Source organism: Carassius carassius, chromosome 25 (assembly GCF_963082965.1).
Source record: "Carassius carassius chromosome 25, fCarCar2.1, whole genome shotgun sequence".
NCBI classification, from domain to species: Eukaryota; Metazoa; Chordata; class Actinopteri; order Cypriniformes; family Cyprinidae; genus Carassius; species Carassius carassius.
The window spans coordinates 18,867,426-18,939,514 of NC_081779.1; the positions used below are offsets into that span (position 1 = coordinate 18,867,426).

At 38.3% G+C, this 72,089-nt stretch overlaps 1 pseudogene; it reads right to left on the reverse strand.

Annotated features, from left to right (window-relative positions):
• Window positions 1–9,718: 9,718 nt before the first annotated feature.
• LOC132104733 (triple QxxK/R motif-containing protein-like) lies at window positions 9,719–44,886 on the reverse strand (annotated as a pseudogene).
• Window positions 44,887–72,089: the final 27,203 nt, after the last annotated feature.

Consider the following 72,089-nt stretch of genomic DNA (forward strand, 5'->3'; position numbering starts at 1 on the left):
AGCAATATACAGTAATATTAACATTAACACAACTGGGTGAGGAACAGCCAAACTCAGCTAACAAGGTTGCTGAAGACAGTTTACTGTGAAAAAAACATAAAACCACGGCAAGACGCAGCAACAAGGCAGATGTGCTGCCCAAGCTCTGTTGAAGAAGCACAAAGAAATTGAGGACTGGTCAGCAGTGTCACCCAAAGAAACTTACTGCAGCCGATAAAAAGGCACATCATGCTTACTTGCCTCGTAATCGGAAGATGTCCAGCAGTACCATCAGCTCAGAGCTGCAGAAAACTAGAAGGTTTTAAGACAACCTTGATTCACTTTTTTTGATCCATTTCAAATGTTGACTACTCTATATTTTATATACATTTATTTATTTTATTATATATATATATATATATATATATGTATAATAAACACATTTCATATAGTGTGTTTATGTGTGTACATATATATTTAAAAACAAACACATGTAATGTATGTGTGTTTATTATATGCATGTATGTGTACTGTGAATATATATATAAAGTTTTTTAAATGTATATATAATATAACCTAGAGCAGGGGTTTTCAAACTGTGGGTCGCGACCCACTCGTGGGTCACGGAATGGAACAAGGTGGGTCGCACAAAGTCACTTGGCTGCAGCTAATTTTGCGTTTCAATGACACACAGACACTAACACAGTTCAGTCTAGGGCTGCACGAATGTGACGAGTGGGGCGGGGCCTAGTGCCATGGGAACAGAGCTAGGCCGGTGGAGTGATTGGGAAATGAGCAACACTCACCGGTCTCAAGAACCACGGAGGAGATCGGAAAGATACAAAAGAGGAGCGATGACAGTGAAGGACGAGAGAGGACCAGGCCTGGGTTTTATTTTGTGTTTGTTTTTTATTTGTGCACGGCAGTCATCCGAGAGGGGCTGTCGCGCTGTTTTGTGTTTATTTGGTTATTAAAACTTTGTTTGATTGTCCGCCGGTTCCCACCTCTTTCCACGAAGGAAATTTTTTTAATATTTTGGTGGGTCGTGAAATATATTACACTTGTCTAGGTGGGTCGTGGAATGGAAAAGTTTGGGAACCACTGACCTAGAGTAGTCAGTGAAATGAAAATTGTAATGTCAGTGAAATGAAATGAACCTGATGTTGTCCTAAAACCTTCTTTTTTGGACAAATTAATTCTTAGGACAACTTTTTTTTTTTTTGTATGTGTGTGTGTGTATTTATATTATTAGTATACAGACATACTGTAGGTAAATATAAACAGTACACTTATGTTTAGGGAATGTTTAGCCTATGTTTAGGGCAGGATGAAGGGGTTAACCATGCTGAAATTAATCCCGTTAACAGTAACGGTAATGTTATGGATCATATTTAGGAAAAGAGAACACACTGTAAGTGTAGTAAGCATAGTAATAAATGCATACGCGTTAATATTTGCCAAAAAAAATGCTGTCATTTATAGTCGTTGCTGTAAATGTTTTTTTACGCTATAGGAGCAGCCCGATCTTCCCTCCAAAATCAAACACAAAAACTGATTAATGCTGTGTTTCCGCCACTCCACAGAAAATAATGCTATTATATTTATGTAATGCAAGTTTCAAAGTAATAATCAATGTATATTATGCGTCAATATTTACAGATAATTTCTGCAAATATAGTTGCAGCTGTCTGTCCAGCTTAAAACCATTCAAACTGGTTGACAGCGCGGAGTTGTTTGGAACTATTGAGAGCTACGTGAACCACGTGACAGCGTGGCGGCGAGATCAAAGAGTGTCGCAACTCACATATTTAACGGCTCTGGTTTTGCCATCAAAGGGATAAATAACATTTTTAAATACAGTACAGACCAAAAGTTTGGACACACTTTCTCATTCAAAGAGTTGTCTTTAATTTCATGACTATGAAAATTGTAGAGTCACACTGAAGCAACCTGTCCTCCAACCAGGGCTGGACTGGGACAAAAAATCGGCCCGGGCATTTTTGCCCAGACCGGCCCACTATATGATCATAAACACCACCCATCTTTGCACGCCCTTAATTATATGCATACCAACTCCTATTCATTAAAACCACTAATGCCATGTAATGAGTGAGTATAGGAACGAGTGAGAGTTAACAGATGAAATAAGTCAAAATTTTATATTTATTAATACAGTTGAACTATACTCCACAGCGGTGAATCCTAAAACAAGCTATAAGTGGATCTGGCATAGTAATACGAGTGTTTCTTACAGGATTTTTGTTAAAACTATGGTGGTGTGTCCTCTGTCCTTCTAGGGGGGTTCGGGGGCATGCCCCCCGTGAGAAAATTTTGTGCATTTTAATGTTAAATTCATTAATCTGGTGCACTTTGAGAGTTCAAAATTAAAAGCTCCAACCCATATTCAGTGTGCAAATTAAACAAAGAAAAATTCGAACCTCTTTTAGTTACAGTGTCTATTTACATTACACCTATACATAATAATAGTTATAATATTAATCCAATGACAGTAATAGCCATATTTTGTAAAACAAATGCACAAAAAAATAAAGGAAACTTTCTTAATTAGTTGTACCAATTTCTATACTTGAAAGAGATAAGCACATGATCTTTTATTTTGACGCAAACTGCATCAAGCTTATATTTTGGTGGAAAACATGGTTTACAAACGCCTCTTATTAAATTTCTAGTGAATTGCGGTAATCGTCAACTATGCAGATGTGGAAATAATCTTCACTCATGACATGGCCTAAGTGTTTTGAAAGTAGTTCTGCTTACCGCAGGCTCTACACTTTCTCATCTCTCTCCTGATCCTCCGTCCTCACTATCATCATCTGCCACAGGAGCTGATGAAGGTCAGAAAACATATATTTTGACACAGTTTACAGTGTCTGCTTTAAGGGCCTGGTTCTATTTTTTCACGCTATTTATCTGCAAATTCCTTGCGTTTCTTCTCCATCTTTTTTTACAGATACACACTGACACTGCTGCCGCTCGCTCACTCGTTTAAAGTTGTGATTGGGCCAGCCCAATGTCAATCAAGAAAAGAGCCAATGGGCCGCTGATCTACGTGTTTCATGGGCTGGTCTGTCAGAAAAAAAAACTAAAACTGACTTTGACCAATGCATTACACCGGCACAAACCCAGCGCCACCAATTAAGCAAAACAAAACAAAACGAATGGGCCGTCGATGTACAAATTTTATGGGCTGTTTAAAAAAAAAAAAAAAAAAATGAGATATCGGCCCAAAAAGCACGTCGGCCCACCGGGCAAATGCCCGGTATGCCCAATGGCCAGTCCAGCCATGCCTCCAACCAATACGTTTGTATAGGTCGTTTGTCCAAATCCCTGAAATACGACCCATCAGAGCGTATCCTACAATTGCGCCCCTATCGGCAAAACGTCGTTTTCATATTAATGTTTTATACTCTTTTATTTGCACTCTGGTTTGTGTTTCGTGTAGCTCAGTTGGTAGATTATTGCGATATACCTTGATATGTAATCATGCTATCATGGGTTTGATCCCAGGGAACGGACGTGCACGAAAATGTATATGCTCAATAAATCATAATTTAGCATGATTTCTGTGAGGGTTATGTTTAGGGGTGGGGTTAGGTGTGGTCATTCGAACGAATAAGCAACCTAGTAAAATATGTAGGAAATAATGTGAGATCGGTGTAAAAAGCCCACACATTGCATTTAAATAAACGTGCGTTTTGATTGGTAATGACGTGATACGTCATTTCATGACGACAGACGCAACAAGATCCTGTCATTATTTTTACGCCCGCTAGAGGGTCCTTAACTTTAAAACGTAAATATGGGTCGTAATAAGGTGCTTGCACAAACGACCTATATGGTCGTTTTTTGTTGGAGGACAGGCTCCACTGAAGGCATCAAGGGCTATTTGACCAAGAAGGAGAGTGATGGGGTGCTGCGCCAGATGACCTGGCCTCCAGTCACCGGACCTGAACCCAATCAAGATGGTTTAGGGGTGAGCTGGACCGCAGACAGAAGGCAAAAGGGCCAACAAGTGCTAAGCATCTCTCGGGGAACTCCTTCAAGACTGTTGGAAGACCATTTCAGGTGACTACCTCTTGAAGCTCATCAAGAGAATGCCAAGAGTGTGCAAAGCAGTAATCAAAGCAAAAGGTGGCTACGTTGAAGAACCTAGAATATGATATATTTTCAGTTGTTTCACACTTTTTTGTTATGTATATAATTCCATATATAATTCCACATGTGTTAATTCATAGTTTTGATGCCTTCAGTGTGAATCTACAATTTTCATAGTCATGAAAATAAAGAAAACTCTTTGAATGAGAAGGTGTGTCCAAACTTTTGGTCTGTACTGTATATCAATATAGAATGTTTTTATTTTAGATTGTAATAATATTTCACAATATTACTGTTATTACTAAATATTTGATCAAATAAATTCACATAAATTCACAAATTAACAACATAACATAAGAGGCTTCTTTCAGAAACATTAAAAAAAAATCTTAACAATCCCAAACTTTTGAAAGGCAGTGTACTCTGCAAGATTTGTAGTGTATTGTACATGTCTGCTCACTGTATGCTTGCATTAAAAAGAACATCATGCAAGTCTCATTTCACAGAAGGAAAAAAATGAGGAAAGTGAGGAAACCATGACAGAATTTTCAATTTAAGACAAAACGGTGCTTATTGCTAATTATTGAGATTATAATGCAGTACAGAGCATGAGAAAGTTCATCTAAAGTTCAACTGATAAGTTGAGTAAAGGTTTTGAAATAAATAAATATTCCTATAGCCAAGTAGTCCAGACACTTGCATAAATCATAAATTTAAGTGCAGCATTGCTCAAGTCTGAGCTGTTAATTTCAGGGGCTTAACTCTTAACACTTACTGACAGCAAAAAGCACAAGCAGAAATGCAGTACAAGTCAGAGGCAGCTGACAATGGACTGGCTGCAGGTATAGCAAGACTGAACACTTCCATTTCACACTACTTCTGGACCATGATTATGATTCATCACAGAACCAACAAGATTTTTTGTCTGAAGGAAATGCATGTACATGTGTGGGAAGCTCTCTTAGCTTTAGTAAGCAGGAGGTGGACCTGAGCTGAAGTAATTACTCCAGCTGACATACTTCATATGACTAATGAGACAATCTCAGGCCACCGCAACCAGTCCATTTGTCACCCAAAGCTACGGCGCCACAGAAGGCAAACTCCTTGCAGCACTGCTGAGGTCACGGTAAATTCCGCCTCAGTAGCACCTGACTAATTCCCATGTAAAGGCATGGAAATCAAATTCAACTGATCATTTACAACTGGCCAAGATCTCTAGGATGACAAGGCAGCCAAGGTTGTAGAACCTTTTGTAGAGCACATTAATTACAGAGAACCATGTAAGGACTTCTTAAGATCTTATAACAGGCAATGTGTCTAAAATAGATACAAATGTTGCAGGGAATGTACTATAGATCAATGAGAACAGTCAGCCAGCAGTCCCTCCTTATGAATGAAGATAACAACAAAGACAGCCACGAGATGAAACCAAGGTCAGAGAGCTAAACTATGAAAGTGCTCAAAGAGACGAGGATTACAATAATTTTACAATGGAACAAATAAAATAACATTTTAGCATTAGCAACAGTTTTTAATGCAGATCTAGGATTCCTCAAATTTTGTACCTAGACTACCTACATAAAATAATTCATACTCAAAATGCATCACACCCAGTTTTACATCCGTAATGCAATCAAATTACTTTGAAAGATTTAGAATAAAGCAATTATGGTATTATGGTCAAGGTTCATGATACTGTTTTTTTTTCTGTTGAATAAATATATATAATTATTTTATTATATCATTTATATATATATATATATATATATATATATATGTGTGTGTGTGTGTGTGTGTGTATATATGTATATATATATATATATATATATATATATATATATATATATATATATATATATAAACAAACAAAATATTATTTCACATTAATAATCTCAACATTCAAAATATCATCATCATCATCAAAATATCATCATCACATACACACACACACACACACACACGCATACATATATATATATATATGTATGTATGATTCAACATAAAAAAAACATTATTAGGATGTTTCAGTCATTTAAATATGTGAAATACATTTAAATATATTAAATGTATTAAATAAATTAAAAGCAACATATGTAATGAATGTAATGATTTATTGAACTTTGGTGCTTACACATATACTTTCACAAATAATATTGTTATTATTTTAAAAATAATATTTAAATATGAAAATAATATTATTTCCTAAATATATTTACATTAAATATCTAATAATTTTAATATATGAAAAATATATGTATGAAAAAATGCTCATCAAACTAATATTGCTTTTATATTTAAGATGCAACACTGATGCCAAAGATGATAGCAGCACATTTATAAACCCAATCAGCCACTACAGTAGCTGTAGAGATAATTACAGATGCAGTGTAATTTTCCAGAGCTACATTCGGCTTCCACTGTTTGCTCACTACTGGCCACCTGTTGCTGCTAATGAGTGTAGTGGGGTGTGAATGTGAACAGCTCCCAGCCCGGGGTTCATGAACTAACACAGTGCTACTGGATATAATTGACATTGGTGGCATTGGGCATGGTTAGGCCAGGCTCCTTCAGTTTAACTGGCATTGACTTAAAGGCAGGGTAGGTAATACATGTATAAACAACTTTCTTCCAAATTTGTTTAAACTTTCTATATATATCAATGCATAATTAAAATGTAAGTACTCTGATAAAAAGAGTATAAAAATCGAGTGACTTTAGACCGTTTAATCTGTATTAAACACAGCTCATTATTTCCATTTCGGAACGAAACATAGGATTGGCTTAGGCGACTGTCACTCTCTCGCAACCATGGCAACCACCTTTTTGCCACACATGACCTGCCCACTTGCGCGTGCACGTTTGATTTGAGGAAACAGCACGTTTGATTCAACAGGCACGGATCCTAGGAATACCAAAACAATGGCAGAGAAACAGCAAGCAAAATTCACAGTACCAGCCTATGCAGTTAGTGAAGGCAAACCAGGCAAAAAAAGGAAGACAGTAACAGTACAAGAAAAGGCAATGAAACAAAGAAATAAAACGCGAGTTAATATCGGCGTGGCTTTCCAGCGATGGCGAGAACTGAGGGAACTCAAGGGGCTGAAAAGTGACTCCTTGATGGCTTTATTTCTGCTGGACAGGTAAATCTTTCTTTTTGTATTTTGATCATACATATTTTTTTCATGAAGCATGTGTCATTAGCACACGTAGCTGCGTAATATAGCTAACATAACATTACTTAGCAAGCCGTAGTAGAGACGATAAATAATCTATAGGAGCCCAGAAGGGAGGGGGTGGAGTGAATGGAAATAATGAGCTGTCTTTAAAACAGTCGTGAGAGGTCTACAGTCACTCGATTTTTATACTTTCTTTTTCAGAGTACTTACATTTTAATTATGTATTGATATATAAATAAAGTTTAAACAAATTTGGAAAAAAAGTTTTTTATAAATTTTTTTACCTACCCTGCCTTTAATGAGCGAGGCAGAGGGGCGCTCACACCGCTAACCCGAGAGCATGTGGCCTCTAAGGAGGGTTTCTACAGCCAGGGCAATCATGGCAACAGCTGAGCCTTACCTGCTAACTTACACAAACATTGCCCGCACACACCCATGTACAAACCCAAAAACCCAGCTCCAGAATTTAACAAGACACAATGAGATGGAAGGAACGAGGGGACTTACTTATAAGCAAAGTTCACAACTAATCTGTGACGAAAAGACCCATAATGTACATCAACCAGTGAAACAAATTTAGTTTAAATTTTGGTTTAAAATAGGTGTTTGCACTGTTCACGGTGTAGGGACCCTGTGAATCTGAACACAGCTTTAGTCTTTGAATGTGCACAGGGCGATGTGCTTCGGTTTCGTAGTGTGTGTTTTTGTTTGACATTAACAAGTTGAATGCCACAAGACACTGAAACTGATACTATTTATATGCTCGACATAGTTATAAGATTTCAAAAAAATGAACACAATAAGCTTTTATCAATATCAATGTGTTTTGACAATGTTTATTATTTTATCTCAAGTATGATAGAAACAAAAGAAGTAATACAAGCAAAACAGTCAACAAGGAACATGAGACCCTTTTTTTTGGTTTAGTTCAGTCACACTATGAAAGAATTTGGAAAGCTCTTGAGTCCAAATCAAAGACAGGCTACAAAAATGTTTGGTTAAGTAGGGTATCAATCCCTGAATTAATGATAACAGTCAGACGTCCCAGGAAAATAAGGGCAGAGCAGCAAAGCAGTTGTCCTGAGTTAGACACATATACCTCATGCAGGGAAAGATAAAACAACTCTCACGGCCTGGAATGAAATAAGTCGTTGCTGTGCGTTTGTACAAGATCCAATGCACTATTCAAAGAGAATGTAAATTAACTTTGAATGTCATCAGCTTCAGCCTTTCATTTTCCACCCTACGACTCTGTCATATTCCCACGAACGCACACACAGAGGCCCAGCAGTGTGTAAAGGAAGCGCTGGATGTCGTCAGAGACCAAGGCAGGGCCATGTGTTTTAACTTCTGAGAAAGATCAAAAGATACACGCTTGCTAAATGTAACAGCACCTCACTCTGATTGAAAATACTTCAAGTGCTGTTCCTATACATCTCTCTAGTGGTCTCATACACACATGCATACAAAAGCGGAGAGCACATCAAGGTCTGTGTGGTAATGTTTGGTATCTTCTCCGATGCTCTTTTGGCTTTCAACAACCAAAGTTTGTGGTGTTTGATATGCAAACGAGCTGCACGATGACGGGAAACGAGACAGAGAATGTCAGCATCACACCCAAACAAGATCACAGATTGCCTCTGATCTCCAGCATTGAGATGTCTAGATCTGTAAGAAGTGTTTGTGGTGTGGAATGCATTAAACCTTCTTGTCTGCCTGATTTATATAAAATATCTACTATTTTTTTTTTCTCCACATGATGGGCTTTGTTTTTCTCTTCTAAGGATTATGTAATAAAATTCCATCCAATTTGGTTGAAAATTAATCCATCTGTGCTAATACACAATAGTGAGATGGAAATGATTAATGGGATAGTACAGCCAAACATTCAACTTCTGTCATCATTTACTCACCTTCATGTCATTCAAAACCTCTATGACTTCAATTAGAGGAACAAAAAAGTTGAGCGAAAACAAAGACAAACTCCAAAAAGCACCACAAATGTATCTCTTGACAGCTTTATCACTGATATTTAATTTATTATTCAGTAAAATTCTAGTCTTTTATTGTGCAAAAACCAACAGCCTAGAAATTGTGATATAAATAAATCAATTTGTGTTTCAAGCAGAGAGCCAAATGCATGAGAGTGAGTTAAAGATGGCAGAAAATTCATTTCTGCATGAACTATTCCTTTAAAACTAAACGATCCAAATGGAAAACAAGCTGTTTTTTTTTTTGTATCATAAAGCTGTGGGACATGTGAAGCTTTATTAATAATCAAAAAAGGATATCAAGGATAAACACACACACAAAAAAAATCTGAGATTCTGAGAACTTCATGCTGCTAAGCACTTTAAGACTCATCTTATTTCAGCTTCTGCTGGTATAAAAGTTCATAGGTTCAGTCACCCAGAATCCTCTGAGATGGCATATTTGAGAAAAGTCCTTCAGTCCATGTCCACATCCAGATCCAGCTCGGTGCTTTTGAGGTAGAAGAATGCATAGATGCATAGCAGGAAGACCAAGACAGCCACAATGAAGTTTTTCAGAAAATGAAAACCCATAAACCAACTGATCTGAAGAACATTAAGAACTTTTTAATCTACAATTAGGGAAGCCTATATACAACAAATAACATTAAAAAAATTATTGATCAGACAGCTCTTTGCTGGAAAAGTGTTTATGTAACATTATTCAAATGCATATTTAATAGTGCTTTAAAATGACTAAATGTTGCAATGCCATTCTCTAGCATTTTGAGAATGAAACACACTCTTTTCGTTGCATGGTCATAGACACAAGACTGATCATAACCAAACACATATATGTAATTTACACCACAAATGCTCAGCAGAAGAATCAGTATATTTTGAGCCTTTTATCTTTCCTCTCACTGTGACACAAATAGGGTTTGGCAGACCCAGCAGGCTCAGAGAAAGTTAATCTCCCAGAAATGTCTTTGTTCTAATTAAGACTTGTTGGGAGCTTAATGCCCGAGCTAAATTGATGATTGCTGAAGGAGCGGCATTCAAGCATAAATTCGATTTAAATCAGTCATTTATTACCTTTTGTGTTAAATCACAATCCTCATCAACCTGAGTTTCATTAAGAGCACTCAAGTATTTAACAAAGCAATTGTTCTTCATCTTGATAACTCGTTATCAGCCTTTCTAATCAAGTGTGGTTGTGGACCTTTTTTGCATCGTTGGAACATTCAGAAGTTGATGTTTTTCATAGAAATTAATTACAATTAGAGAAAACTGCAAGTAAATACCAAAGAGAGCTTTGAGAAGTTTTCTGCTGAAAAGTTTATACACCTCTTGTAGAATATCAAAGATTTTTTTTTTTTATCTTGTTTTTTATTTAAAGGAATAGTTCAACCAAAAATGAAAGTTGGCTCAGAATGTACTTACCCTCCGGCCATTCAAGAGGTTAATGAGTTTGTTTCTTCACTGGAACAGATTTGGAGAATTTTAGCATTACATCACTTGTTCACCTATGGATCCTCTGCAGTGAATGGGTGCCATCAGATTGAGAGTCCAAACAGCTGATTAACACATCACAATAATCCACAACACGACTCCAGTCCATCAATTAATGCCTTTTGAAGTGAAAGCTGCATATTTAAAAGAAACTTATAAATTATTAAGGCTTTTTAACTTTAAACCATTGTTTCTGGCCAAAATAGACAATTATGCCTCCTCCAGTGACAACACCCATCTCATCCTTTCACATCAAAATACCATGAACATATTTGTTTATGCTAATTTCTCAAGATTATGGTTATAATCCGGAAGCAACAGTTTAAAGTCTCAATGGATTTGTTTCTGAAAAACACACATCTTTTCACTTCATACGACTTTGATTGATGGATGAGGGACATACTTTCATTCTGACGGCACCCACTGACTGCAAAGCATCCACTGGTGAGAGAGTAATGCAATACAAAATTTCTGCAAATCTTGAATGGTCTAAGGATGAGGATGACCAGGATTGTTTATGTAATTTCAATTATTTTGCTTTGTGTAATATACTTAAATATCAATAAAAATAGTTTTCAGGGTAGAAATAAATAAATTACATTATACTATAATCATAATTTATTTCACATTTACATTTATGCCTTTAGCAGATGGTTTTATCCAAAGCAAATTACAGTGAATTCAGATTTTTTTTTTTTTTTACCAGTATGTGGGATTTCAATATTTCTTTAAGATAGTGAAGATCTTACAGATTGTGTGGGTATGTTAAACATTGAGGAAAAGGGTTATGCAAACAAGTACAGTATCTGCAAAATGTTAATGATTTTACCAAAATAAGAGGGATCATACAAAATGAATCTCATTAAGATTTATTTAAATACAGTCCACAAGAGAAAATAGCTGATATAAAAATTACCCCATTCAAAAGTTTACATATGCTTAATTCTTAATACTGTGTTACCCAGAAGATCCACAGTTTTTTTTTTTTTTTTTGATAGTCGTTTAGGAGCCCCTTGTTTGTCCTGACCAATTAAACCGGCTGCTGTTCTTCTGAAAAGTCTTTCAGGTCCCACAGATTCTTTGGTTTTCCTGTATTTTTTGCGTATTCTAACCCTTTTCAACAATGACTGTATGATTTTGAGATCCATCTTCTCAACTGAAGGACTCATACTCTATGTGGCTATTACAGAAGGTTCAAACCCTCACTAAAGCTCCAGGAGGAAAAACGATGGTTTAAGAGCCAGGGGTGTAAACTTTTTGAATTTGAAGATAAGGGTTAACTGAACTTATTTTGTCTTCTGGGAAATATCTAAGTATATTCTGAAGGGCAGTACTAAATAAAATAAAAATATGATATGATATGATGGCAAAAAATTCAAGAATTTGAAAAATGCACACATGTAGAGATGTACACAAGAGAAAATAAGAGTAGAATTTATAAAAATGACCGCATTTAAAACTTTACATCCAGGTAACAACACAGTATTACGAATCAAGCAAACTTATACATTTATTTTTATAAATTCAACTCTTATTTTCTCTTGTGGACTACGTGTAAATTACTTTTATGTGAAATATCTTATTCAGGTCAGTACGAAATAAAAATTTTGTATGATCGCTCTTATTTTAGTAAAATAATTAACATTTGCAGATACTGTAAAGTCAAGTCAAGTCAAGTCAAGTCACCTTGATTTATATAGCGCTTTAAACAAAATACATTGCGTCAAAGCAACTGAACAACATTCATTAGGAAAACAGTGTGTCAATAATGCAAAATGACAGTTAAAGGCAGTTCATCATTGAATTCAGTGATGTCATCTCTGTTCAATTAAATAGTGTCTGTGCATTTATTTGCAGTCAAGTCAACGATATCGCTGTAGATGAAGTGACCCCAACTAAGCAAGCCAGAGGCGACAGCAGCAAGGAACCGAAACTCCATCGGTGACAGAATGGAGAAAAAAACCTTGGGAGAAACCAGGCTCAGTTGGGGGGCCAGTTCTCCTCTGACCAGACGAAACCAATAGTTCAATTCCAGGCTGCAGCAAAGTCAGATTGTGCAGAAGAATCATCCGTTTCCTGTGGTCTAGTCCTGGTGGTCCTCTGAGACAAGGTCTTTACAGGGGATCTGTATCTGGGGCTCTAGTTGTCCTGGTCTCCACATTCTTTCAGGGCAGTAGAGGTCCTTTCTAGGTGCTGATCCACCATCTGGTCTGGATATGTACTGGATCCGGGTGACTGCAGTGACCCTCTGATCTGGATACAGACTGGATCTGGTGGCTACGGTGACCTCGGAATAAGAGAGAAACAGAAAAATATTAGCGTAGATGACATTCTTCTAATGATGTAGCAAGTACATAGGGTGTTATGTGAAGTGTTCCCGGTTCCAGTTTACCTAATTAATGCAGCCTAAAAATTCTTTAACGGATTTGGATATTAAAAGCATATTAGTATGTTATGTGTAAGCCAGGTTAAAGAGATGGGTCTTTAATCTAGATTTAAACTGCAAGAGTGTGTCTGCCTCCCGAACAATGTTAGGTAGGTTATTCCAGAGTTTAGGCGGCAAATAGGAAAAGGATCTGCTGCCCACAGTTGATTTCGATATTCTAGGTATTATCAAATTGCCTGAGTTTTGAGAACGTACTGGACGTAGAGGATTATAATGTAAAAGGAGCTCATTCAAATACTGAGGTGCTAAACCATTCAGGGCTTTATAAGCAATAAGCAATATTTTAAAATCTATACGATGTTTGATAGGGAGCCAGTGCAGTGTTGACAGGACCGGGCTAATATGGTCATACTTCCTGGTTCTAGTAAGAACTCTTGCTGCTGCATTTTGGACTAGCTGTAGTTTGCTTACTAAGCGTGCAGAACAACCACCCAATAAAGCATTACAATAATCTAACCTTGAGGTCATAAATGCATGGATTAACATTTCTGCATTTGACATTGAGAGCATAGGCCGTAATTTAGATATATTTTTGAGATGGAAAAATGCAGTTTTACAAATCCTAGAAATGTGGCTTTCTAAGGAAAGATTGCGATCAAATAGCACACCTAGGTTCCTAACTGATGACGAAGAATTGACAGAGCAACCATCAAGTCTTTGACAGTGTTCTAGGTTATTACAAGCAGAGTTTTACAGGTAGGTCCTATAATTAACACCTCTGTTTTTTTCAGAATTTAGCAGTAAGAAATTACTCGTCATCCAGTTTTTTATATCGACTATGCATTCCATTAGTTTTTCAAATTAGTGTGTTTCACCGGGCTGTGAAGAAATATAGAGCTGAGTATCATCAGCATAACAGTGAAAGCTAACACCATGTTTCCTGATGATATCTCCCAAGGGAAACATATAACGCGTGAAGAGTAGCGGCCCTAGTACTGAGCCTTGAGGTACTCCACACCGCACTTGTGATCGAGTGTATGTTAAATTTTGTCCACAATCTATGAGCCAATTTGATACACAATCTATGATTGTAAACAAGACCTTAATTTGCTAATAAACTGAATGAATGTGATGAATACCAATAATTTTAGCCTTTGTTGCTGTTGTTTGATCATTAATCCATTGCATCATGCATCCTCCTAGTGTTGTCCTACAGTATGTTCTTCAAAGACGGAAGCACTTGGAAAAAGAATGAAAGATGAAGAGAAAGGGAGAAAGTGAAATAATCCACACATATATCTATCCCCCCTCCTGTGTTCATTCACACATAAACACACACACACAAACATCAAACACAGAGCAGCATGCAAATGCACCCCGAGCAGGCAGAGATAAGCCACCCAGCAAACAGGAGGCTAATAATAATTCTTGCAGATAAATTGTAAGGGGCAATTAAAAGCCTCCACGACGGCCATGACTATCTGTGTACAAGCTATGGCGACAGTCATCAGTGTGTATGTCCTCATTAGCACTCACTGCCCACTGAATTTATCTTGTTCCAGCCAGACTCCAAACAGCTAAAGCCTCTCTTAATTGGAAAACTTTTACATTTCATGCACTTTAGTTTCATACATTACCAAAGACTTACGCAGAGGTGGAAAGAGTACAAAAATATTCTACTCAAGTAAAAGTACCATTACATTAATGAAATTTTACTTAAGTACAAGTAAAAGTACCAGTCTAAAAATCTACTCAAGTAAAAGTAAAAAGTAGCTCATTTAAAATTTACTCAGAGTAAAAATTACTTAGTTACATTTTAACAGTGGGAGGGAGTCAAAATGGGACAGGCCAAGGGTGTCAAACTCAGTTCCTGGAGGGCCACAGTCCTGCACAGTTTAGATATAACCTTAATTAAACACACCTGATCCAGCTAATCTAATCATATAGGTTTATTTGAAAACTACATGATATGTGTGCTGGAGCAGGGTTAGAACTAAACTCTGCAGGGCTATGGCCCTCCAGGAACTGAGTTTGACACCCCTGGGATAGGTCTATTAATCTCAAACTAGTTGTTTTTAATTAAAGGAATCAGTTATTTAGAATAATAAAACATTTGGGCTGTTACCAGGCAAATCATTATCAACAAACTCATCTTTTAATGCAGAGGAAATGCAGAAGATTCATTGGAAGTGGAATTTAGATGTATTACACTGTTTAGTGCAGGACAAGAATGCATTTAACCTGCAGTTACAAATGCATGAATAATGTTTTGATATACAAGACATGAAATGTTGAATACTCATTTGAAATGATAAGAAATTAATTATAAAAAAAAAATCTTTAAATGTGAAATTAAAATGGCCAGTATGTGTCAGCAAGTCACTGTTAATAAGTGAGTCATTGCGATTGAACCGAATCATTTAAACGGTTGATTCATTCAGGAACGAAACACTGTCACGTTGCTCAGAGACGCAAAACTGTGCTTTGGTGGCTGTGTTTGGAATTATTTTCTGTTGTAGAAATAGAGCTAAAAAGGCAATATGGTGTCTAAAACGCAAGTCTCTTAATTAACTTGTTTACTGAACTGTTATATATATGTATGTATATATTCATGATGATTTTTGGAGGAAAAGATGGCATTCTTTGTGTGATTTTGATTTAATATATGAAATTATATAAATATGTGAATTTTCTGCCCCTATATCTTCAATTCTGTGATCATTCTAAATGCATTTTAGGAGACTGAATCACACAGTGAAAGAACGCACTATAAATGCGCGCGCACATCATTAAAACAAAAATAGCACACTCCTCACCACGGTCTTTTTAGCTAATTTGTGCAAAACCTCTTGTTAAAATGTCAAAGCTTCATTTTAACCACCAATGCAACGATGCAATTATTTAGCTTACCTCTTCTTGCGAAGGGTTGATATCTTGTCGAGATTTTATAAGCTGCTAGTTTGGTCTTCCTAGGCAAGTACAGCTTACACTGCATAATAGAGCATACATATGGCCATGGGTTCACTTCATTTCCTTCGAGTTCAACTTCAGAATATGACGGGGTTTCGTTTTCAGCGGTGTCTGCACCACTAACGCCTGTTTTGTCCGTCTGCATCTTTCCCTTGATTTTAGCGCCAGTTTGCCCTCCTGCCCATTATTTACTGACGTAGTTTCCAGGGAGCGATTTATTTATTTTTTTACTCAGTAATTAATGTGTTTTAAAATGTAGCGAAGTACAATACTTCAAACAAAATATACTTAAGTAAAAGTAAAATTACAGATTAAAAAAATTACTTTAAAAAGTATTAGTACACAAAAAAGCTACTCAATTACAGTAACGCGAGTAAATGTAATTCGTTACTTTCCACCTCTGGACTTACGCTGATTCACGTTCTTTATTTAACTGCTTTGTGTTGGAGCCTAAGTGTCATCACATCCAAAGGGAATTGTTATGCATTTGTCTCTGGTGAAATGTGTGGCAAATGTTTCCAAATTTTAAAATACAGACTCAGTAGCAACAGAGGGACAAACTAGTTCAAATGTGTCCTGTTTACAAGAGTGTCAATGCCTAATAAGACTGTCCAACCTGATGAAAAGAGGGCAGAAATGTAAAGCCCACACTTTTATATAAAAAAAAATGTAGCCGGTACCAGTTCAGAAAATATTTACATACACATTTTAACCTGTATTTTTATTGTATTTATATTTTTAATATCATAAATCATAAATTCGCAAAGAACAAAAGAAAAAAATTTGTAAAATCAATAACTTATGTACAGTAGCTTTAAGGATTCGTCTATATATAATTTATCATTTAGTGTTTGGTAACTTTTTCCGGTATGTTTATTTTTCTACTTGCTCAAGGGCTTAGGTAGCTAAATATGACATTTATTATAATGGGTTGTTATAATGTGAAGATTGTTTTAAGTTCACTTAAAGTAGAAGTTATTTTTAAAGTCTAATAAATGTTTATATTGATAGCTCTCAATTACAGGTATACTGTAAAGTTGAATTGCTATAGTCAATCATTAAATATTAGAGAAAAAAAAACTATTTCCAAGAGACTTGAGTAGTATTGGTATCAGTGATACTGGCCTTCATTCATAAAAATGGGTTGGTGGCAAGTGAAGAGTGTAAGGGAAGTGTGTCACTGAATGAAATACTTATACAGTATTTGCAGTTAGTTGACCTAAAATGGTGATTGACAGCTGTTATTATTAACGGGGAAGTCGTGGCCTAATGGTTAGAGAGTCGGACTCCCAATCGAAAGGTTGTGAGTTCGAGTCCCGGGCCGGCAGGAATTGTGGGTGGGGGGAGTGCATGTACAGTTCTCTCTCCACCTTCAATACCACGACTTAGGTGCCCTTGAGCAAGGCATCGAACCCCCAACTGCTCCCCGGGCGCCGCAGCATAAATGGCTGCCCACTGCTCCGGGTGTGTGCTCACAGTGTGTGTGTGTGTGTGTTCACTGCTCTGTGTGTGTGCACTTCGGATGGGTTAAATGCAGAGCACAAATTCTGAGTATGGGTCACCATACTTGGCTGAATGTCACTTCACTTTCACTTTCAATCATGTTGGTATGAAAAATGAGCGGTATGAACTTATTTACACAGCACCTTTTTTCTTTTGGTTGCGCATGCCCCCCTGGGCACCACTTATTTGCACCACTGTATACAGGTGCATCTCAATAAATTAAGAATGTCATGGAAAAGTTCATTTATTTCAGTCATTCAACTCAAATTGTGAAACTCGTGTATTAAATCAATTAAATGCACACAGACTGAAGTAGTTTAAGTCTTTGTTTCTTTTAATTGTGATGATTTTGGCTCATATTTAACAAAAACCCACCAATTCACTATCTCAAAAATTAGAATACTTCATAAGACCAATAAAAAAACACTTTTAGTGAATTGTTGGCCTTCTGGAAAGTATGTTAATTTACTGTACATGTACTCAATACCTGGTAGGTGATCAGTTTGAGGCACTGCTGAGGTGGTCTGGAAGCCCAGCTTTCTTTGACAGTGGCCTTCAGCTCATCTGCATTTTTTTGGTCTCTTGTTTCTCATTTTCCTCTTGACAATAACCCATAGATTCTCTATGGGGTTCAGGTCTGGTGAGTTTGCTGGGCAGTCAAGCACACCAACACCGTGGTCATTTAACCAACTTTTGGTTCTTATGGCAGTGTGGGCAGGTGCCAAATCCTGCTGGAAAATGAAATCAGCATCTTCAAAAATCTGGTTAGCAGAAGGAAGCATGAAGTGCTCCAAAATTTCTTGGTAAACGGATGCAGTGACTTTGGTTTTCAAAAAACACAATGGACCAACACCAGCAGATTGCACCCCAAATCATCACAGACTGTGGAAACTTAACACTGGTCTTCAAGCAACTTGAGCTATGAGCTTCTCCACCCTTCCTCCAGACTCTAGGACCTTGGTTTCCAAATAAAATACAAAACTTGCTCTCATCTGAAAAGAAAACGTTGAACCACTGGGCAACAGTCCAGTTTTTCTTCTCCTTAGCCCAGGTAAGACGCCTCTGACGTTGTCTGTGGTTCAGCAAATTCCTTGACACGTCTGTGTGTGGTGGCTCTTGATGCCTTGACCCCAGTCCCTTCCTTGTGAAGTTCTCTCAAATTCTTGAATAAATTTTGCTTGACAATCCTCATTAGGCTGCTGTTTTCTCAGTTGGTTGTGCATCATTTTTTTTCCACTTTTTCCTTCAACTCAACTTTCTGTTAACATGCTTGGATACAGGACTCTGTGAACAGCCAGCTTCTTCTGCCAATGAATGTTTGTGGCTTATGGTGTAAATGATTGTCTTCTGGACAACTGTCAGATCAGTCTCCCCCATGATTGTGTAGCCTAGTGAACCCAACTGAGAGACCATTTTGAAGGCTCAGGAAACCTTTGCAGGTGTTTTGAGTTGACTAGCTGATTGGCATATCATCATATTCTAATTTGTTGAGAGTGAGTTGGTGGGTTTTTGTTAAATGTGAGCCAAAATCATCACAATTAAAATAACTAAAGACTTAAACTACTTCAGTCTGTGTGCAGTGTATTTATTTAATACACACGTTTTCCCACAACATTCTAATTTATTGAGATGCACCTGTGTGTGTATATATATATATATATATATATATATATATATAGAAGAGGTGTATACGTGAATGTTTGCAGTGATTGCATTATTATTTTAGTATTATTTATACATGCCGATTTTGCATTCACTTTTATATTTACATTTTTATAATTTGAGTTTTATGTGTTTTTGCAATTTCATTGTTGTTGTTATATATATATATATATATATATATATATATTTCTATTTAGTTATAATTTATTAATTTTTTTAGTAATAAAAATAGTAATACTTTTGATGACTAAAATGATTTTTAATGATTTTAGGTTTAGTTAACAACTGCAACCATGCTGCATTGGTACTTTATATTTGTATAAGTATTGTTGGACACAAAAAGGAATATACAGTTATGTCATTGACCCAAAGTACAGTTGGACACAAAATGGAATATATGTCACTGAACAAAAAATATTTTCCTGAAACACAAAGTAATAAGTCATGGTACAGTTGTGGTCTAATATTTTTTAATGAGAAAAAGACGTAAGATCAGAGGAGGCTATGTGAAAATTAAATTGTCAGATGAGGGCATGTGAGTGGAGAGAGGGGACCTTGTTGTCTTGATGAAGCTAATAATTCAGCGGCCTATGTTTCAGTCTCCCACATTCTGATGGAAAATGCTGGAATATTCCCAACAGCATCATGAGGCTCTCAGCAGCAGCTGTGGCATGCTGGGAGTGAGTTCCATTCATCTGGCAACAGGCCACTGTCTCTTACACACATGCATAGTCGCATCTCCTCATGTGCCCTTGTATGAATTCTCACGGTCTTCTGGTTTCTCCATATTCTGTGGAATTTTCTCATATGGCCCTGTGTTCATAACTTTGGCCCTCTTGGCCAGGTGCAGTACAGCGTCAGCATCCAACAGAAACAGCTGAAGTGGGCTTTTCCTCCTGTGTTAAGTGGTTTTGTAGTTATGTCAGCCCGACGCAGGTGTGCTGTAATACTTCACCCTTTGCTGACCGCTGGCTGTCATGCTGCAGAAAAATGTGAGTTTCACTCATACAAGTGTTAAAAGTCTGTGTAAAACACAAAGGTGTGAATGGGACTCATAAAAACGGTTTGCATACAGCGAGAGATGCAGGTCTGTGGCCACATACACACACTTAGTGTAAAATAATATTTTATAAGACAGCACAGGGTCTTGTTTTCTTGTGATACTGAAAGAAATGTCTACTATTATTAAATTTATTACAGGGATATACAATATGTTTAGTGTCATATCAATAATCTGCTACTGAGTTTTTTTTCACTATTTTACATTTATATCACCTTTACTGTCATCTAATGAAAGTTAATCTTTAACACTGTAAAATGAAATCTTTAGCAATTCTAACAATAATTGTTAATTTTTATACTGTACATTATCAAATGTATTTTTAGCATTTAAAATTATCAATTAATTTTTTTTTAAGTTTTATTTGTTAATTTATTTAGAAAAAATAATATTGAATTTCAACATCTGCAATTGATCGAGTATCAGCCAAAAAGCAAAAATACTTATTGACCAGAATTTTTATTTCTATGAATCTCTAATTTAATTTAGAATTTATATCAGACATAACACAATATCTGAGAATCTCTAATTTAATATAGATTCAATAGTTCACGCTTACATATAATTAGCTGAGGTATGGAATGCGTATTTGGCGTGCTGTCCGGGGAAGGGCTCCGAGCTCGGGAATGGCCCGAACCTAGAGTACCCCCCAAAAAGCAAATATACAGGAGGACAGCCGCCAGTTTAGAGAATGCCCCCCCAAAAGCATAGAGTACTGGCGGGGCTGATTATTCAGTGGGTGAAGGGCCTAGTGCTGACCGAGAGGGCCCATGAAGCCTCCGACAGGAGATTGAGACTCAGAATGACGGACGTCTGGGTCCTCTCGGTTTGGCAGATAAAAAGCTTTGGGCTGGCCGACAAGGAGGACTCTGGCGACATCTGATGGGAGATCCCGACTCACGGCATTAGATGGATGAGACTCACTTGCGGCCGGCAAGCATAGGCCCGCCCGGTAGAACTCTCGCCAGACGTCTGAAGGGAGCGCACGCATCAGACGGGTAAGCCTCGCCGGACAGGGAGAGTGGAAAGGAAAACCCGACTGGGAGGTCTCTCGCAGCATCCGATGGGGCATTAGACTCAGAACATCGAACGGGTAAGCCTCGCCAGGCGGGGTTAAAAGATGTGAGGGTAGCTGAGTTATTATTATTTATTTATTTATTCATTTATTTATTTATTTATTTATTTTATTTATTTATTTTTTTGCAAGATTTGGCGAGAGGACGAGACTCGTAGCGTCGGACGGTTAAGCCTCGACTACCGTCAAATGGAAAGGGAAGTTGCGTGGCCGAGAGACTGTTACAGACGTCCGAAGGGAGCACACGCATCAAACGGGTAAGCCTCGCCGACCGTAGAGTGGAAACGTAAAGCAAGTCTGTCCAGGAGGCTCTCGCCAGCGTCCGAAGGGAGCACGCGCATCGAACGGGTAAGCCTCGTTGACCATAGAAAAGGAAAAGGTAAGGTTGTCTAACCGGGAGGCTCTCGCCGGCGTCCGAAGGGAGCACACGCATCGAACGGGTAAGCCTCTCCGGATGTGTGACAAAAAAGGTAACGATAGGTGGCCAGGAGGCTTTTGCCAGCATCCAACGGGGACTTCCTATTCCCCGAAAACAACTGGGTGAGCCTCGCAGGCCGTAGGATGGAAAAGGTAAGTTTGTGTGGTCGTTAGGCTGTCGTCAGCGTCTTATGGGAGTTTGCTACTCACGGCAAGAGACGGGTAAGCCTTGGCGACCGTAGGAAGGAGGGAGGGTTTATTTGTGTGTTTGGTGCCTGTGGCATCGAACGGCTTGCTTGTAGGTTTTGTAACCTAGACCACGCGGAATGGTCGTGATTGGCTGGCCAGGAGGCTCTCGCCAGCGTCCGATGGGAGCACTCTCATCGAACGGGTGAGCCTCGCTGGCCAAGGATGGAAAAGGTCAGGTTGTCTAGCCAGGAGGCTCTGACCGACGTCCGATAGGAGCTTAGCTCCAGGAATCGAAAGGGTAAACCTCTCTGGCTGAAGGACGGAAAAGGTTGTCCGGCCGGGAGGCTCTTACCTTCGGCCGACAGGAGCTTAGCTCCTGGAATCGAACGGTTAAGCCTCGCTGGCCAAAGGACGAAAAGGTAAGGTTGTCTAGCCGGGAAGCTCTCACCTACATTCAATGGGAGCCCTGACTCCGTGCATTGGATGGGTAAACCTCTCCGTACGTAAGACAGAATGGCAAAACAGGTAGCCAGGGGCTATTACCTACGTCCGAAGGGAGTGTGAGCTCCAGGCAACGAACGGGTAAGCCTTGTTGGCCGCAGAATGGAAAAGGTGAGGTTGTCTGGCCGGGAGGCTCTCGTCGGCATCCGATGGGAGCTCGAGCTCCTGTCATCGAAGAGAGAAGCCTCGCTGGTCATAGGATCGAAAAGGTAAGGTTACCTGGCCGGGAGGCTATGGCCAGCATCTGGTGTTTTTTTTTTTTTTTGGGGGGGGTTAATCTAGCTTTTTAATCGGGTAAGCTTCGCTGGTGGTCGGATGGAAAGTCCAAGATTGCTTAAGCGGGAAAGCGTCTGACAGGAGTTTAATACTCACGATGTCATACGAGTAAGCTTTGCTGATAGTTGAACGGAGAAGGCAAAGGTTGGCTCAACCGGGAGCACTCTTGCAGCGCCTGAAAGGGAGTTCGATACTGAGGAGGATTTGGTTGTCTACGAGGGTAGACGCTGTGAGGCTTACTTGAATAATTGTTTAGCAAATCCAATAAGCTGCTTCCGATAATGAGTCCGAAAAATCTTGTTGCAGTCATTGTATTTGAAATTAAGCGTGCAAAAATAAATAGGATTTCCTGTGCCAGTGTACCCCAAATAGGTGCCGTGTATCAGCGATGTGGTTGTTGTCGTATTGTCATATTGTCAGCACATGAGATCGATGGTACATATCGACGATGTAATCGTGCATGGGTGGAGTAAGAGAAAGATTCTTTATACTTGTCTGAGCTTACTATTTGCCATTTTAACCATGCAGGTGCACGAAAAAGCCCATGGAATCACCAATAATCGAAAAAGAATATATATTTTTTGGACGTACTGATAAACTGGCATTAAATATAAAATACTATATTTAAAACTGCTAGTTCATGTAGTCGGCACTATTGTCATCGCGCTTGTTTTTTTTTTTGTTGTTTTTTTTTTTAAACTATAGTAGATTCCATTTAAAGTCCAACGATTTAACCCTAATATGAACGTAAACAAATGCCTTAAATATAAGGTATTCAAAAACCGGTAAGTTCATATATTTGGAGTGAGTTCGGTTGAAATGATGCCTTGGTTATACGCGCTCCAGACCACATGCCTCATGATGGGACCGACGCGCCGCCCCTGAGACCAGAATGAGATGCATTCTAATGTAACTGTGGCATTAAACTCCGTTAGTGAGAGCTCCTTTAAAATGTGGCACGTATCGGATTTACCTGTTAAAGTACGATGGAATACCTTATATCTGCAAACGATGCATGTCTATTTGTGGATGGAGACTTATTTGCCACCTGCAGGCTCACGTCATCCTTTGAGAGCACGGGCGAGCGTGGAGTGCAGTGCTGAGATGGGATAACGGAGCGGTTTGATAGCCGAATTATGGTAGGCCGCCTGATAATTATAATAAAAAATAATAATTAAAAAAAAAAAAACGTTGATTGGAGAATGGGCCTAATATCGTCTTGGCTATTGTCGATACATGATGCTGTCACCGCAACCTGGGATGCCTGGCATACCTATAAGCGGAAATTATTTTTATTTATTTTTTTTGTATTTTTTTTTTTTTTTTGCGTGTGAACAGACGCTGCTGTGGCAGTGGGGAGATACGGGAAAGGCTCCTGCAGGAGCAGATACTGCTGCAGCAGTGAGGAGGTATAGGAAAGGCTCCTGCGGGAGCAGACACTGCTGCGGCAGTGGGGAGGTATAGGAAAGGCTCCTGCGGGAGCAGACACTGCTGCGGCAGTGAGGAGGTATAGGAAAGGCTCCTGCGGGAGCAGACACTGCTGCGGCAGTGAGGAGGTACAGGAAAGGCTCCTGCGGGAGCAGACACTACTGCGGCAGTGGGGAGGTACAGGAAAGGCTCCTGCGGGAGCAGACACTGCTGCGGCAGTGGGGAGATACGGGAAAGGCTCCTGCGGGAGCAGACGCTGCTGCGGCAGTGGGGAGGTATAGGGAAGGCTTCTGCGGGAGCAGACACTGCTGCGGCAGTGAGGAGGTATAGGAAAGGCTCCTGCGGGAGCAGACACTGCTGCGGCAGTGGAGAGATACGGGAAAGACTCCTGCGGGAGCAGACACTGCTGCGGCAGTGGGGAGATACAGGAAAGGCTCCTGCGGGAGCAGACACTTGTCCGGACAACATTTGTCCACGAGCTAACACTTCGACGTTTACCGTTCAGGAATAGGAATCGTTTCCCTGACATAATTACTTAATAACTGTCACTGAAATGATGTTTTATCGAAATATTGGTCAATTGGCTTTCAATTGATGCCGGGTTTATCCAGATCAAGTAAGGGAGTGATGTTTAATGTGCTGTGAAAATGAACGATAATAAACTGGGGCCGTTGGCGATGCTTGCAAGCAAATGGGTTAATGGCAGTTATGTGCTATTCGCTTCCAAGTGGTTTCTAAAGATGTTTACTTGGATTAAGCAGACACCAAATTCCTCAAGCCTACATCATCAGTGAAGGTCCTCCAATGCAGAGGGGGGGGGCATTTTCAGATTTTGATTAAAGATTATGAAGGCAGAATTTATTTATTTATTTATTTTTTTTTGTGGATTGGCTTCATGTGGACTTTAAAAGGTGACAGTTATTTTACTCACACTTGCTATCCTGCGTTGAAACACTATAGCGGATGCGTTTTAGATGAATTTTGAGTGATCACACCGTTGAATGGTGAAATAGGTCCCTAAATGATTTGGTCCTACCAGAAAACTTGCATAGAAATTAAAATTTAAAATTAAATTAAGCATTTAGCAGAGACTCTTTTATCCAGAGACTTACGAGCTTTTTTTTTTTTTTTTTTTTTTTTTCTCCTTCATGGAACTTATGTCTGTATCATTTCCGTGAGGTTTAAACGTGCGCGGTAAGGCGAATGTAATGCCTTTGCTTCGTGGTTAAGTGGCATCTTCATCCGACGGAACGTTTGTATCTGTAGTCCAAATCTATGCGCAATCCACACTCCAGATCAGCAGGTGGTGGTAATGCACCTTTACGCTGGTTTGCCAAAACCGCCATAAAACACTAGCAGAAGAAGACGGAACTGCGTCATGACGTCGTTTAACAAACTTTTGCCGCGAACCTGCTTTTAGATGCAACACTTTGGATGCCAACTGCCGTAAAAATCCAATGAAGAAAAAGAAGAACCTGTTTTTAGCGTCTTCGCCTGAAAATGTATTGGTTAACGTCGCGCGGTCTGCGCCGCTAGAGGAAGCGGCCTCAAACTGCCACTCGGCCGGTACGCCGGGGTGAAAGGCGGAGCCGCGGTGAGAACTGGGGTTCGACCCGTGCTGTTTGGGTTCCTTCTGCTGCAATCCAGCGCTCGGGGAGGGCTCGGTCTCGGGCGGCACGATTGTTGTGTCGAGCAAGGCGAGCTCGGAGCTTGCACGGTCTATTGGCCACGACGTGTGGCTTGGCGAGGAGAGCAGCTGTCACGATGACGCTTAATGCTGCTCAACGGCCGTGTTTGGCTGGGTAGAAATGATCTCGGGTCCGAGAAAAGCAGCAGCAGGTCTTATAAATCCCCTGTGTAGCTCTCTTCGTTGGTACGAAAATTGGGTCTGTGGTAAGATGACGGACGAAGCGAACCATCATGCTGATAAACCGTCAATGGATAGAGGTAAGTCAGCGATATTTATACTATGGGATTGATTACTTGATTATGGTCCACCTGTGTTGATTAGGCTAAGTATCTGACGCGCTCCTCCCGAATCTTATTAATAAAATTACATCTATTGAGTTTATCTTCTTAAATACAGTTCACAAGGGCACTGAATTTTGATAGATTTTCCCATTAAACACGAACAACTGAAACAGAATTCTTTTTCTAAGCATTGTTTTACAACAATTCAGAGGCCTGGTGTTGGTGTCTTGTGCCAGAAGGTATCACCTTACCAATATATCCAAAACGACTATGGCACTTTTGTTTTTTTTTAACCTTAGATAAAAATCACTGGGACTTACTTTTGCATGCAATGGAATGTACTGAAGAGTGAAACAGTTAAAGTTGGCCGGCAGGCTCTCAATTTTCAGCTCCAGGGCTAGCAAGTTGGCACAGATTCTTTCAGGCTAGGCGCCCCACACAGCTGAGGCTGCCAGCACCTCTACTCTGTGCCAGGTGATGCCATCCGCTCAACCAGGCACCAGGGAACGAAGCAGTGCCCACAGCAGGTGGTCGAGTACACGCTGCCTCCCCAAGCTGGCAGGCAACATCCCAGCGAACCAACTGGTCACCGAGTGGAGAACAGCAGATTGCCTGGGCTGCCAACACGGACCCCAGGACGGTCAGAGCCTCAGCCTCAACCTGCTCTCCAGAGCCTCACATGGAACTCACAAATGGGACAGAAGCAAAAGAACGATGGAAGACGAAAAAGAAGTGTGTGTGTTTTGGCGGGTTGAGAGAAATATGGTCATAGATGGAGAGCCACCTGCCAAGCCTGCACAGCGAGAGAAAATGGCCTGTGGAAAAACAAGTGGTAAAAGTATGAGTCAACTCCTCAGAAAAACCAAAGCCAAGGAGACATACCACAGAGAAGCACACAACAGAACAAAACTCAAGCTTGTAGCTCAGGGGTCCATTGGTCACATTACGAACCAGAACAAACAAATCGGCGTCCACGTTCCTCAGAAATGTGCCAAGGCAATGACCAAATATGCATGATATAAACTACATTTCTGACAGAATGGGGGGATGTTGCTTTCAGCAGCAAACAACCAGTTTAACCACTGAACTTATAGGCTTATCACATACCTGTGGAAAGACATTTAGTTGGTCCCAAATATCCCAAACTAACATTAAGAGTCATTAAAGGGGTCATAGGATGCCCATTTTCCACAAGTTCATATGATTCTTTAGGGTCTTAAAGGGGGGGTGAAATGCTATTTCATGCATACTGAGTTTTTTACACTGTTAAAGAGTTGGATTCCCATGCTAAACATGGACAAAGTTTCAAAAATTAAGTTGTACGTTTGAAGGAGTATTTTTGTTCCAAAATACTCCTTCCGGTTTGTCACAAGTTTCGGAAAGTTTTTTTCGAGTATGGGTCTGTGTGACGTTAGATGGAGCGGAATTTTTTTATATGGGTCCTAAGGGCACTTCTCCCGGAATCGCGCGCCCGTAGAGCAGAGCAGAGACATTCACTGACCAGAGCGAGAGAGCGAAATGTCACCAAAGAAGTGTGTTTTTGTTTGCCAGGGCAAAACAACCCTGCACAGATTACCAAAAAAAAAAACAGCATTAAGGGACCAGTGGATGGAGTTTATTTTTACAGAGCATCAACGGAGTTGTGCAAGTGTTTTTGTTTGTTCCCTGCATTTCGAAGATGCTTGTTTTACAAACAAGGCCCAGTTTGACGCCGGATTTGCATATCGTTTATTTCTTAAGGATGATGCAGTCCCAACAAGAAAGGGTCACGATCGTGTGTTGGAACCGCAGGCGGTGAGTAAAACCGCTTTAAATATCTCTGTGTTGTTAACTTAACTATCGGCGCGTAAGCACATCAAGTAAACAACATGCGATGTTGCCATCAAACTGCACTTCCCATATGTACACCGTTAAAGAAAAAAAAAAAAAAAAGACGACATAAAGTGGAACTTAGTCATTTTCCCAAACCGCTAAGCAAATATATACAGTTTCAATACATACCACATAGAGATGTCCTGCTGTAGTCGTTGCTGCTGCTGCTCTTGTTCAATTTCAGCCTCGGGATGTGATTCTGGATCATAAATATACGGCTGAATCTGACTGTTAGCCATGGTTTGTTTTGGATGATGTTTTTTTCCTCACGGTAATTTCATAGCTTCCAGACACTCTCAACGCAAAAGCCTACTCGCACTCGTGATTCTTTAGCTCCGCCCACACGCCACGCCTCCAGCCGCTCGTGTTTTTCCGAAAAAAAAACGGTACAGACTATCTTTCTCTTATAAATATAATAAAACTAAAGACTTTTTGGTAGGGATGCACCGAATATTCGGCCACCGAATTTTCGGTTTTCGGCCGATAGACTCACCGAAACAACACGGCCGAAATGTTGTGATGATGCAAACAGAAACCGCGACCTGCACGTGCACCTGCATAGCGCAGACCACGAGCTCCCCGCGACATTCACTTCACACAGGGGCGTAGTTTATGAGGGGGATGGGGGGGAGGTAACCCCCCCAATATTCAAATCCATCAGTTACAACCCCCCCATTATTTCAACATGAAAATCACAGTAGATCAAATGAAAAATATAATATGAAAAAATATAATTCATTTATTTTGTAAAAATAATTTTGTTCCTAATCAAATATGAGTATGTCATAATAAATCAGACAAAAAATACTCCCCCTCCATTGAACCGATTGGTAACGCCCAACCAATGAGTCGCACTTTCACCAAAACAAGCCAGTGGTGTTTGAATGGGAGAGCACACGGTTAATGTTAACGCCAAAAATGAAGAAAGCGCTGCACAGCGGACTATATTTAATTGCTGGTCAGAGAGGGATGCAAAAAAAATAAAGCATACTGAGAATGAGGTATGAGAATATTGTGTAATAGTTAGTACACACCACATATATTTTAGCTAGCTAATCCATTGCAATGTATTTAGCTATAACTATCAGTATAACAAGTTACCAAAGAAAGAAAAAAGTTACCATAGAAAAAAAATTAAAATGCATTAAGGTGGAATGTAAAAATCTTAAAATAAATGTCTAAATGTTGTCTCTTTCATATTTCTATATGTTGAATTTGTAATCAGTTAAAGCATGTTGCCAGATAGATAGATAGATAGATAGATAGATAGATAGATAGATAGATAGGAAGAAATAAATTATCCAATAACAATACACATAAAAATGTTTTTTTTTTGAAAAAAATAATGGGCAGCATACAACGTTCAACCCCCCCCCCCCCCCCCCCCAATGTTCAAACCAAATCTACGCCCTTGACTTCACACCAGTGAGAACATTCTCTCTCTTCTTATTCCTTTATTCGCAGCACTAAAGCGTCTCCTAACAAAGAGATTAAGACGGACCACGAAGTGAAAACAAAGAAAAAGTAGAGTCTGTTAGCACACGTCTCACTGAGATCTTTTCGGATCCTCTGCACTTCATCGCGAATGTGCTTGATCCGCGGTATAAAGACCATTACTTGGATGCGGAAATAAGGCAGCGCGCAGAACCCGCGTGGAGACGGAGAAGCACCAAGCGCAGGAGACTGAGATCAGAGCGCAGAAAAAAAGACTCGTGTCTGCACCAGATGAGGGACATGCACCCTCGTTGTCTGATGTGTTCAGTGGAATTCTGCAAGAAAGTGCCTCAAATAATAATAATACATTGGCTATTTTGTTCTTAGGCTACTATATATGTGACATTATATATCAGATTGTAGCCATTTTTCTGCTAGATTTCTGTTTTAATTTGATAAAAATGTTTATTTATGCCCTGGCCCTATTTAAATACACTCTCTCAAATATTTCTAAAATGTCAGGCAGATGACAAGCTCAACTGCTCAACAGCTAGATGGTTATCTGTCTGAAGTCCCCATCCCCAGAAGTGATAACAGTCTTGCCTATACTGGAGAAGTAATGCATTTCCTAGTCCTACAGAGAAAAATTTCAAATACACTTCACCTAAATGCACTTTGTTTTTATGAGAGAACAGTTCATTTTAAAACCTTTCTGCAGGCCAGCAGGCCTGTACATTATTATTTAATATACACATGAGTGGGATAAATTTTTAGTTTGAATTTTATTTTAATACTGTGCATTGTTGCAATGTGCTTAATAAATATTTGCATAATTTGTAATTATGTATTTTAATGTTGTTTTTTTTAATAATTTATGTAATTGTAATTATCTTTGAAACTTTAATATTAATTTATGCAATTGCAATGTCTTAATTTTAGTAAAGTTAGTACACGGTCATAGCAATAAATGCAATGGTACTAATAATTGGCATAATTTCTTTCGATGTTTCGGTTTCGGTTTTCGGCCTTGGTTTTCTCTTTTTCGGTTTCGGCCAAGAATTTTCATTTCGGTGCATCCCTACTTTTTGGAGATATGAAGGATGCAGTACTACTCTATAAGTACTCAAGATTAACAGGAGACTGAGTGAAAATGAGCATTTCACCCCCCTCCCCCCTTTAATGAAAAGTCTGTGACATTGTTTGCTTAAAATTATTCAATGTTAGTATAAAAAACACCTTTTTAACCCTGTCAAAAACAGCTCTTTCAGAGCACACAGTTATGTAGCATTTTGCTTTAAATATTAATGAGCTCTGCTGACCCTGCCCCTCTCTTTTGAGCCACTCTCTGAGGGATTGTTTACTTTAGTCACATTCATCATGAAACTTGCTAATTAGCACCATATTAGGAAAGGCGATTTGCAAAGATTCATTAAAAAAAACCTTACAGACTTCCTCTATAGGTAGAGCTGGACCACAAATGATTCACGCGAAAATAGTATTTATGTAGATTGGGGGGTGGGGGCATTCTCTTCAGAAACAAACGTAATTCATTGCATATTCAGGGGCTCAGATGTAAGGAGTAAATGACGACTGCTATGTTCATTATTACATCCAACAACAGAACACTTCATTTGCTTGAGTCATTCTTGTCTACATCTGCTCTATCAGGGCCGTAGCTGGGGTTTGTGGGGCCCCGGTACAGGTTTTACCTGTGGGCCCTGTTTGAAATTGTGTAAATAGCACAAATAAACAAGGTTGTAATAATAAATAATAAATCAACTTTTTCAAGGTTGTAGGTGTCCAGGCGCAGAAACTGAATAATCAAATGTAAATAGCATTGCAGAGACTTCACTGTATAAATTAAACATAATTTAAGATGAATTCTTGTTAAAATTACAATGAAATTAAGTAAAGAGCAGTAAATATTTTTTGTCCATTTACAGTAATTTATTGACATTAAGGACATTGACAGCAGATAGTAAATTAGGCGCGGTTGCTTTAAGTGACAGTACATTCGGTATAATGATACACATCTGATTTCTTTCTCAACTGCCTGTCTGTGGGACGTCACGTTGATTTTGAGAAAGGGGCAAAGATTTCAGCAGATTCATATATATATATATATATATATATATATATATATATTTTTTTTTTTTTTTTATCATTTTAAGGTTGTTGTGTACAGACACTGCCAAAACACATTTCAGTTAAAACAACTTGTAAAAGTGCATGTAGCTTCATATGACCCCTTAAGGATGAGATGGTTTTCTTTTGAATTCATGTAAATAATTTTCGCAGTTATACATCAAAGTAATTGGATAAAAGACTAATGAGACTTAGATGAACTTTAATGAGGGCTTGGCTTTCTCACAATAACAGTTGAGTTGCTAAGACTAGTTAATCTTCAGCCGTCACATTTGATTTCTTCATACCAAACTGTTTGGCAGACATCCCAAGTCTCCCGGAAGTTCCGGGAGTCTCCCGCATATTGAAAGCGGCTCCCTGAGACCCGCAAATTAGTTAAAATCTCCCGGAATCTAGACCGAGCGAGCAAAAGCGCGTATGCGAAACAGATACTGTGTTTCAAACCGTGTAGCGCAAGCACGGCAGAGAGGGAGAGGGAGCGAGAGACCTTGCGTGTGTGTGCTAATGTGCGTGTGTGCGAAGCGCATGTAAGACAGAGAGCATCCTGATTGGCCTGTTTCTGCAAATCAACCAATCAATTGTCAGTGTGGGCGGGCTTTTATCTCTTGTCCCGAACAAAATTGATCAGTTATGTCTATCTAGAAACAGGAGCACCATTGCAGAGGGAGAATGCCACAAAACAAAAAAAGTATAAGACACATTTTACGGCAGACTACACGAAAGTGTACTCCTGTCTTATAGGTGTCAAACATAATGACAGTCTTGCTCAAGCATTGCCCATGGAGTGTAATATGATTGCAAAAGGCATGTTGAGATGAGTTGACAAGTTTAATTTCATCTGCATATTATTCAGGTTAGTTGCCAAGGCTACATGAAAACAACCAACTCCTTAGACCTGTTTAAAGTTGCAATGGAAAATAAATAAAAACAGTTTACATAAATTCTATAAGCAGATTATATAAATAGTAAAAGTAATCTACATATTTAAACATAATTAACAAATAATTACATAGGCCTATAGCTTATAGAAATAATATTTTATGCTTTTATATCTGTTAGGGACCACAGCATGTTAGGGAGGGTAAGCGCAGGGAAGGCTGCTCCAATATATCTCAGTTCTCCCATTCAGATGGGGTTCTCCCATTCAGATAGCAAAGTCTCACTAAGAAGGTGACTACAGCTGAGATGTATTTCCTTCCTTTTTTTGGGGGGGTGATACCTCCCTGAAATGACTTTTTGCAGGTTGGGATGTCTGCAAACTAAACCCAATACAAGCAAACACAACAGTTTAAGTTGTATTCAGCAATGCATGGCCTTGCTCAGGGTTTCTACATTGCAGTGCAGCCTGCTGTGAAAATATTGCAGTTTATGAATTATGAATTGGGTTTCACATCATTGTTGTCAGTGAGATACTAGGGTTTTGGCTACAGTTCCCAATGTGGAGATCTGGATTCTGAGAGAACTGATAAAAAAATTTTGCACCACAAATTCTCATGCCAATAACAAACCAAAAATAACATCCCTGCCAAAATTAACAGGGTTTAGGAGACAGTCTTCACAGAAAATTTGAAAGCTGTTCTTTAGATTAATTTCTGTTAACAATAGATACACACATTAACGAAGTAGCTATTATGAAGAAAAATGTAAACCAAACAGTTTTGGTGACCATTGAGCATTTAAAAATATATATATTCTTGAAATATCTTCTCATGTTATTTTCTGTTTGTGGCAACATTTTTGGGTGATCTACGCAAAACCAAGGTCTCTTTCTATATGGCACAAGTGTCTCTTTCAGTGTAAGTCAATGGTATTTTCTGTCACATTTTTAATGGAATTCTTAAGTCTGATCGCTTAGAAAAGCAACAGTCAGGTATTATTTGAGATGTCATGTCCACAACCCAAACGTCCAAGCAGATTATGCAGGTTTAATACAGTATGAGCAATACAGATAGTTACACTTGACCAAGCCAGTGCCATTAATACATGGAAATCACACAAAGATGGTGAATAAAAAGGCTTTTTCCTCAAACTCTCAATTAATATTCAGTGACAGCTGAGAGAAAAAAAATTGAGAGAAAGCAAAGGAGATGGTGAGGGAGAAAGAGAACTACTCCTCTGAGAGTCAAACAGCTCTTCTCTGCCTCATCAATATGGAGACTGCTTGAGTTGCTCTCAGGTTGGAGAGGTGTGATGAATAGTGTGTGTGTGTGTGTGTGTGTGTGTGTGTGTGTGTGTGTGTGTGTGTGTGTGTGTGTGTGTGTGTGTGTGTGGTTTGACAGATGAGGGAGAGAGGGATCAGTTGGGATAGAGGGGGAGGTAATGAGAATGAAAGACAGCTATCTCACCCTGATTCCCGGAGCACTCCTCTTTGCCTCCGCCTTCAGCCAAGAGGCTCGCAGCGCCGGCTTGGTTTTCTTGTAATCCTGTTTTCCTGAGAGAGAAAATGAGGGGCTCGGGTCATTCCTGCCATGTGACACTGGGAGATACATTTGCATTTTGTTTTGGCTGAAAGCTTTTTTTGTTAATTTAACAGATTAATAATGTTTTAATAAAACAAATATGCAGTTGTCTTCATCAATTTTCTATTACGATTCATTAAACTAATGCATTTCACTGAAACATTCTTAGTTCACCTTAATGTATTTCCCTGTTTTAACCCTTATTAACATTACTTAATATAAGCCTGTTAACCTTCTGTGCTACCTGATATAAGACAAATTAGTATTTAATTTATGCATGACTGATTGAGTCTGAGCTTATTTTAAATATACAGAAATGGATTATCGCAAACTCTTAATTATTAATTATTGTAATTATTAATTATATATTTTTTTTATTAAGAACCGTTTCATTATTACATACAATGTGTCACATTTCATGTTTATTGTGGTATTGCAATTTTTTGTTCTAACAATTATTATTTAAAAAAATACAATAAAATGCTATTCATACATACAATGACTTACACCTTGATATGATAAGCATGTTTTTTATTTCAGAAGATAAAAAAAAATTATATTGATATTGAAAGTTGCATTAAAATGAAAGAAGGCATTGTTCAGTATTTTGGCATAATAGTTTGGCATAATGGTACTTTTTATTTAATTAATACTATTTATTAATGAAAAAATTAAGAAAAATAATACATTTATTTTAACAAAACCATTTCACTACTTATTAATATGAAAAAATAAGTTCATATGGTGCAACCAACACGCATAAACTATTTATGAATTTATAATTCAGGATATTTTTAAACAAACAAACAAACCCAAAAACATATAAAAATATATTTCAAACTTTTTGAAAAAAAAAATGATCAAGATGTGTAAAGCGATGCATTTTTGTAAAGCTACTTTGCACTTGACTTTTTTAAAAGTACATTTAAACTTCTGAAAAACGGAACAAGTATTTCAAAACCATATGAAACAAACATAAATATAGCAAGTACAACTGTGCTTTAAAAGATTTTTCTTTTACCCTATTTGCCATTTACCCATTGCATGTGGGTCATTTATACTATTTCACACCTATTTTATATAAAAATAGAAGGTAGTATACAGAGCATACTGCACATGAGTGCCCTAGTTCAACTCAGTAGCAGTTAACAGGCAAGCCCTGCAATGAACCCGCCAGGCAAAGCGGCCACCTGGAGCGTATGTGTGCAAGGTGTGCGAGGAGTGTGGTGTCTCTAATTAGAAACAAACAGACGAAGGAAAAGGAGTGGAAAAGTGGGAAGGCAACAGCTTGGTGGGCAAAGGGGCCATCCTCGCTGGCTGCGACAGACCTGGGTCAGACTCAAGGTCTCTGTGAGAGCTGTTGACACACAGGGGCCGTTTCAAGTGCAACTCCTGCCTCATTAAGACTTATTTACATGGAGTGGGGAAAGAGAGAGTGTCCTTATCCATCTTCAGCAGCAGACTGCTGGGCTGGATACTCTCAGATGCTTAAGCTGGACACTGACCCCTCCCCAGGACATTCGCAGGTCTCTCCTGCCTTTTTTTTTGGTGCACCTTCTGTGTGCGACGCAGGCCTGCAAGAGGTCATTATCAGAGGTAAACATCTTGTTATTTTGTTCCAGTGCTGAATTATGGCTTGATTCGGTACAGACTGAGCTGTTAAATAATGAACATTGTGTTTGTTTGCAGATTCATGTGGAATAGTTCTCAGTTCGGTCTCCGTGGGAAGTGCCTATCATCTGTGCAAAATACTAAACTGAATTGACCCTGTACACCTTAAAAACATTACTGACCAATCGTATCTTAGCAACTGTTGCTGTTTGCCAAATTATCAGGCATGCTTTCCTTAGTTATATATGAAGAGTTCAGATGCAAAAGCCTCTAAATGCCATCTGAAATTTGCATCTAAAATTAGGATTTTTATCAAGCTCCTATGCTTAGGTTGAGTCATTTTACTTTAATGGCAATGTGCAGGTCCTTTGCCAGACGATTAAAGTGGAATAACTGAACATAAATATAGGAGCCTGATAAAAATCCTAATTTTAGATGAAAATTTCAGATGGCATTTAGAGGCTTTTGCATCTGAACTCTTCATATATATATATATATATATATGTGTGTGTGTGTGTGTATTAGGGATATGCCGGTATCAAATTTTCCTGTTGCGGTTAATTGATAATGCTTTTATCACGGTATACGGTATTATCACAGTATTGAAATTTTGTTTTAAAAAGTGGTCATAATAAAGTATAACAGGTTAAATAACTTTTTTTTATAACAAAAATAACTAAACATTTAAAACAATAAAGCATTACAGAAAAATATATAAAAGTTAAATGTTTTACACATTAAAGTGCAAAAGAACTATAAAAACCAATAGGTATCACTTTACAGTAAGACCTCATTAGTTAGCCTTAGTTAATGCATTAACATTCAAGGCTAGGCAAGGCAAGTTTATTTATATAGCACATTTCATACACAATGGTAATTCAAAAAAAGTAAAAAAAAAAAAAAAAAGGCATGAAGAAACATTATCACAAAAATAAAAAAAACAATTTAAGCACTTGAAAATGAGAATTTTCATGTGATTTTCAAATGATTTTACATAAAATACAGTGCAATACATAAAATATAGTGTAATCAGTTCGGACATCTTATAGTGCTCATTGAATAAATGCACAGCTAAACAATGACATATACATTGAAATATACATTTGATATAGATGTTATTAATCTTTGTTAAAAAATCTTAAAAGTCTTGGGTCATGTTAGCCCATTAAATAACACGGTTGCAACTTTCAATTTTAACAATGTGTTATTAAATATTGGAATACCTAAGATAAATGAATGTTCAGAATAATTTTTTCATTGGCAGTTTATTTTAACTAATGAAGCCATAATGTAAAGTGTGAATGAACAATAAAAGATCAAAACACTTTCAAACAATATCTAGGACATTTGTAGTCCAGATTAAAAAAAAAGAATGTTTGAAGATAAATAGCCTATTAAGTCTAAATATTTCAGTAGTTGGCACTGTAATAAACACCATAGGGAAAACACAAATCTGAATGGTTATTTAAGATTATTTTTATGTTTACAGGGTAAGGGCTGCATTTAGCACCATCTGCTGTCAGAGACTGAATGTGCTTTCATTCAGCGTGTCTCTCACGTGTTCCTCCATGTGCTTCTCATGCGTGCTTGTTTACATCAGAGCTCATGGCTCCTTCAAGCAGCATACAGCGATGTTGTGCATTTTAAACAGCTGATGGGAATAATATTCTTAAAATGCATTCCAAATTTGGAATAATTTGTAATGTATATTTATTCACTGTATTTAGAAGAGCCCACAATATAACAATATTGTGCATATTAATCGCAATATATGCATTACCGAATACCAGCACAAGTCTAGTGTGTGTGTGTGTGTGTGTGTGTGTGTGTGTGTGTGTGTGTGTTTGTGTATGTGTGTGTGTGTCAGCCTTCATTTTTTAAAAGAACAAGATTATGCATATTATTTGTTTTATTATTTCTATTAAATAAAGATGGTCAGCGTAATTTTGAATCAAGTCTAATTGTTAACATTTTTTTTCTTTATTCTTCATTGAATAAATTATCTTAGCAGTGTATTAACAGTATTTATATGTAAAATCTCCCAACAGTATATTAAATAGGCTACTTTACATGTGAATACAGCTGCTGGGTATATTTACTTTAGAAATCCACCAAACAGGTCCATATACAGTATTAGTAGAACTAATGAAAAAAAAAATCCTTGTTTATATAAATCTCCTATTTATTCGTTCTGTAGCCATAGTAACCAGTGTGCAGGGCTTAGATAAGTGTTAGATAAGTGGGGCCTTTTGTTGTTCACGAAGCCAAAACTTGTCGAGTGATTCTTAAGATAAATTTCCTTGATTTTTAAAAAATGTTTTATTTATAAAAACTAACAAAGTATGTTTTTTTTTTTTACATTGAACAATGATGGAGCTATTCTTTACCCATCTTCTATGGTGTTCTTAGCAGCATACTGTATAAAACAAAAACAGCTCCTTATAAAAAAAAATGAAAATGTTATATTAGTTATGAACAAATACAAAGATGTAACTTTTTATATGGAACTCTATAACTCTTTATATTGAGTGTGTTTTTACTCAATTGGTTCTCTATAGGGCTTATGTTTTTTGGAACAAAGCAGGAATTACGGTCTGTCTGAAATGGGCTCCTGAAGGAATATTGTAACGGGGCTCAATTACATTAAGCATGTTCTTAAAACCTACGTTTTCCACTTCACACCAAACGCGAATAGAGCGTCTGGCGCGAATGATTTCAATGTTAAGTCAATGCAAAGGCGCGTTTACGCGCGTCTGGAGGTCTCACGGCGCGAAAGACGCGAATTCGCCTCATTCGCGCGTCTAGTTCGCGCGAATGACGCGAATTGACGCGCGAATAGAGCGCTTTGCGCGAAACGCGCGTTAAGCGCGAATGGTGCTTTTTGTGCATTTAGCGTTTGCCGCGAATTCGCGTCTGCCGCCCGAGTTGAAAAATTTGAACTTTGGCGTCAATTCGCGCCGCGTTAACCAATCAGGAGCCTGCTAGAGGTCACTCATTCAACAGTATGTTCCTGCAGCCTCCGGGTTGTGCAGGAATACCCTTCTCCACTCATTCAACAAGGAGGAACGACTGATGTTGTCAGTGAGCAGTCAACCGGAGCTCAGTATGCGCTGAAGGCTCGTTGCAAAATGGCCAATGCGTTTAACAGACCAGAAATAGAAGATCCTCCAATAACCAACAGGTCTGGTGTTTGGGTGCACTTTGGATTCCCTGTAAGCTATAATGGTGATGATAGAATGAATGGTAAATAGTAAGGTCTCATATCCGCGGCTATAACGTAAATGTAGCCTACCAATCGCGTGCGGTGATGTCTTTTGCCCTGATTGAATCCGTTGGAAATGTCTGTCTAAATGCTGCGGGGATAGTTTGTTGCGTGTATGTTTCTCCTTTTTTTCGTCTTTTCCCAGATACTGACACACTAAGGTGATGTCGGCGTAAATGAGTTGACATGTTTCAAGTATTCCCGCTGGTGTTTTTTTTTTTCCGCTGGTGTAGGGGAGAACCGGGGCGAAAGTAACGCGGGACGAAAGTAACAAAGCGATTTTCTCAGAGCCTATTACTGCATTTGCATTCCCAGCTATGACGGTATATTCAGCATTCAATCCTTGATGGAGCTGAGAAGTATCACGTGATTTCTTCATCATTTCCCACAGTTAGGTTGGTAAAACTGTTTTCGAGTACAAAAAGTAAATTATTGAAGCGGTAATTTTTTTTAATTAGTTGTGTTGTTTTTTTTGTTTCATGTGTCACAGTAATGATCAATCTACAGGTTATTTAGTGCTTTAACACATCCTAAAGTTTGCATTATCAAAGTTTTTAGTATAAAAGTAAATCAGGTTTAAATGTCAGGAGTTCCTGTCGGGACGAAAGTAACAGTTGTTACTTTTGTCCTGCTACAGTGACAAGAAGTATTTATTTTGTTCCGGTACATGCTATTCTGTGAATTTCTGTCTCTTGCATCATTTATTAAAATGTTTATGTCATATTATACCAAAAGAATATGTCTGAGTGAGGGTCAGAAAGACAAACAGTGGTCTGGTTTTATCCAGATGTTTATGAGAGAGCGTTTCTGGACATAGAGGAACATCTGGGCAGCAGTGTTTCCAGATGTTTTAATGCACATTTTGAATTTATGCATAAAAACAACTGGATGGAAACATGAATAGGCCTACTGTTACATTATGTTTAGAATTCATATTATGCCAATGTAATTTAATTATTATATTGTTCATTCTGTTGAAAAAATGTTTTATAAAAATACACTGAAATAAAAAAATAAAATAAAATAAAATAAAGTTTGTACAGTCGGGTTTTGAGACATTTGATGAAACTTAAATTTAAAATAAAAATATAAATATGTAATTTAATAATTTTTTTTACAAAAATAAAAGACAGAATATGTTTGCAGTTACATATTTACAAGGTCATAGTCAGGTATACTTAATAAAAATAAGAGTAACAGAAAATAAATCTAGCTTATATTGTTGTGTTACTTTTAACCCACCTATGTGTTACTTTCGTCCCAACCGATGGGGTCAAAAGTAACAATGTGCAACTTATGTTCAAATTGAAATTATACTGAAGCCTTTCTACATTTCTACAAAATACCACCTGGTATTGATAGACCACACTTATGAGTTACTGACCACAGCAGAAATATATCTCTGTCTACAACATTATCTTTTAAAATGATGTTTTTCTGAAAAATGGTACTTTCGCCCCTGCTCTCCCCTACCCTAGATGCGACATATCGTTGTTTTTTTATCCACCACTCTCTTGCCATCACCATTATAGCTTACAGGGAATCCAAAGTGCACCCAAACACCAGACCTGTTGGTTATTGGAGGATCTTCTATTTCTGGTCTGTTAAACGCATTGGCCATTTTGCAACGAGACTTCAGCGCGTACTGAGTGAGCGAGCACCTGACTGAGTAGCCTAACATAAATATATAAGTTGGTGTTTTTTTCTTCTTCGGGGGTGTCAGGGGCATTGCCTGTTACATCGTTTGGGTTATTGGGCTACCTTGTTGAACGCATATCATTATATTTCACAATTTTTTTTATTTTCCAAATATAATTAATTAGTCCAACAAACCGCTCGGTCCATAATGCGTACCGCGTACCGAACCGAAAGCCTCGTACCGAACGGTTCAATACGAATACGCGTATTGTTCACTCCTACTATATATATATATATGTTTTTTTTTTAAAATCTCAACCTGTTTAAGCATGTACATCAAATTAATTGTCAGCTTCCTTTCTGCCTCGCTTCCTATTTCAGCTTCAACAGGAATTTACGCTCGCACCTGCAGAGATTTTACATGGTGTGGAAAGCAAAACTCGTTTTGTTCCAAGCCAACTGGGACAGATTAGGTGTGTGTCTTATTTTTCTTGAAACTTCCTGTTGTGGTGCAAATGCCCAAAACAAACAGCCTCAGCCATCTGTTCCAAATAAATAGTTAATTGTAATCGTATCAGAGTTTAGAGTTTAATAAATTGTTTATATAGCGAGACTTTGTGGCCCTGCCAGTACACTGAATCGCACGTCATTGAGTTCAATGAGGCGTTTTTCTCTGTGTGAGCACTCGCTGATGATGACGACTCATAATGGCCTACTTGGCTTTGCTGTCTCAAATTGTGCTCAAATTGTCCAGCAATACAAAGGCGGGCTTTGAACGCACCTTCGCTCATTAATCACCATTCAACTGCATCGCTGCAGAGCGAAATCTCCCTCTACTTATTTACCAAAAGCGGAGTGGAGCCTCTCAAATAGAATATGGCATTGTTTCCAGTTTGACCCCTCTGTACACACTGTGCTGTCAGATGTTGACAGGGATGTGACAAGAATCAACCCACGGGGCCAAGGGTGCCTTTCAAAACTCCTGCAGATGATTTCATTTCAAAAGCCATGAGTCCTTATTCACAAACTGATTCCCTTTACATCAGCCTGGTGCTTTTCTAACATTTAGCTAATTCTCTGCAATTGTTCTTGTTATTAGATTGCAATAAAGTTCTGATAAACCCACTGTCCTCGGGCAACAAACATATAAATAACTTGTGAGTTATACAAAAAATTGTGAGGGGTCTGTTCAAACAAATCAGAATGTTTGGAATTATTTTCAATCACATAGCAATCATAATTATTATTAAATAAATGATTAATTCTAAAAGACCAAATTCAATGTACATCAATGTGAAAAATAAACAGAAAACCTACAAAAACTAAACAAATGCTGTATATTTTCAGGTCAAAACGTGTGAATAGGCCTATACGTGCCCAATTCGAATCCAGCACTGACAGATTGCACACGTACTGGGAGTGTAGAGAGGTCAAAAAATAAAGAAAATTTGACCTTGTAAAAAAATCGACTCATTCCACACAAAACAGAGAAGCACTTTACCACAGTTTTTGTCTGTACAGGGAGCAAAACCTTTGCACACAGGCTGCGGTAAGTGTTGAACATCAGCTAAAAACAGACACATTCGTAATGCACAGGTGAGAAATCTGCCAGTGGGTGACCTGCTTAGACCAGTTTTGAAAACTGAGAAGATCTGTAACATGCAAGATCCATTCAGCCCTCAAATCAGAGATATTAAGACCATATACAGAATCAGATTAGTTGAGTGCACATTCACGCAAAAACGATCACAAACAGAGAAAGTTAATAGGCAGAGATGTGTCTGGTCATGCAAATAATTGTTGGACAAAGGCAGAGAGGATGGTGTGAATGATCTTGACTCAAGAGGGATGACCAAAAAGACCCCAGGAACCCTTTTGGTGGTTGACAGCTCCAGAGTCCATTATGCAACTTAATAACAGTATTTAAAGTTAATGTGTCTACATAAGCCCTACAAGGTACCTGACATTACAAAAGCTTTCTCCCCTTAAAAAAAAAAAGGGGTGGGGGGGGATGGGGAAGCAAGACTTAGGGATGTAATGATTAACTAAGAGCCGGTCGAAAATCGATTCAATATGTGATGATTCAAATCGGTTGAGATGCAAAACAAATCGTGATACAATTGGAGAAGGAGTTCAAATGAATTCATGTCTGATGGGAACTGACTATATTTAGAAAAAGTTTACTTGGTATTTTCTTTTCATCTTGCCTCTGAACAATGCATAATTAATGCATTGCAGTAGTAGAACACATTGCTGTAGTATTCATAAGCGCAGTGCTGTTTTGTTTACAGCGGTAACGCAGGAAGAACTGTATCATTGCTGTTCATAAGCACCACCTGCTGTCAGAGAGTGAATCTGCATCTCATTCAGCTCGTCTACTGTTTCGTTCAGATATGTTTTATGTAATATAGTTTCACAAAACTAAAGTCAGACCATTCTGTTTTTGCTTCAAAGTTTTGAAATTATACAGTCTAATTTAGATTAAAAACTACTCATGCTGCATGTATGCTGCATCCTTGTTTGGATCATGATTAAAATCCAGTGCTTGCCTCTAATTTTAAATGGAAAGAGCAATGACAAAACCTTAGTTTGTTCATATTAAGATATTTATTTTATTTTTGTAACTTGCTTGTTTGTTTTAAAATTTCTATTTAGTTTTGTTATATTTAAATTTTACAAAGAAAAAACGTGCTGCAATAGCATAGTAAAACGACACCTTTTCATACTGTATAATGTCTTTAATCTCATTTCGTAAAATAAATGAGAAAATTGAATTGTGAATTGAATCGAATGAGTGAATCGTTACATCCCTACCTATCAGGATAAAAATTACCTTCCCATTACATTCTCAAATTACGATCTGTTTTGCTGTACACTATTTTGGACACTTTTTTTCTTAAACAGACATTCTCCGAAATAGGCTGATATAGACTTCTTTTCAAATCAAACTGAGGGAAAGAGAGGGAGGACCAGGGTGGAAATCAATTGTTCACAACCTGCTGTTATGCCTGAATTGATGGGACGCAAAAAAAAAGTAAACAATATGGGATGTGTCTGAGATTCACAGACTAAAGCAAGGATACAGCTTGTTATGTTGCTAACACAGAGCACAGGCACAATAAGGCAAGGTGACAGAGCAACGCATGCTTAATAGTCATACTAAAGGGTCTGATGTGAACTCACATAAAATCATGTGTATGAGACAGGTTGTTTCTGTGGGGAGACTTTGCTTTAGTGCCATTATAGAACTATGTCTCCATATCTCTTCCCTACAATGAAAATGAAGAACTTCCAGAAGTACAATGATGGATGCAACTGGACTAACAACTATTCCAGATAAAATGCCTAAAGGTTATTTTATGTGAAGAAAAAAAAAAAGATCATTTAAAGATTTCACAATCATAATTTCTACTGGTTTAAGTTACTACAAAACCAACAAAAAGATGAAAGTGATATCTGTATACACAGTGAAACAAAGTAAAAGTGTTTGGCACTAAGCACAAAACATTTCCTGATCCATAATGTGGCTATGTTCAATGATAATAGCTTGATTTTGATGTAATCTAATGTAAAATATATATAAATAAAAAAATGCTGCAGATATATGTACAGTAGCTATTGAGAGTTCCTGAAATTTTCACATGTACAGTGGGTAAAAAAAAAAAAATAGCTCAGCTCCCCCAACCCACAGCATTGCTAGGTATTTACAGCACTGTTCCTCTTACAGCCCCTAGCATCCATACTGACATTGTCTAAGTTACAGTATAAAATAAACCCTGCATTCCTTCCGCTATCACAGCTGGCATGCTAACCGGTACTGTGATTGATATGACTTACAGTGCCTTGGTAAAAAAAAAGAGGAGGCAAAAGCTAATGACCGTTTCCTCTAAAGCTAATGCTACATTATATAAGAGAAAACATACGTCTGGGGTTCAGAGACTTTTAAACATGAAGACTGTATGTGCAGTTGTTTATTTTGGGCTTTTTCTTAAACATGCTGGTCTTTTCCCAGCTGAGCATTCTGATAATCAGGTCTGTTCATGTGTAACATTCATAAGCAATATAATGACAGCGGCTGAAATGAAGGAGAAAACACAACATTTCAGACTCTCTTTAATAAAACACTGGATGAATATTTGATGAAGGTTACCAAAATCCATATTAAAAAATAAAGCCCTCTGGAAAGCACAGAGGTTCTCACTGATCTGTTTACGGTACTGATCGACCGGCAACTTGACAGAACTTGCATCCTTTTCCCCCATCCTTCATTCACCTGAGAGAAAAACAGAATGAAAAATACATCACGTATGAGGAAAGACTAGGTAAAAGCAGTGAACAGTGATAGCTCTGTGTCTTTTTGCTTACAGCAATCAAATGGAAAATACTACTGCTGTCCTCAAGTAGAGTATGGCTCAAAATATTAAATACTTTTGCCTTACTATGTGTATGAATGGGAATACTACCAAAGTTCACCTTATGGATAAACACTGCTCATCTACAAATCACCAAGAACAGTGTTCTCAAATGGTTTTCCTTCAAGGATTTTACATTGAATGGCAATGCGACTCAGTGCAACACTATAAAAATATTCACAAAATGAAACTGAGTTTTAGAACTACTGACAATACCCCGAGCCGAGTTAGCCACCCCCTGCCCCTCCCCAACTCCTACAGTTCCATTTTTCATGCTGTGACCCACCAGTTGTGAACCACAGCCTTACAGTACACTTTCAGGGCATCACAAATTGCTGCAAAAGTCATGGGTGATTGTGTAAGATGGAAAGCATCTTGAAGCTAGAAAGAGGATTTTGATGTGAGGCAAATCCCCAGAGGTGGCAAGTGACTTCAAGGAATTCAATCATAAGAAGGTTGTTCCGAGACATAGTCTATATCAAAGTCTTCCCATACCTGCAAACCACCCTTATACTAGTGAATTTGTGTTTAAATTGCTCTACACTGAATTCCTCTGGGCAAGATTATGTATTCTGTATGAATAATGTTTGGGTAGACAATGGTTTTCAGAATACCTAATTGTGTTACATATAGTTATTGATTGATATAAATGATTCAAACTTTGGGTCAGTGGCATTGAAGACTGTTCACAATAAAGAAAAGGAAAATCTATTTTAAAAATCTAGTTTAGAGCACATATCTAAGAAAGCTTCTTGGTTCTTTGAATTCATGTTGGTTTCACATGGTTTTGAAAAACGTTTCTACCATTTTCAAGAAAAGGTTTAATTTATTGACTCAGCAATGTTTACACAAACATGTAATGTGGTGTAACCATCAAGTAGAAACATATTTGAATGTAAACTGTATTGTAAATTGTATCTGTTTTTCTCAAGATGTATCTGTTCATTCAATGCAGTGTTAAAATGGGTTTAACACTGCACAGATTGTCCATTTATATTTAAGAAGCATACACTCATTTTACACTACTCTGACTTTCCCGATAGAGATCTCAGATTGATTTCCATAGCAACTGAAATGGGGGAAAAGCCAAGAGGATAAAAAAAAGCATCTTATCTTGTGATGCATGTTATAATGGTTAGTTTGAAAGGTAAGGAATTTTGAAATTGGTAATGGCTTAAGTGCATTAAAGCATTAGCTAACAGCCAGATTTTGAACCCCTCACAATACTATTTGCAATCAATACTGCTTCTTCTATTAAAGACTTTTGTTAAAAAAAAAAAAGCTGCATGAGCCAAAGGGCAAGTCTATGTTTCCGATGATGCTTAAAGCTCTCTGACCTATTTTCTCCTAAAGAAATCAAGCCGTATACCTTCGACCTGATCCATTTTGGCTCATAAGCCAGAGATCTCCTGAGGAAAGGTGTACCGGCTCTGTGCTAAGAGCCTAGACTGATTAGCAGAGAAGAGTTGGAGGAAGTGCAGAGATGAATTACAAGGCTGTTTTCATCCTCTCTTGATGCATGACTGTGTGAGCTGAAACATCCCCTTTGGCTGCCTATGTAAAATGAGTTCAAGGGTCATCTCAGCATCCTACTTTTGATGTCTTTAATCTTTACTTTAAGTTGATGTACTTAGATGGGCTCCATATGCAACATTAAATTGGGAGAAAGATAAATGGATTACTCTTCCAAAGATGCCAGAGGTAGCGGACCATTACTGTGTTTACACAACATGGTTTGAGTCAAGCCCAGGGGGCATTAACTACAATGACCAAACACTTCCATTAAAACGAGTATGTGACCATTAAGGCAATGGCTGTTAAGTGGCAAACATGGCCATATTCAGACAACTTGTCTTATTTTTGCTCACATTGCAGTACATAAACAGTTAATGTACAGTTTATATATATAAAAAGTTTATGTACAGTACATAAACTTTCACTTATCACATAAACAAGTAGGAATAGGAGTAAGTAGGAGAGATGACTGAGGGCATTGGCAAATGATTTGTAGATTCTGAGCACCCCTGACAAAACATCTAATATATGTGGTAAGTACTGCTCTTCCATATAAACAGAGTACATGCAATCACGATTTCAAAAGTGACAGTGAAAGGGAAACTAAAAAGCTATCATGCACTCAAAAGCAGTTTTAGTGCCATGCGTAATAGCGCTCCCCAATGCCCACAATTTATATGCATGCACAGTATAATTGCCCAGTGATATAACTGCAATAAATACAGTGTTGATAGCATAATCTGATAGGTACGATTATTTGGCAGAACGTCTCGGGTTACTTGACTGTAACCCTGTTCCCTGAAAAAGCGGGAACGAGATGCTGTGCTCAATAGCGCTAATGAGAACATTCTTTATTCGACCAGTTGTGTAGCATGTGTTTCAAACACGCCAAGAAAGGGCTTAAATAACCTCGGCAGTTGACGTCATTGATTACATAGACATGAAATGGACACATCTTCAGCTTACCCCTTTGTCTGAAGAGATGTCTGGACACATCGACTGTGCTACATTGAGGCGCAGCAACTCGTTCCCGCTTTTTCAGGGAACAGTGTTACAGTCAGTAACCTGAGACATTCCTTTATCAAAATCTACTCTCAATGCTGCACTCAATAGCACTAACTGCTGGAGGAAGTATTTCAGGGCCAGAAATACAGTCTTAATTTTGAGGTAATTGATGTGCCAATTAGAGAAGATGACCTCTCCAGATCCCTTGGGCTGGATGACCATCTAAGATTGCTCCCCAGCCCATGAGGGAATCATCTGTCGTTAACATCTTGCAACGACAACACGGACCTAGAGTGGGACCCAAAGTCAGAAACCGGGATCTGAACAACATAGATAGGGTGAGAAGCCCCTGTCTCGTAACCCTTATTTGCCTCTGGGGATTGGCCCTTGAATGAAATCCCCTGGCTCTGTGCCACAAATGAAACGATCTCATGTGCAGGAGGCTCAAAAGTATCACCGTGTATGCAGCTGACATGAGACCTAAAACTCTCTGTAAGTGATGAACAGTGACTTTCTGGCCTAGCTTGATGTTCTTTAGGGTGGTTAGAATAGATTCGGCGTGTGCAGGAGACAGCTGTGCCTGCATTGTGATTGAATCCCATACAACCACCAAATGTGTTGTCCTCTGAGCAGGAGAGAGAATGATTTTCTTGGCGTTGAGTCGCAGCCCCAGAGATTCGAGATGAGCTAGGACAACTTCCTAATGTCGAAGCGCAAGCTCTTGAGAATGGGTCAGAATCAGCCAGTCGTCTATATAATTTTAAATGTGGAAGTCGTAGAGGAGCCAGAACTGCATTCATTCATTTCGTGTAAGTGCGGGATGACAAGTCTAGGCCGAATGGAGGAACCTGATACTGGTAAGCTTCGCCCCCGAAAGCGAACCTCAGGAACCTCCTGAGTTGTGGCAATATTTCTATATGAAAATATGCATTCTTTAGATCAATTGTCACAAACCAATCCTCTGATTGGATCTGAGAAACAATCATCTTGATTGTTAGCATGTTGAACTTGTATTTTCTGTGGTAGCGGTTCAACCCGCAAAGATCTAAAATTGGACACAGCCCCCCGTTTTTCTTGGGAACCAAGAAATACCAACTGTAATAGCCTGACTCTCTGTCTGGCAGGGGAACACATTCTATGGCCCCTTTGACCAGCAAACTACCTTTTACTACTCTGATGATGTATTTATTACCTTTCTGGACATGGACAGTATAACGTACATGCATTTTCAATGGAGGGACAGAAAGCTCTCGAACTAAATCTAAAATATCTTAAACTGTGTTCCCAAGATGAACGAAGGTCTTACGGGTTTGGAACGACATGAGGGTGAGTCATTAATGACATACAGTAATTGTAATATTTGGGTGAACTAACCCTTTAAATTATTAGACAGCATAAGACTTTTATGTTCCAGTCATGTTTGGTTTATCAGTCATAAAAAATCATCAAAACAGGGGTCATTTCAGTTAATATATTATTTGAGTATAAAAATTTGGCTTGTGTGGTCTCCTGTGTGACTTTTAATAGTATATTTCAGACGGATATGAATACTTACAAGAAAAATTTTCTGTTTTGTCCTTCAGGCAGTACAAAGTCATAAGCTGCATGCATAACATTAGCATTATGTAGGTAACATTTCTGAAGGAATTCAATATAAAGGCCTAATAATGTCACGTCTATATTTTTGTTACAGTGTTTACATTTACAAAATTAACATTTTCTGATCAAAGCTTTTATAAGGGCTGATGCAATATTTAAAAATGTGTCATACTTTTGTTGCCTGCACCCAACACATAAATAAATCATTTACAGCATCTCAGGGAGAAGGCTAACTTACCTTAACAATCCCACATGTTTGTGCCGTGAGATCTTTACACAATGCTTTGAAACACACTATGTGAAATTTCACAAAGAAAGAAAAAGCAAGAAGGAGACAGCAAGAGACCAACTTGATTTCTCTACTCCTCTCTCCCCTTTTTTGCTTTATTTAAGGCTAATTTCAATTTATTTTGTTTGTGTTGAGTTTTGTCTACATAATTGCATCCAGTCTTATTACTGCCTGGGGCAGTGTGGATTATGGAGAGGCTTGCCACTGCTTGTAACTTATTGAAGTTTAAAATTATTTTCTGCTCTCCTATGGGCAGCTGATTTGAGAGTAGCACAGCGGTAACTAATAGATCTAATCTGCTTATAATGAGCCTGTATAACACATTTTTTACTCAGCAGAGCAATTTAGCACCACTTTGATAAACCAAAGCAAGTGGATGAAACTGTAATGACCTGTGCTGTCCTTTGAATCATTGGTGAAAACAAAGTATCAAGATCAAGAGAATAGAAATATATTGTAGTTACTGCTTCAACAGCCAAAAGGGTTTGCTCGGTAAAAAGTAAATGTTTTTTTTTACAACAAGCTTTTCTCATAGCACAAGGACTCTGGGCAACATTAAATAAGCCCTGCCATCTTCCTTGAGGGAGAGAATTGCTTACCATGTGTTTTGCATAATAAATTTTCTCATTTGCATGCTGCACCCAATCTTTTGTGATTAATTCAAAGAGGTTAGGCTTCACTACAGCGAGTATTTTGGACTTGAAAAAAGGATAATTTGGATAATAAAGGATTTTTTTAACCAGCAAGCTGATAGTATTTCAAGAGATATTTATTTCCATTGAGACAGTAATGACTCCATGAGAAATAATGCTCGTCAGATAATCTATACTTTAACTGAAGTGACAAATGACATCTCATCAGCACATCATATCACAGAACCCTCCACAATGAACCCCACCCTCGCTTGAGATGCGCCAGACAGCTCCGGCCTCAGAAATTTACCAGACGAATAGCAGATTGATAAGAGATTACTCAGCAAAAATTTAGTGAAATCGATTTTTTATACTTTAAACAGATAGGAAATTTTCATTACACTGGAGGTGCTGTCCGACCCTCAGCTGTGTATCTGAGCTGATTTAAGTCTTTATAAGGAAAACAGGAGACAATTGGTCGTACAAGTAAGAGGTAAAAATGTGCATTTCACACAATTTATCTTCACTGGGTGCAAAGCATTATTTTAATTTGCAAGTATTACCAATCCTAATTTTAATTTAAAGTTACCACCACCATCCATTACTCATGGTAAATCAATAAAAACCCACTGGGAGAATGCTTTGCTAATGACTGGCACACAGTTTCACTAGAGCACTCATCAGGACTACCTCTCTTATGCTCTCTCTCTTTCTCTCGCTCTTCCTTCAGGCAGTGGTCCTTAATTGCAATATTTAAAAGGGAGCAAGCATAAAAGAAGTCCCCTGTGTGTTTTGAATGTCTGCTACTATGTACCATTATGACTGTACACTTGTAAATGACGTGGGATGAATGAACCTTAGCCAAACATAAAACTTGGCATGAAATGCCTATTCATTTTCACATTTTTTAAGGCATGTCATTGATATTATTGTGAACAATTTATTTTACTTATGTTGTGCAGGTTTTTCTTTGTCCCGGTGATCTTGGACTTTGTACTGACACCTACTGGCATATATATATATATATATATATATATATATATACAGTACAGACCAAAAGTTTGGACACACCTTCTCATTCAAAGAGTTTTCTTTATTTTCATGACTATGAAAATTGTAGAGTCACACTGAAGGCATCAAGGGCTATTTGACCAAGAAGGAGAGTGATGGGGTGCTGCGCCAGATGACCTGGCCTCCACAGTCACCGGACCTGAACCCAACCGAGATGGTTTAGGGGTGAGCTGGACCACAGACAGAAGGCAAAAGGGCCAACAAGTGCTAAGCATCTCTCGGGGAACTCCTTCAAGACTGTTGGAAGACCATTAAAGGTGACTACCTCTTGAAGCTCATCAAGAGAATGCCAAGAGTGTGCAAAGCAGTAATCAAAGCAAAAGGTGGCTACTTTGAAGAACCTAGAATATGACATATTTTCAGTTGTTTCATACTTTTTTGTTATGTATATAATTCCATATATAATTCCACATGTGTTAATTCATAGTTTTGATGCCTTCAGTGTGACTCTACAATTTTCATAGTCATGAAAATAAAGAAAACTCTTTGAATGAGAAGGTGTGTCCAAACTTTTGGTCTGTACTGTACATATATATATATATATATATACACACACACAAACAAAACTCCCTGTTGAAGAACTTTGCAATAAACATATTTTAATTAGAGTATTTGTGCATCTACAGCTGAATATGTTTTATAATCAATAGAGAACACACCTATATAATATATACGTTTTATAAACGCATTACTTCATTTTGCAGTAAAGTTGAACTGTTTGGTTATGATAAGTTTGTGTTTAGATAGCTTTTTTTAATTATTTTGAGAGTAATTAAATTACAGAAAAGTGTCAAATCAGCAGAGGAAAACTGTAAGATTATTGGGCTATATATTGAAAATGTACTGAAAACATGCAAAAAACTGAAAATGCTAATTACATATTGCCATCTGAATAAAACACAATATGTCTTTTCAAAGCAGTCCCTGAAACAAATTAACAACCTATAAAATAGTTATGATAATCAAAACAGTTGCCATCCACAACCCTGCTCCCACACACACACACACACACACACACACACACACACTCATTCATATAGGCTACTATTTTTATCTCTCCTCTTATTCCATGCCTGAAGTCTATGGTGGATTTCTTTATTTTATCGCTGCTACACAGAAGCTCTTTCTTGGCAACAGTGTGTGAGCACTGATAGCCACTAAATGATTTTGGGCTCGTGAAATGCAAAGACTCATAAATGCCTCATGCACTGATAACTGCATATCTTACCTTGAAGTTTGTCCTGTTCTGTGGAGCCATTTGTACTTATGGCTTCCAGAAAATCCCAAACATGAAGCAGCCTGACCAAATTGTCTTTAGAATAGATGCTTTGAAAAAAAATCTCAGTAAAGCTCTCTGCTATATCATACAGAGTGTTTTTAATTTGTCAATTAAATTCCCATTTAAATATATTTAGCATAATTTTTTTAATGTATATGTATATATTTATACACTGAACAAAAATGTAAACGCAACAATTTTGTTTTTGCCCCCATATTTCATGAGCTGAACTCAAAGATCTAAGACTTTTTCTATGTACACAAAAGGCCTATTTCTCTCAAATATTGTTCACAAATCTGTCTAAATCTGTGTTAGTGAGCACTTCTCCTTCATCCATATCAGGATGCTGATTAGACAGCATGATTATTGCACAGGTGTGTAATAATCGGTGGGGGGCCTCTGGGCCTCAGGATCTTATCACGGTATCTGTTCTGTGCATTCAAAATGCCATCAATATAATGCACCTGTGTTCGTTGTCCATAACATACGCCTGCCCATACCATAACTCCACTGGCTGACAAAATTATTCACAATATCACAAAGATTAATTCAGAGCAGGACTGTTACTGTGTACAATTTTAAAAGAGCAAAGAAAATATGAAGAGGTTTTCTACAAAATAAATTTTACGTATTAGAAATAATTTTGATTGTGGGTACAGTATGGCTTATTTTAAGTGCTCTCTTCAGCTGTTCTTTAAACATTGTAGTGGTCTCAGCAGATTGGATGGAGGATGGAATCTTGTTCCACCATTGTGAAGAACAGACACTCCACCACATATTGGATGGAACATCTCCAACATGTGATAGACGTCAACATCCCCCAACAAATCTTATACATATGCCTTGTTTTTGCATAGCTTTTATTCTCAATGTTTGCCCTCACTATATATATATATATATATATATATATATATATATATATATATATATACAGTACAGACCAAAAGTTTGGAAACATTACTATTTTTAATGTTTTTGAAAGAAGTTTCTTCTGCTCATCAAGCCTGAATTTATTTGATCAAAAATACAGGAAAAACAGTAATATTGTGAAATATTATTACAACTTAAAATAATAGTTTTCTATTTGAATATACTTTAAAAAAATAATTTATTCCTGTGATGCAAAGCTGAATTTTCAGCATCATTACTCCAACCTTCAGTGTCACATGTAACATCCAGTCTATCACATGATCATTTAGAAATCATTCTAATATTCTGATTTATTATGAGTGTTGGAAACAGTTCTGCTGTCTAATATATTTGATGAATAAAAGGTTAAAAAGAACTGCATTTATTTAAAAAAAAAATTCTAATAATATATATTCTAATAATATATTTTCTTTACTATCACTTTTTATCTGATTTATTATGAGTGTTGGAAACAGTTCTGCTGTCTAATATATTTGATGAATAAAAGGTTAAAAAGAACTGCATTTATTTAAAAAAAAAATTCTAATAATATATATTCTAATAATATATTTTCTTTACTATCACTTTTTATCAATTTAACACATCGTTGCTGAATAAAAGTATTGATTTTATTTAAAAAAAAAAAGAAAGAAAAAAAATTACTGACCCCAAATTACTGACCAGTAGTGTATATTGTTATTACAAAATATTTATATTTTAAAAACATAGCTTCTTCTTCTTTTTTTTTTTTTTTTACTTTTTATTCATCAAAATATCCTTAAAAAGTATCACATGTTCTGAAAAAATATTAAGCAGCAGAACTTTTTCCAACTTTGATAATGAATCATCAAATTAGAATAATTTCTTAAGGATCATGTCATAATGATCCTAAAAATTCAGCTTTGCATCACAGAAATAAATGATAATTTAAAGTATTAAATGATAGGTAAAAATTAATAGCCTGAATGCACTGTAAGTCGCTTTGGATAAAAGCATCTGCTAAATGCATAAATTTAATTTAAAATTTTTAATTTAATTTAAAGTATAATAAATGTAAAAACAATTATTTTAAATTGTAATAATATATCACAATATTAACATTAAAACATTAAAAATAGTAATGTTTCCAAACTTTTGGTCTGTACTGTATATATATATATATATATATATATATATATATATATATATATATATATATATATATATATATATATATATTGAAAAAATTATGAAAATAATTATTTGGTAACACTTGACACCTTTACCTATTATGTATTATAAATGTATTTATGAATAATTGTAACCACAGTTATAATACATTATTATAGTACTAATCTATTTACTGTTATACCTTTAGAAAATAGGTATAACAGTAAATAGATTAGTACTATAATAATGTATTATAACTGTGGTTACAATTATTCATAAATACATTGAGGATAAAAGCTATGCAAAAACAAGGCATATGTTTTTGCATAGCTTTTATCCTCAATGTCTGCCCTCACTATATATATATATATATATATATATATATATATATATATATATATGTGTGTGTGTGTGTGTGTGTGTGTGTGTGTGTGTGTGTGTGTACACATACATATAAACCATGGTAGCACAAATTAACACCCATAAATGGTTAGAAACCATGGCGAGATGCTGGGGAATCAGAGACAGTGTGAGGACCACATGTAATAAAAAAGAGAAAAATTGTGTTCAATATGACGTCTGTAGTAATGGAAGTAAAAGTAATGGTGCTCATTATAATTTATAATGTTTATAAACAGATTATTTGAATCAAGACTATGATTGACTATCGTATCTAGAGACTATTGTATCTAGTGTTCCTGTAGCTCAAGTGGTAGAGCATTGCATTAGCAAGCGCAAGGTTGGGGGTTCAATTCCCCGGGAACACATGATAGGTAAAAATTGATTGCCTGAATGCACTGTAAGTTGCTTTGGATAAAAGCGTCTGCTAAATGCATAAATTTAATATATATATATATATATATATATATATATATATATATATATATATATGTGTATGTATGTATGTATGTATGTATATATATATATATACCTCAGCAAACACTGAATCACTAGAATCTCACTGTAGCCACAAGGGCCAAGTGCCCCATATTCCAATAATTCCACAAGATTTGCTGAGAGACCTCAAAAGACAGTTGACATTGGGACCATTTGACACTTTAACCAAGATTAGGTCGTAGTTAGTTTGGTATCTGCATGTGTTGGGACATTTCCACAGCCTCCTCTGTCAGTGATTGTCTTGCAGCTGTGGACTTCAGTTTTCAGGCAGAGAGTGTACTGTTTACACAGGTGCAGACGCTGGCCTCCCTCATCAACACGCTCAACACATCAGTCTTACTGTTTATACTGGCAAGTCCAGCTCCAAAGCAAAGACATTTTCAGGCAGCGAATTAGCCGCGCACATAGCTTTACATGTGCAGAACTCATTGTGAAGTACACGACACACACACTAGGGCCCAGATGCATGTGGGTAAAGCCAACATCTGCATTAGTAATCTTGAAACATTACCCTAATCACCCGAGAGACCCAACTCTGTAGGGGTGGAAGATTCCAGACACATTGAGAAACCAGAGAAGTCCCTTGACTTGATAATTTCTGTTGTGACTTGACCTCTGTGGTAATTATCCTTGAACTTTATAAACAGTGGTAGCACAAATTAACACCCATAAATGGTTAGAAACCATGGCCAGATGCTGGAGAATGTACTCACCCCTAACTGGCAGACTGTTCACTGAGACAGTGTAAGGACCACATGTAATAAAAAAGGAAGAAATGTATGTGTTCAGAATGACAGCTGTAGTAATGGAAGTTAAAGTAATGGTGCTCATTATAATTTATGATGTTTATAAACAGATCATTTGAATCAAGGCTTTGATTAACTGATGTTTCTTTAATTATCAATGCATTAAATTATTATTTTGATATTTTTATACTAATTCTTCTTGACTAATTATGTACTTTTGATAAGAATTTATAAAAGCACAAAACATAAAATAGCATCAAAAATCATCCAAAACCACTTTTGGTAGGTAATATTTTTTTTAATGTTTTTAGAAGAAATCTGTGCTCACCTAGGCTTCACTTATTTGCTCAGAAATACAGTAAAAACAGTAATGTTAAATATTTTAAAATGTAATGTATTCCTGTGTTGGCAAAGCTGAATTTGTAGCAGTCGTTACACCAGTCTGTCACAATTTTTTTGTTGACTATAAAACAGCATTTATTTGAAATATAATTTTTTTCAAAAAAAAAAAAAAAAACTTACTGAACACAAACTTCTAGAAATAATGCATGTACAGCTATAATAATCATATACATGTTTTATTATTATTATTATTATGTTATTATTTAATTATTAAAATTATACAATTAATTTATAATGTTTAACAATATGTTAGCCAAGTTTGAAAAGATAAAAGTCTAAAAAATATAATTTTTCAGTGGAAAGGTCCACTGGGATGTACATGTACATTAACCCTTGTGTGGACCTGCTGCATATTGGGGTTTCTATTTCAACACAGTTTAAAAATGTATGTTAAAATACTCAACAGATGTCTTCATCCCAATTACAAGCAATATAAACAGCATATATGGTTGATATTTGCCTTTTACCTTTGTTAGATCACATTTGTGACCCTGCACCACCTTAAGTTTAAATTTTTCCAAATTGAGATTTATACATCATCCAAGAGCTGAACAAATAAGCTTTCCATTGGAGTAGGGTTTATTAGGATCTCACAATATTTGCCCGAAATACAACTATTTGAAAATCTGTAATCTGAGGGTGCAACAACATCAAAATACTGGGAAAATGTCTTTGAAGTTGTCCAAATGAAATCTAAGCAAAGCATATTACTAATCAAAAATAAAATTTTGGTATATTTACGGTAGGATATGTACAAAATATCTTCATGGAACGTGATCTGTTTCACACTTCATAGGAGAGGAACGAGGAATGAGAAGTCATTGGAGTAACACGAACAAAAGTGTTTAATAATCCACAGGTAACAGAGAACAAGGAGGACATTCAACAAGTATAACCAACAAATGCAAACTGAAAGTACTGAGGCTTTTGAACACAGGATAATAGGGAAGACACAGGTGCAAGTAATGACTAATTAAAAGGGAACATGGCACACATGGGGAGGAAAAACTCAACGAAATGTGTCCAGGGGTGTGACAATCTTTACTTATTATCCTAATGATTTTTTGGCATAATAGAAAATTTGGTAATTTTGACCCATACAGTGTTTTTCGTATTGCTAAAAATATACCACAGCAACTTAATTAATTTTTAATACATTACATTTATATAGCGCTTTTCTAGGCACTCAAAGCGCTTTTACATTGTCAGGGCTATATCCTCATCCACCACCAGTGTGCAGCAGCCACCTGGATGATGCGACGGCAGCCATAGTGTGCCAGAACGCCCACCACACACCAGCTTACTGGTGGAGAGGAGACAGAGTGATGAAGTCAATCAGCGGATATGGGGATTGTTAGGAGGCCATGATGGTCAGAGGCCAATGGGCGAATTTAGCCAGGATGCCGAGGGATTTTTTAATGACCACAGAGAGTCAGGACCTCGGTTTAACATCTCATCCGAAGGAAGGTGCTTGTTGACAGTATAGTGTCCCCATCACTACACTGGGGCACTAGGACCCACACAGACCACAGGGTGAGCACCCCCTGCTGGCATCACTAGCACCTCTTCCAGCAGCAACCTAGTTTTCTCAGGAGGTCTCTCATCCAGGTACTGACCAGGCTCAGCCCTGCTTAGCTTCAGTGGAAACCAGTCTTGGGCTCCAGGGTGAAATGGCTGCTGGGACTTGAGACTGGTTTTGTGCTCCAGGATCACATTTATGCATTAAAGTGCTACAACCTTGAGCGGGAACAGCAGAGGCAGAAACAAAAAAACTCACACTTACAATCAGGGGCGTGTGTAGAGCATTTTCAGTGGGGGGGCCATGCTGGGGCACTGCCTCCAAATGGGGTGGCCGCCAGTGACCAAAAAAAAAAAAGGTAAATTCTACAGTATATTACGTAAATCTTATTTATTTATTTGATTTTTTTTTTTACTTGAATAAAGTTACTTGCAGTAAACAAGTGCAGTAATAAAGCACTTTTTTTTTATTAATTTAGTTTTTTGTCATCCCTGTATATATCAATTAACTTAAACTTATGTGAGTCTATTATTCTCAATCTCAAAAAAAAAAAAAAAAAATTCAAATTGTTAATGAAATGCACAGAATGCATCCATGTCATGTGTAAATGACTAAGTTAGACCTGACAATTTATCTAACTGACTTACTCTCATGCATTAACAAGTAATGTGTCACCAGACAATTATTATTATGGAACATTCTGTGCATATTGTCATTTGGTGCAATCTTGCTATGTGGTAACTGTCACAAAATAAACTGATACAAAATATGCAAATCACCATGACTGTTTATTGTTTGATAGTGCCCAGCGTATTTTTCTTTTATTGTGTTTTATTAAACGTTGACTGAACATTCGATTGAAATCAACCATGACCAACGCGAGCAGAGCCTGACGGGGTAAAAACATTGATCTGAGAAAACCATACAAGCATACATAAAGGTTACCTACCAGCTCTTTGTTTGGTGTCTTGTGATGTGTTGTTCTTGAACGAACAAATCTTTAATGTGACTAGGGAACAACGAGTCGTCTCTATGACGGCGACATCACTTTGATTTTCTTTTTTTACAGTGGATTCTAATCTTCAAAAATTACCTATGATTAATATCTTTTGAGTTCACCCTTGAGATTAGATTCATATATTAGACCTATTTGTCAAGTCTGCCTAGGAAAAGCAATTATTATAGCAGCAAACTCAAAATTGGATTAAAAATTAAACTAGGCTATAAATACTTGGATTATTATATTATTATATAGCCTAGTGTTTATTTACTGATAGACAGTCAAAAAGACAAATTAATCAATATTTTATTTATAAAAAGGTTTTATTTATTTTTAAAATAATAACACACCATAGATCCTCAAGAAACAGTAACAAAAAACACAGTGACATGGATCTGTCACGTGATTAAGGAATGATTTGAACCCGAAGACTTGTCATACAAGAGTTGAGTTAAACACAGACTGAAGACCCAGGTAAATGTGAATGTGAAGTGACATTCAGCCAAGTATGGTGACCCATACTCAGAATTTGTGCTCTGCATTTAACCCATCCGAAGTGCACACACACAGAGCAGTGAACACACACACACACACACACTGTGAACACACACCCGGAGCAGTGGGCAGCCATTTTTTATGCTGCAGCGCCCGGGGAGCAGTTGGGGGTTCGGTGCCTTGCTCAAGGGCACCTCAGTCGTGGTATTGAGGGTGGTGAGAGAACTGTACATGCACTCCCCCCACCCACAAATCCTGCCGGCCCGGGACTCGAACCCACAACCCTTCGATTGGGAGTCCGATTCTCTAACCACCAGGCCACAACTTCCCCTAATTAAAAGAATTAATTAATCTTTTCTGTACCTTTATAGCATTTTAGTTTTGTATTTTTGTAGTGTGATCAACGTTTGCGTAAGTAGCCTACTAGATGTGTTGGGGAAGAAACACGTAACATTTACATTTTGCTAAAATGAACGAAATGACTCGAAAAAAGATTCGTTCATTTTGCTGAACGCGACTCAAAAGTCCGAGTTCGGTATAATCTTTTACGAAAGGAAAATATATTTACCAATATATTCCTTAAAATATATTGTGGTATATTGTAATATATTATTTTCCCTTTTTATTTTCTAATATATTATATATTTGAATACATTTAATAATATATTGATTATACATATATTACATAATATATTGCAAAATATACAAATGATTGCCGCTTTCAATAAATTGCAATATATCGGAAAAAATAAATATACATAAGAATATATGCCTAATATATTACATGATATTTTCCAATATACTGCAATATATTTTTGTTTCATAAGGGATGATCCGAACTTCCCATCACTAGTGTCTCGACTTCCCACACTTGATAAAGTAAAAGTCTTCAGTAGAGTCTATAAAATGATTGGCCATAAAATGAACCAATCACAAGACATCTTATAGGGGGGCACCTGGGGTGGCCAATCGAATTTCAGGGGGGGGGGGGGCAGTGCCCCCCTTGGCTACCACGTAGACCCACCCCTGCTTACAATCACACTCCTACAGACTCTCTCACACACACACGCACAGACACACATACACACACACATAAACACACTAATAGCAGTCTCAGACAGTAGGAGGACAAAGTGAAGGTACACAGGACTTAAAAATTCCACACTTTTATTACCTCAGGGTCCAGTATGTAATATAAATGTGTAGTGGGGGTGTACAGTGTTTGGTCATTGAACATTTTGTTCTGATATATGTTCTTCACAGAAAATGAGCCAAGGCCAATAAATATAAGTTTGAAAAAATGATTAATTGTATAATTTTTATTTTGACAAAAAGTGAAAATGGGTCCAACAGACCCGAACACCTAAGGGTAAAATGAATTAGACTGAATTATATGGCTATAAATATGGTATCACCGTTATCACATTTTATCACTGATTTGAAAAGTAACTTGACAAGCAGTTTTGGGGTATTTTGCTCTTTTCCCCTTCAAATAAATAGGCTCTGTCTGCACTTGTATGTCCATTACCCATTAAAAATAAAATAGCCCGCTGAGAAATTCAACACAATGACCGAAGAAAGAACTGACTAATTTTGAAGGGATTTTGGATGTATGTTCAGGTTTCAAATGTCCTGAATCAGGAAAATTAAAAAACACTCAGACTCAGAAGGGGCCCTCACATTATCAAAATACATTTCTTCTATGTTTTACTCTCAACAGGCTACATAGGCAAAAGGCATTACTCTCGATCTGTTTGCGCATTTGTTTATATTGATTGTGTGTGCGTTCACAGTTCTCCTGCCAACTGTATGGTTGCCAAGGCGAGCAGGAGCGAACCTGGCAGGCTCCAGGCCCCGTCAACAGCTGTGTCACATATGCTGCTGATCGATATAAACAAACACAGTCACCCCCGCGTGAGACACGATTGACAGGTATGATTCATCTCGTGCCACTGGAGGGTGGAGGAATGATAAGTACATATAGATCATCACCCGTCCCTGGGAAAGAGCGTCGAGGTTAGCGGGGGACACGGGCGAGATCATTCGCCTCCCATGGCAACTCACACGACTCCCTGCTCATGCCGGCGCAGCGAGAGCAGATTAAAGCAGCGTGATTCCACCAGTTCTTTAATTCTAACAGTTCCACACTGTCTGACTCGGAATAGATAAATTGGTGCACTAGGCTCATCAGTGCACTGAGGTTACTGTAGAGAGTATTCAACAAAGTCAGTGGGGAGGATTACTCAAGTGTCAGAAGGCAGCACCAGTATACTTAGCGGCGGCTTAAAGCACTGTACTTTTAGTGCAGCTCAGGACTGGTACTTCTCAGTGCTTGAAGACACATGGACTCTGACAGTGGAGCGGCACACAATGGGGAGAGCCATTTCAGCCGTGATGAGAAGTAATGGTTTGAAACAATATTCCCTCGGGGCCTCAAATTGAAATCCGAAACTATGATATTTTTTCATCCCAGCACAATTTGAAATGTCAAAACGACTTTGCCGAATTCGATCCACTGAGCACCCAATGGCTGTTGAGAGCCATTTGGAGAGGCTCCATAACACACATCATCTGCACATGCAGATTCCCATGGATGACGGCATTACTGAGTGGGATGGCACACATCATATTCAGGATTTCACTGCTCCATGCACAGCTAGATGCATTTGTGATGAACTATAGAGGATTGAGCTCTGCTGCTGGGTATTCAACTTTCAACTTTGATGTCTAAACTAATTCTAATGAGATTCCTTAATCACTGATAGAAGTTTATTTGCTTTCACTTTGTCCCAAATGTATTACATATAGAGACACTGGGGGTAGCTCTCACAATTACTTTATTATTAATTTTGGATCAAACGTTCGGTTGCATAAATTATTGTTTTTCTATGTTGATTTCAATCACAGATTTTCACATTTTTAAAAACACACAATTGGGTTAAAGGTATAGTTCACCAAAAAGATATTTCTGTCATCATATCGTCATACTCATGTTGTTCCAAACTTGTATGAGTTTCCTTCTTATGCTGAACCCATGAAGAATGTAGATAAGCTAACAACTGATGGCCATTGACTTCCATAGTATTTTATTTTATTTATTTTTTATCATACTATGGAAGTCGACTGCTTGGTTACCCTCATTCTTCAAAATATATATTTTTGTGTGTTCATTAGAAGAGAAAAACTCATACAGGTTGGGAACTTCAAGAGGGTGAGTAAATGAATGATCCCGTAAAAACTAATATTAATAATATTAATTAATAATATTTATTAAAAAATAATTATATTTTTTTTCCATTGTAAATTATACAATTACTTTTTCACTTTTAAAAAACGTAATATTAACAGTATTTTACTGTAAAATTACATCAAATGTAATTACATTTAGTCACCATATAGAAACTTACTGTTAACCAATTAACAGGTGATATAATATAGAGAGATATATTAACTGTAGATTTTGTACAGTCTTTCACTGTTACCCTCACAGTCTTTTTTTACAGTGCAGAACTTTATGGTTTATACTGAATTCATTGGAGAAAAAAAAATCCTTTGATAGCTAGCCCTAGTGTCCCATCTTTACACATATATTTACACAGTTTACTGTGTAAGTATGAAAAAACCTGAGATACTTTGATCTCCTGAAAAACAGACAATACAAGCATACACTGGCATCTTCGCAGGAGCAGGAGACCTCCTACCCTTCTGGCCATTTGTTTCATTATAAATCCCTTCACCCATTCTTCCTTCTACTCAATCAGCTCAAAATTATTACATGAAAATGTCAATGCAAGTGAACTAACAGTCATGTCTGGTATCATTTGAAATGTCTCAGTGCAACTGGTACAATGGTCTCAACCTTACAAAAGTAGATTAAAAGATAATACAGATCCTAAGAGTTAAGAGATATTTTGCCTACTGTAATAGGAGTGCCCCTTCCCAGTGTCCTCCTTGTAAATCACCCCCTGTTCCCATTGAGTTGTAAAATCACCCAGGCTTGGGACCTGAGTTAATGCAAATTCCAATTGTTATAGTAGTTCCTGTCTCCATCTCGGGGGATGTTTGTCTTGGTCTGATGTATTTAAAGGACTGCAGCAAGAGGATCAGGGCCTTCTGTTGCTGGAATGAGCCCATAGTATGAAGTGTGTCCACACACTTCATACTATGTATTTTTCTAAAAGTCAGGTATGCATCTTTTACTATTATATTCATCTTTGAGAATTTGAAATTGCAAATAGCAACGAACAGTTTAATCAAACCATCTCTCAAAACAATGTAAGAGTTGGTAGCCATTTTTTTTTCATCTGCATCAAGTAAAGTCCCCTTCAGCAAAGATCACCATTTAATTAATTGAGTGCGCTATTCAGGGGGGGGGGGGCATTTAGATATGTTTAATTAGAGGACTGAAATCAGAGCTATTGTGTGGAGTACTCATTATTCTCTTGAGACTGTCTACAGGAGACCACTGTCACACTGAGAGTTCAGGAACTCTCACATGGCCATTTCATGATGCCAAATTGACAATCAGGACCTGGCATCAGTGATATTGTGAAGAAGATATAAGTGAAATATCACAAAAATCATTGTGAGCACACACACACACACAAATGTGCTAATTTTCTAAGATTATAATGAGTTCAATTAAAGTCTTTCATTATAGTTTAAAGGGTCTAATACACAATTGCTTTGTCATCTGCACACTTGGCCTGATTAACTTTCTTTGTGTTCTTTCTCTCTTAATCTCTCTCTTTCTGTCTTCTGGAAATTCTGTCATCATTTACTAACCTTCAAATTGTTCCAAATTTGTATGGGTTTCTTTCTTCTGTGGCACATAAAAGAAAATATTTTAAAGAAATTTCCTAACCAAACAGTTGCTGGTCCCGATGACTTCCATAGTATAGAAAATAAAAAAATACTATGGAATCTTCTTTAGTGTTGTGCAAAAGAAAGAAATTTATAAAGGTTTGGAACAGCTTGAGGGCGAGTAAATGATGACAAATTTTTGAGTTTTGGGTGAGCTACCCTTTTAAGGTGTGTTTGCACTAACAGTGACAAAACAATCTTAAAAGGATAGTTGATTTTTAATCTTGCTGCAGAAAACATAATGGGATCTTATTTATGATCAGACTTTATGCCAGTTATACTATAGCATGCTACTATAGCATAACAGATTGTATTTCATTAGTCTTATTAGTTATTATTAGTTCCTGTAGCTCAACTGGTAGAGCATTGCTTTATCAAGCACAAGGTTGGAGGTTCGATTCCCCAGGAACACAAGGTAGGTAAAAATTGATAGCCTGAATGCACTGTAAGTTGCTTTGGATAAAAGTGTCTGCTAAATGCATCAATTTAATTTAAATTTAATTTGAATTCTTAATCCTGAACCAAGAGAAGCACTTTGAAAAACACTTTGAAAATCTGCAAGTTGGAAACACAATGGACATGCAATATGTATTATGAAAATACATCACAAAGGCCAAATATCAAATTCATCATGGACCAGCATTCACATTCTATTTTTCTATTTGCTACTTTTCTGCAAGAGGAGGCACGATTGCAGAAAGAAAACCATGATTTATTTGTTTACTTTACTCTCCAGCCATTGTCTAATGAAACCACTCCAATTACAGTTTAATGTGACTTAATGCACACATTCTGTCTTCAAATAAGCCTCTGTAATGGCTGTAATACACATATTAGACAGTTTAATTAGATGGCACTTTAATTGTTTTCATGCAGTCCTCCGTTAGCAGGGTCTTTGGTTTGGTGCTGTGGTAGAGTGGGAGCTGTAATTTCTTTGCCTTAGACAGAGAGATTATTCAAAATACATTTAAATGCTATATAAACCCAGCCTGTGGGGGAATGCATAATTGCAAATGTATGAACAATGAACTATCAGCTATATTTGCCTGGCGTTGCCATGGTTAACCTTCAATACGGTCCATTGTGCTGCACTCTCAGTACTTCAATGTCGCAGAATTATTGGGACTCAAGATGAGTATTTGTACTTCACAGATGTATGGATATAGTGGTATAATGTAGTGCTCATTTCCAAAAACTTAAATTACCTCCAGAGGCAGCATTTTGAGGCATTCTGCTTTTCAACAATTTATTTTATATGATACTAAGAAAAAAAGAAAATAAATTATATATATATATATATATATATATATATATATATATATATATATATATATATATATATATATATATATATATATATATATAATGTATTTTTCGTTATCATGTCAGGTCAACTCAACTCAAGCTGATAGAAATAGTTAAATATATATGTAAAGGAAACAGGTCTATTTAGCTCAAAAGGAATTATTTAAGATTGTAAAGGGAATTTGGACAGAATATTTTTTTTACGGCCTGCGATTTACTGGACGAGCCGTATAACATCAACTCTGCAATGGATATTAAAATCCAACATATAGTGCAAACATTATTAATTGGCAAAGTAACAAGATCGGCAGTTTAAGACATTAACTTGTAAGCACAAAACACAAGATACTTCTCTTTTCAATATAAATAAGGCATTATTGGATAAATCTAAGACATATAAACTAATCTAACACAAGAACACACGCATTCACAAATTTATACAAGTTTCAGGAAGAAAGTGCGCAGGGGCGAATCTAGAAAAATATTGATGGGGTGGCAAGAAGGGGGCAGGAATTTTTGAGGGGTGGCAACATATGGCAGACATATATATACTGAATTTAGATACAGTTATCACAGTTTGATGATAAATAGTATATGTGCATACTACAAAAGGGCACAGGCTATCATTTACAAACTTAATCTCATGCAATCAATGTCTTGCATTTGAAACAGTTCATATAAGGAATAAGTGACCATACCCCATAAGCACCACCACACTCACTAATTCATACAGTATGCATCGACATGTAATTAAGAGCATTATAAAAGGTTCAGTGTTATCAATATGTCAATTTATTATAAGAAACTCAAGACTTTAACAGCCAGTGACATTTACAGATGGGGAGACTCAACTGATTTTTTACTGTTTAGTGTTAATCACCATCTAACTAAAACAGTCAAGAGCTACATCTATCCTTAGATGTTATTGGAATATGGTCGTTTTAGTATATCTTTTTTAAGTATATTTTACTGTGCAATTTCTTACATAATTTAGAAAGTTAGACCAAACTTTTATTTGGGTGGGTTGTAGACAGAGTTTCTGAGTTTATTAATAAACTATTATTATTATTAGCTATTAGGCCTACTTAAGTATAACATACTCTACTGTGCAATAGTACTATATTTCTGTTTGAATTTCTTCAAGTTATACCAAAATTTTATTTTCACAGGTTGTCGTAAAGACATTGCCGTTTCTGTCAGTGTGTACGATACGAATGAATGACGATAGTTTTATCAAATGAAATGGTGAAATCCTCTCATAGCGCGCAGGTGTGCACATGTGTAGCCTACATCATGTGTCAATATAGTGAAGAGCTGAAAACACCACGCGTGCTTCAGTGTGTGTGTGTGTGTGTAGTAGAGCACACATTCCCAGAGATGTGTATAACAACAACTTCAGGGCTGCTGCTGGCCAAACAGGTGCCCTAAGCAGGACTGTATTGTTGTGCCCCCCTTCTTCAAATATGATGATGGAAAAAAAACACCTACTATAGGGGTGAAAATAGACCATTAATCAAATAAAAAAGTAAATGAATAAATTGTATTATTTACAAATTAAAATTGTAGCTCTCAACATTTACCTATGGCTATAACTTTATTATGACTCTAATTTATTTTATAGTCTCAAGCATTAAGAAATCATGCAAAAGGAAATTAAGCAGTTTTACTATGATAAAACCATGGTTTTTGTTGAAGAAATTATAAAGGTTGTGTCATCTATAGCAACAAGGTGGTCAAAAATGAAAGATTAAGTGAATATTTGAATTAAATGTTTGATCAGTAGCCTAAACAACGATTTGATTCAGTTTAACAGCAGCAATTACATGGCATTTGGCTCCCTTTGCAGGCATTTGTAATAACATGTACATAAATTGTTTATTTTGTATTTACCTACATTATGTATTTTAACAGTGTTATTATTAACCAATCATTATTGCCTCATTGTTTTTTTATATAATACATTTTAAGTCATTTTAAAGGCTATTGATGGCTTAGGTCTGTTTTTATAGCAACAACAACATCAAAAAATATTACAGTATATTAATACTTTGTAAATTATTATTTGAAGTAAACAAAACCATGGTAAATTTGCAGTTACCATGGCTACAAGAACAATGATTTGTGGTGTTATTGTTAAAACCATGGGTACTTTTCGTGAGGGAACCTGAAAAAAAAAAAGAAAAAAACTTTACAGGAATGTGCCTGAAACTGATTAACGGGCCTAGTTTTTACCTAAATGATTTATAATTTATTGTAATATATATTAAAAAATGTATAAGGTGTGCATTGTAGCTGAACACATTACAATGTGAAAAAGTAGCATAATTTACATATGATTTACAGTTCTCTTACGAGAGTTCTCTCGTACTGCGTCTTAGCTAAGACGCTATGGGAAAAGTCTCTTTTCACGAAATACTGAAGCAAAAAATTATCCTTAATTTTGAATTGTTGAAAGCGCATTTGCATTTGCATTGCATTTGCTTCGCGCCCTCCATGCGACTTCCCGCCGAAACAGGTGTGGCCTAGCCCTATAAAGGGAGCTCGAAAAGGCTGACTCACCTGATTTTTCATCTCTTCAGCGAAGCTCACGCATCGTTGGATCACGAGAGGAAGCAAGCGCCGTCAGATAAGCATCTCAGCGGGACGAGCCATTTCTGAAGCCGCTGGCCTACGCCGCCTTCCACTGCCGTTCCTGCTGCGCGTTCCGGCGCCTATATCTTTTTTTGTATCCTCGTGTGTGTTCGCCCTGCGACACGCACTCATAAAAGAGCTGCGTCTTTTTAAAGATGCCCTCGTGCAGCTCGTGCAGAGCCCCGCTCAGCGAAGGAGACCGTCACGTCATCTGCGTCTCCTGCCTGGGTGAGGATTATGCAGCGCTCGCGCTCGCTGACGGCGGCTGCCCTCACTGCGAGCTACTGCCGATGGTGACTCTGAGGACTCGCCTGGCATTCTTCTCCGAGCCTGCATCCCCCGCTGCGCCGCAGCGCCATAAAAAGCGCCGCTCCCAGCAAATACCGGAACCACCTCCAGCTCAACCGAGCTCGCCGGTTCTCCCTGCTTCACCGGCCTCCCCTCCATCGCTTCCCGATGGTCAGCGCCCGCTGTCTGCTGCCGCGTCCTATGAGGAAGTGGATCTCAGGGCCGCGTTGGGGGAAGAGGACACGTGCTCTCTGCTAGCTTCGGGCAGTGAGGGTTGGGCGAGCTCCGAGGATCTCGCGCTAACTGCTCTGAGGCCCAGCAGATGGGCTGATATTGAGAAGGAGCTGATGCGAGTGCTCACGCTGGCCGCGACGAGTCTCTGCCTCGAGTGGTCTGCACCAGCGCCCCCCTCTCGTTCCCGGCTGGATGGTAGCTTTCTTCCGGATGAGCATACTTCTCCTAGCTTAAGGCCCCCCCCCCCCCCGTTTCTGCCTGAGCTTCACGAAGAAGTGGCGAAAGCTTGGAACGCTCCATACTCGGCGCGAACTCATTCGTCTGTTTTGCCAGCATTCTCCACACTGGACGATGCTAAAAACAGAGGCTACCAGTCACTTCCACTTCCAGTGGAACAGGCTAAAGCCACGCACCTTTGTCCGCCCTCTGCTGGACGGCGGACGAAAGCGGCGTTGCCATCGAAAGCCTGCCGCATGATGTCATCGCTGCTCACACGGATCTTCTCTGCTGCTGGGCAGGCTGCGTCTGCGTTACACACCATGGCCACACTGCAGATTTTCCAGGGTGATCTCCTCCGCAAGCTGGATGAGATGGGACCTGAAGCTATCTGTCTCGCGGATCTGAGGAGTGCTTTGGATCTCTCCCTCCGCGCTACTAAATCCGCTGCACAGGCCATGGGACGGGTAATGGCTTCCGCTACTGTGGCTGAGAGACATTTATGTCTAACGCTTTCAGACATGGCGGAGTCTGAGCGCGCTGCGTTCCTCAACGCACCGCTGACTCCTGCTGGCCTATTCGGATCGTCTGTCAACGAGTTCGTTGAAAGATTCGTTGAGGACCAGAAAGCGTCGCAAGCTTTTAAGCACTTCTTGCCGAAGCGCTCCGGTTCTGCAGCGAGTCGCACTAGAACGGCCCCGCAAAGCTCTCAGTCACGCCCCCCGCTTCCAGCTGCTTCATCGCGACAGCGCCAGCAACGCAGCTCGGGACCCCGTTCTCGCTCTACCAGCCGTTACCCGCGCCGCGGGAGACACGGCAGAGGATTACGGTGAAGCCGGAAGCCCCGAAGTCATCCTAGCACTTCTAGGAAAGCGCCGGTGTACGAGTTCCGCTGTGGCCGAGCTCCCACCCAAGCGCGCCGCTGTTTCAGTTCCAGGAATTGTGACTGTCTCAGTGTTTTCTGCAACGCGCAAGCCTGCACAGTTGCCCGCTTGCCTGCACACAAAAGCCGTTATCACGGCTACCCAGATATTTCCCGAAAAGAGTGTAATTTCTGGTGTCCCGGCCATGGCCGATGGTGCTATAAATGTAGTGACGATGCCCACTCCTCAGTGCCCATCTCCACATATAAGCACAGCCCTGCACACAGGGCTCGCGCCATAAGATCGACTAAGAATGATCGCGCGCACTACATAGTAGTGTACTCCTCAGTGCCAACAAACACTATGTCACACACGGCGCGTGGTTTCTGTAAAAACGAAACCCGTGCACGTACGCTCTGCCCACTCGCAGACAGCGAGTCGAAAGCAGTAAATGTGCACGCTTACAGCCCACAGTTACTCGCAGACATCACGAGTCCTACGGGAACCGCTCAGCCCTCCCTCACTCGGTTAAGCACCGTAGTGGGGTCGAGGAAGAGCGATCTGCCTGCTGTGATCAGCGCGCTCCCCGCCTCATACGCCACAGGCATAACGCCCATGTTGCAGCACATCGAAGCGCCGCCGTTGCCCAGTCAACAGAGCGCGCTTCGCATCCAACCCTTAGCCATTCATGCAGATGCATGGTCAGCGCTTCCAGGGGTTTCGGATTGAGTGCTAGACATTATAAAGAGAGGCTACTCGCTACAGTTTTTTCGACGCCCTCCGTGCTTTTTAGCGCGCGTCGAAACTACAGTCAGAACAGAAGTAGCACACCTACTTCGGGCTGAAATATCAAAACTGTTGAGCAAAGGGGCTGTGGAGTCTGTATCTAAAGCTCAAAGCGAAGGGGGGCTGTACAGCAGATACTTTCTAGTGCCCAAGAAAGATGGGGGTCTCGGGCCCATACTGGATCTAAGACAGCTGAACAAGGCATTGGTGAAACACAGTTTCAGAATGCTTACAACCAGGAAACTCCTCATTATTCGCAGAGGGGACTGGTTCATGTCGATGGATCTGAAGGACGCGTATTTTCAAATACAGATAGCGTCACGTCACAGGCGATACTTGAGATTCGCCTTCGAGGGCCAGACATACCAGTATACAGTCCTGCTGTTCGGCTTGTCCACGGCTCCTCGTACGTTTACGAGGTGCATGGACGCAGCGCTCGCTCCTCTCAGACTCAGAGGCATGCGAGTGGTGAACTATTTGGACGACTGGCTGATTCTGGCTCAATCACGATCAGAGCTCGTGGAACACGGGGCCATTTTACTCGATCACCTCGAGAAACTCGGTCTCAGTGTCAACTGGACGAAGAGTTCGCTGAACCCCAGTCAGACGATACTGTTTTTGGGTATAGTTCTGGACTCACGTTCCATGACGGCGCGGCTGTCGCCACAGCAGCGAGCTCTCTCCGCTGCGGCGCGACCTTCTCGCTCAGAGAATTTCAGAAGATGCTAGGTCTCATGGCCTCAGCATCTCCAGTTCTTCAGTTGGGCCTGCACCGCATGTGCCCCCTGCAGTTCTGGCTGAAAGCGCGAGTACCGCGCGGAGCGTGGATATCCGGTCGGTTGCGTCTCAGGGTCAATCAGAGCTGTGTTACAACCCTGAAACCCTGGACAGCGTAGGACTGGTACCAATCAGGTGTAAGCCTGGGGACCAAGGCTTACCATGGCTTACCAACCATGCCATGGTTTCCAGATTTGATGCAGCTAGCAGACACTGCCCCGTGGCCAGTGCCGCTGAGGAGGGATCTCCTCTCGCAGGCCAGGGGCTCAATTTGGCACCCTCAACCGGAGTTGTTGTCCTAAATACCATCACTCAGGCTAGAGCTCCGTCGACACGACGGCTGTATGCCTCAAAGTGGTCGGTGTTCTCCAGCTGGTGCACAGCTCGGGGATGTTCACCCCTTAGTTGTGAGGTGATGGAGGTTCTCTCCTTCCTACAGGAGCTGTTGGATAAGGGCAGAGCCCCCTCCATGCTCAAAGTTTACGTGGCGGCTATCGCAGCGTTTTCTGAGACAACGCTTGGTCAGTCAATAGGAAGGAACGATTTGGTCATCCGCTTCCTTAGAGGAGCTAGGAGGCTGAATCCTCCCAGACCT